This window comes from Xenopus tropicalis, chromosome 6 (assembly GCF_000004195.4).
Source record: "Xenopus tropicalis strain Nigerian chromosome 6, UCB_Xtro_10.0, whole genome shotgun sequence".
Lineage (NCBI taxonomy): Eukaryota > Metazoa > Chordata > Amphibia > Anura > Pipidae > Xenopus > Xenopus tropicalis.
This window is the reverse complement of record NC_030682.2, coordinates 12,113,274-12,185,362: the sequence shown is the minus strand read 5'-3', so window position 1 is coordinate 12,185,362 and position 72,089 is coordinate 12,113,274. Positions and strand designations below refer to the sequence as shown.

Here is a 72,089-nt window from a genome sequence, read left to right as displayed (position 1 = left end):
TTGTTGAAACCACGTTTCCACGAATGTCAGATATGTATCAAAAAATCCAAACTGAAAAAGCAGGGGCGGGAAAAACCGTCGCAAAAAACGTGACTTTTTCAACCTGTCGCACAAAAAGCAGCGCCAAAAATCCGAAATCCCCCAAATCTTCAAAGCAAATAGAAGGAGCCTGTCATTGGTCTCTACGTGATCTCCAAGTCTTAGCTGGCGGATTCCAAAATGTCACCGAAAAACGCTTAACGTTTCAGGGTTTGGGACTTTTTCAGCATCTCAAAACCCAGATCTGAAAAACTCGCGGGTGAGTTAATTCCCCCCTTAAAAGTAGGACTTCAGAATGTCCAAATTACGAGATAAAAAGTCATCATTTATTGGAGTTTTTTCTTTTTTTGGTCCCAATGCTCTTCCGTAGTTTAGGGGGCTCTGCATTGCGCATTTAATAATGTGACATTTCTTATCACAATATCAAACAATCATTAAACGACGAGGCCTCATTTAATAAGCAATGTGTGTAAAACAGCCCAGGCCCATGGGTTCTTGCCCCGTGTATGTTGCATTGTGGGTTGTGCCCTAAAATGGCGGTTTTGCTTCTGGATTGGCTCATAAGCAGCTGTGTTTTGCTTTGAATACAGCCCTGTGTGCCTTTGGCATTGCCGCATACAGAGGGGGCAGGGTGTCAGATAGTGCCCCCCCGCCCCAGGAAAGCCCATTAGTTTGTGTGTCATTCACCAATAATATTAATGGTTTTCCCGACTATAAATACTACTGTAAATGGGTTGACAACTGGGTAAATACCCTGGTGATCTCAGTCACTCCCATAATGCTGTTCTGCTTTTGATATTTTAGCACATTAATATAAACTTTCCCTACCCAGGGCTGCCCAGCCGGAGGCCAATGGGTTAGCTGTGGCCCTACATTGAATTCCTAATGCCCCCAAGTCTGCTCAGAGGCTCCATACACGTATTTGTAGGACACGATCAGTTTAATAGGAAGGGGAATATAACCAACGTACCCCATCTGGATTTAGGGGACAGTCCTTGTTTGGGGGGTCTTCAGAGATCAAACATAGCGTTTCCTGGACAGTTACTTGTATCCGCAGAGCTTTGTTGGGGGGTCCCTAGGCAGCAAAATAAGGAAAAATCACTGTATCAGTTTTAGAGCAAAATGCTGGAAATATCCTGTATAATATTTGAAGCAAACATGAGGCAAAACCTGGGGACGTAATGTGGTCACAAAACTCCTCAGTGGCTTCTAATTAGGGATACACCGAATCCAGCTAAAATCTTCCATGAAGGATTTGGGGTTCGGCTGAATCCCAAAATAGTGGATTAGGCACATCCTTACTTCTAATATCCTTATCATTTACAGTAGGGGGTACATTACCCCTTATAATACATGAGTGATACTCAGAGTTCCCTGTATAACTCAGCCTGCAGCCTTGTGCCTTTATATGGGCACAGAACCCCTCAGTGACTGCTAATATCCTTATCATTTACAGTAGGGGGTACATTATCCCTTATAATACATGAGTGATACTCAGAGTTCCCTGTATAACTCAGCCTGCAGCCTTGTGCCTTTATATGGGCACAGAACCCCTCAGTGACTGCTAATATCCTTATCATTTACAGTAGGGGGTACATTATCCCTTATAATACATGAGTGATACTCAGAGTTCCCTGTATAACTCAGCCTGCAGCCTTGTGCCTTTATATGGGCACAGAACCCCTCAGTGACTGCTAATATCCTTATCATTTACAGTAGGGGGTACATTACAAGTTGCGCTTTATAGTATTAAATAATGAGGTGCAGCTGCAAGAACATAACATACACAAGCACAGGTGTATCACGTAACAAGAGCTTGTACCTAAATGGATCAACAAATGACGGGAGGTGTTTGTCTGATTAGACTGGGAGCAGGGCCGGAACTAGGGGTAGGCAGAAGAGGCAGCTGCCTAGGGCGCAACGATTGGGGGGTGCCAGACAGGAGCCTCTCTTGCCTACCCCTAGTCATCTTTCTCTGTCATTGCCCCCGCCGCTTGTCATTAGCGGTGGAGGCAATGACCGTTCAGATCGTGCCCCCCCTCGCACCTCTCCCCCCCTCGCTTGTGCTTTGGCACGTTCGGGGGGGGGGAGTGGCCGACCGGGATGCCTACGGAGCCCAATCAGCTTGGCCCGCCCCTGACTGGGAGAATGGGAGAAATTAAAGAGCAGGCTGAATGAGGCAAAAGATTTATTTTTTTTTATTTATAAACAAATTTGAGATAATTGTACATGTGACTTAATGGGTTAGAAAATTAACTTAGTTGTATTCTAGTGTAATCTGCAAATGTTTCTCTTTTTTACTTTATGTACTTACTGTACCAGCCCAGAGGTTCCGCAGCCCTATAACAGTAATGATCCAGGGATTCGAACTTGCCCCCAGCAGCTCCCCATAATGGAGCACAGATCTGCCCTGCTAAAGGGCTGGGGTCACTTTGTGCAAGTAAAGAAGCCCTAAACAGTGTAGCATTTCTTGGGAAAACATTCAAAACCCATCAGTTAATAAAGCTTCTCCAGCAGAATCCTGCATTGTAATCTGTTTTTCATGGGGCTAGCCATATTCTTCATTTCCCAGGGTGCCACAGCCATGTGACCTGTGCTCTGATAAACTTTAGTTGGAGTGAACCCCCCCCCAGCAGCCGATCAGCAGAACAATGGGAAGGGAGCAAGATAGCAGCTCCCAGTAGGTATCAGAATAGCACTCAATAGTAAGAAATCCAAGTCTGGCTTGGGACTCCTCCAGTTACATGGGAGTAGGAGAAACAATAGGTTAGCTGAAAGCAGGTCTAATGTGTAGCGCTGGCTGAAAGCTCAGACTCAGGCACAATGCACTGAGATGGCGCCTACACACCAATATTACAGCTACAAATACATTTGTTGGTTCAAGAATAAAAGGTTAAATGACAGAGGGAATTATTTGCTGTGTAACAGTGTCATTTAGAAATAAAAAGTACCCCATAAAAATCATGGCAGAATCCTTTTAATTACCCTAGCAACCAGGCAGCAGTTAGGAAGTCAGAATGGAAAATGAATAGCACACTGCCTTATAAGTGCAACGACACACAGAGCTACTTAGTAGCAGCTACTTGTCGTGGCTATAAAACGCCTGAAAATAATAATCGACAGATAAAAGACTGGAAACTGTCCCTGCTAAAACACACGTAGAGACAATTATCAGTATTGTCTTTTGTAGCTGCAACAAGTAGGAACAGAACTTACCGACTGGGAGGCACTCTCTGTGCTGAGAAGCTTGAATGTAAAGTTCCCATTCTGCCCGTTATTCAGAAGCTCAATCAGTCTTTCCACGGCGGCGTCCCGGTGCTGCTGTGATTGGCTATCCGGGCGTACTGGGGCGCAGCCGGCCAACGCAGCGCAAACGACGGCAGTCACAGTAACTCGCAGCCAGTACCTCATGGTGCCGCACTGCTCATTGCACAAGGGAGTGAGTGACAGACCTGGAACTGTTGCCGTCTCGCCAATGAATCTTCCGTGCTTAATCCTCGCCTTCAATTTATAGGTTAAAGTCAATAAGAATTGCACTTGTGCCTTCCTGGTTAACCCTCGAGGGGAACTGAATGCCACACTAATCAGTGTGTGTTCAAATAAACGCCCAGAGACAGTGGGGGTAAATGGGCATCAGAGACTGTCTCCATAGAGAGAAAGGTGCCTTATAGAGTTTAATTAAGAGTTCCATTACTATACTAATTTCTACTTGCCATTTTATTATTATTATTAACATTTATTTATAAAGCGCTAACATATCCCGCAGCGCTGTACAATAAGTGGGTTACATACATGGGACATACAGAGTAACATATAAAGCAATCAGTAACCGATACAAGGGGTGAAGAGAGCCCTGCCCAAAAGAGCTTACAATCTACAAATGAAGGTCTTACAGCAGTTTTAGTTTTACCTGAGCTGCCATTGTCTCTCTGGCTGACCTTACTTGTTAGCGGGACCCTGGAGGTACCTGAGGGGGGCAGTAGTTCCAGGGTTCCCCTGTGGCAATAGGTGGATATGGTTCAGGTAAGGAGGCAGGATGGACACACTGGCATTGAGTGCAACTATAGGGTCCATATACATTGACAACTGTAGTTGCTGTTGCACAAAAATGGATGCACTCATCGGGCACATTGGGATCATGGATAAAAGGGGTTGTTCATCTCGGTTGTGAGCAGGGTCGGTGGGGCCGGGACACTGAGAAAAAACCCGGTGGGCCCCAGTGGCCCAGACCTGATCCTTGTTGCTGCTTCCCCTGGCCGCCGACGTCCTCCCCTGGTGCATTTTACTAATGTTCGCTCAGGGGAGGACATCGACCGGATGGTGGGGGGCCCTGTAGGGGGTTAGGGGGCCATGGGGCCCCTGCGGCGGGGGGGGGGAATGAGGGACACGGCCTGCGGCCGTTGGGCACTTCACCCCCTAGTCCAACCCTGGTTCTGAGACCAATTGCAATAAGTCTTCATTTTTTATTATTTGCCGTTTTTGGATTATTTCGTTTTTTGCTCGGCAGTTCTCCAGTTTGAAATTTCAGCAGCCCTCTGGTTGCTATGGTTTAGTTTACCCTAGTAACCAGGCAGGAGTTTTGAAATAGAGACTGGAATTTGAATAGAGGAGGGCCTAAATAGCAAGATAAGAATAAAAAGTAACATAAAAAGTAACAAACAGTGAAACTGGAGCCTCACAGAGCAATCGTTTTTTTTGGCTGCCGGGGTCAGTGACCCCCATTTGAAAGCTGGAAAGAGTCAGAAGAGAAAGGCAAATAATTAAAAAGCAATAAAAAATGAATTCCAATTGAAAACTTAGAATATGAATAGGAACAGGCAAATAATAATAATGACACATTTATTAGTTGTTTATCTGGGAGATGTATAAAAAGTCCATGCTTTTCTGAAGCTGATGATGATGATGATGATGGTCACGGTATCAGTTCCCCTGGCAGGAAGGTAAATACACACTCCAAACACTGGGGCTGAACCCGGATATCGCTAATTTTCCTCTCCGTTCCCGCCTCTGTGTTGTCTCCTTTTAGGGTCCCCGCCTTGGATTTGCCCCTTGTCTGTAGGGAAGAAACGCGGGTTGCACTTTATCATTGTCGTAGACGTGAGGATTTCCCTTCATTAAAGGGGACCTGTCACTTTAAGAAATTATTCCAAAACCTTTCCTATCCTGTTAGTCAAGCAAAAGAAGCTTTACTTACACTATGTCATTTATTTGCTCTAAAATCTGGTGTATGAATTATCTAGGTGACATGTAGAAAGTGCTGAATGGACAGTGAAAGTAATTGTGATTGAAAATCCGATCTGCCAATCATATATTGCCTGCCCCGCCTCTATGCCTCAGGCATAGAGGCGGGGCAGACAATATATGATTGACAGCTCAGATATTAAAATGTATTTATTACAGGTATGGATGATTTAATAAAAAAAAATTTGGATTTCATGTTTGATTATTGACCCATGCATGGGGGACAAACCAACACCCTGCCAAGCCTTATTTCTTTTTGTTCTCATATAATGAGCCCTAATACGGCCAAAGGATAGGATCCAGCTGATTTGTGGGTGGCATAAATGGTTGAAGATTTACCGTAGCCCTTGGAAATACCTCCCAACATTTGTTCCCCCAAGTGACCTGTTTATCTTATTAGTTAATTGTATCTAAGTGCAGGTGTAGCTTGCCAAGTTTTTCTGGGCTCTCTGCTAAAAGCCCACTTATTTAATTAAGTTTGAGAAACATTGTATCTAAGTGCAGGTGTAGCTTGTTAACTTTTCTGCCAAAAGCTATTTTTTAATTAAATTTGAGAAACATTGTATCTTTTTTTCAGTTTTCAGTGCAGGTTCAGTGCAGGAGATCAAAGGGAAATGAGGGACTTTTCAGAAAGAATACGGGACTGCGGGCTTAGCTGTCCTGTGAAAATTGGGACAGTTGGGAGGTATGCCCTGGGGTACAGTAGAGCTTGGTTGTTAGTGCAAAGGGGCAAACCAAGAGGACCTGTTTTATTTAGTGCAGGACGGGAAGTGCCCCCCTGTCCCAGGATCTTCATTAATGACCCCCATAACCATATGCTATTATTGAAACCTGTATAGATCTACCACTGATTTAACTGAAAAATATCACTCTATCACCCAACAGTATAACCCATACTCACCTTTCGTTTAATGGTTTTGCACGTAATGGACTCCCTAATGGACTCGTACTCGGATTTATGCTCAATCACCAAAATGCATTTTTTAACCTATAATGAAAATAAAAGCATAGTTATATATTTCAGACTACATGATTTTCATATAGTATAACTATGGCCCCACCCCCCAACTCTGCTCCACCTATAGCCCCGCCCAGTCCATCCATTTTCCTGCCACCTGGCCCAACCCACCCATTCCCCCATCCCTTATGTCATAGCTCCCACCCCCAAATGATGTCATTTCCCGACCCCCAACCCGAAGGCCGTTATTAGTAACAGAAAAACCCGGCAACCCCCAAATCATTTTACAATTACCTAATATAAAAAATGATGTACAAGGAATATCCAGCTCCATGGAGCATTGTCCCCATGTAGAAATAGCAGTGAAAGAGTTCAGAAAACTTGAAAAAATTAACATTGTAATGTTGCACATTAAAGAAAAAACCCTCAATCTCATTGTTTTTATTCAAGTTTCCAGAACTTGAAATTTTGACATTTATCTATATATTAAAATAATGGAATTCCAATGGAAACAATTTGACAACGAAGACGTGGCAAGCTTCTATAGAAGTCAATGAAAAGTGCTCTTACAGCATTCAAGCTATTTTATTGATCTAGTCTTACTGAACAGTCAAATGTGTATAGTTAGCAGTATGCAGGTTAGCCAGCAGGTGGTGCTAAGTCCTATTGCAACTTTATATAAGTGAGTTTCTTGCTCTACCTCATTTTGGCCTGAGAATATCAGAGGCAGCAGCAGGACCTTGTGGCCAGACCTTTTGGGGAGGTTGCCACCTAGACTAGCGAGTGACAGCAGTGGTAAGTGAGTTGACTCCAGGAGTGAAAGGTATTGAGGATTAGTTAGAAAGGACAGCCTGTTGTCCCAACGAGGAGTGCTAAGAGAGGGGTAGAGCCCCTGAGGCGAAATCTGAGCATTTAGGTGTAGGTTATAGGAGGGCCTATGGGTGAAGATTGGGCACAGTATATATATTCAGCGCAGAGGGAGGGGTAAAGGTTCCTGGTGAGTAGTGAACCCCTGAAACAGCTAATGGCACTCTATTGGGGCGCCCTGGAGGCTTCGGTTGGAGACATTGGATGTGTGTGTGAGAAGCAGATTGAGAGAATCTGCAGAAGTTTGGTGCATTATATTACTGTTGCCTCATTTTCAGTCCAGCAGCTCTCCAGTTTGGAGTTTTAGCAGCTATTTAGTTGCTACGGTCCAAGTTACGTTGGCAACCAGGGAGTGGTTTGGACGAGAGACTGATATATGAGTAGGAGAGGGGCTGACTAGTCACAAAAAGTAACAATAACAATAAAACTGTAGCTTCATGGAACAATCGTTTTTTGATTGGTCAGGGACCCCTATTTAAAATCTGTAAAGAGTTGGAAGAAGAAAGCAAAACCAATTGAAAAGTTGCTAATATGCTAACATACTAAAACTTAACTTCAAGGTAAAAATCTGCTGTTTAAATCTGCCTCCTTGAGAGAAGTGGCTGGTAATGAAGTGTGTTTGAGTTGACTGAAGTCATGGGAAGATGCCTGCTTCTGTCCAACAAGGCCCTACATCTAATTGGGACAATAGTATAAGTGGCTGCTGTCCAAGGTTGATAGAAAATGTACTTTTCTCCCATAGGATGGTGTAGGTAGCAAGAGTACGTCCATATCCGCCCTCTGTATTATCCAACCAGCCACAAGCCTTGGATTGCATTACTTGGATTGCTCCTAAACCTTATGTATATACAGCTCTTAAGCACCTATAATAATATGATCACATCGCTTCGTCATTCCTCATCGTTTGTATATTTGCTCAGTGAGAGAGTAACAAGTTGGCAGTGTGAGAAAGTAATGAGTAATCCATTGTTATATATAAGGGAAAGCGTGACTGGGCTCTGAAGGAGAGGCCTCGGATAATCACATAAGGTACCAAACAAGGAAGCCAATAAGGAAACGTGGTGGGACAAATAGGCTTAAAGCTTATGGCACGGGACATTTATGACTAACGCCCATTTCTCTAGGCAGCTACTACATATTCATTGGCTATAACAAAAGGGGCAAAGGGGGAAAAGGGGAAAGTTGTGCTCAACCACTAAATTGTAAACCATTAGGCGGGGGTGCAATGAGGTTGTGACCACAAAATACATAGAAACTATAACAAAAGTGGCAAAGGGGGAAAAGGGGAAAGTTGTGCTCAACCACACCATTGTAAACCTCTAGCCCGGGAATGAAGGATTTTTCTGAGAGAGGAAGTCAGATACCCTAAGGACATGTTTACAAAAAAGGAGACAAGAAATCCTGTGTTTCTTTTGATAGAGGACTCAGTGCAGCGTTTCTGTGAGTGCTTTTGGCTGTATTTACTTTCTGATAAAGCTTACTGAGTTTTTACCTTTCCTTCTTCAATCTTAATACAATTTTTGTTTCCTTTTGTACCAGACCCCTACATGTGAGCAGCTGCTTTATAAAAAACCCTTTCCTTGTAAATATCAAAGTGAGTGATTGTGATAAGCAAAGTTAGCGGGGTAACGGACACACCTTCAAGGTGCTTTTATTGAAGGAAAAAACCCCCAAAAACTATTTGTTAACAGGAAATTCAGTTTAAACGTTAATTACAAATAATAATTGAAAAAAGGGAATTTTTGGCATAGAGGTCCATGTTATTTAATCTTAGAACTTGCCTACAGGTCCCATAACCCAACCAAGTGCCCAGTACTCACCGGCCCGTGATGGGTTTGAGTATCTTGGAGCCCAAAAGCAACGTTTCCTTCAGGTTTATTCTCGGAAGAAGAAATCATTTTCCTGACACTGTTCCACCCCTGGGAGTCCTGGGTCAGGGGGGCTCCGGTAATCAGGGGGGCTCCGGTAATCAGGGGGGCTCCGCTAAGCAAAGTAATGAAACCCAGTGGGAGGAGAAACCTTGCCCGGCCGGCCATTGCAGCTCCGATCTGGTTTCATGTTGGAGGAACCTGCAGTTCCGGGGCCCTGGCAGACTCCTATATTGTTGGCACACGTTCCCATCATTTGTTTCATGGCGTTGCCTCCTGTTTAACTGTTGGGCTCCTGTGCATTTCCCAGCTACACCGCTAATGTTACTAAGGGATAATGAGATTTGTCCAAAATTTGCAGATTTTTCCAACTATTTATTTGAATTCCATCTCTAAGGGGCACATTTACTAAGCAATTTTGAGAAAAAGTCGATTTTGTTTTCACTTTTAGATATTTACGAGATTTACGAAATGGGTTTTTGCCAGTACTCGATTTTTCTGATATTGTTTCTCGAAAAATTCGACAGGTTTAATCTGTCGAGTTTCATTGAGGCCTATGGAGGGTTAGAATAGTAGAGGAATAGAATAGTCATTGACATCCTGTCCTTGAAACATTTTCAAGGAGAAGTTAATCCAATCATTGTTTTCTGTTTCACTCAGTTTTAAGGATAAATTAATCCCATCATTGTTTTCTGTTTCACCCAGTTTCAAGGAGAAATTAATCCCATCATTGTTTTCTGTTTCACCCAGTTTCAAGGGGAAATTAATCCCATCATTGTTTTCTGTTTCACCCAGTTTCAAGGGGAAGTTCATCCCATCATTGTTTTCTGTTTCACCCAGTTTCAAGGAGAAGTTAATCCCCTCGTTGTTTTTTATTTCACACATCTTCATGGAGAAGTTAGTCCCTTTGTTGTTTTCTGTTTCACCCACTTTCATGGAGAAGTTAACCCCTTTGTTGTTTTCTGTTTCACCCATTTTTAAGGGGAAGTTAATCCCCTCATCGTTTTCTATTTCACACATCTTCATGGAGAAGTTAGTCCCTTCGTTGTTTTCTGTGTCACCCAGTTTCAAGGAGAAGTTCATCCCATCATTGTTTTCAGTTTCACCTACTTTCACCGAGAAGTTAACCCCTTTGTTGTTTTCTGTTTCACCCATTTTTAAGGGGAAGTTAATCCCCTCATAGTTTTCTATTTCATACATCTTCATGGAGAAATTAATCCCCTCATTGTTTTCAGTTTCAGTTTAAAGTGAAACATAAACACATTATTGTTTTCCTAGCGTGCCAGTGCTCCTAAAATGGCTGCTTGAGCACTTCCTGTTTGGGAACAGTAAAGAGGATTCCTGGAAACTAACATCTGTTGAAACTATGGAGGGTTAGAATAGTAGAGGAATAGAATAGTCAGTGACAGCCTGTCCTTGGCACATTTTTAAGGAGCAGTATTGTCAAGATAATGGGGCTCATTTACTAAAACAGCTGTTTTACCCAAAATGCACTGGTGTTTCCCAGATTTCCAGCATAACTGCATCTGAGGCAAGCAGGGACAATATTTTGCTCCAGATGCCCAAATTGCAGCCAGTTAGCCAGTAGCTTATACTTGGCATTTAGGATATCTCAGCATAGTATCAGTTTAGGACGTTGTACATATAAAATATCTTTACACAATACACAAGAACACAAGAATACAAGAATACAAGAAGAAATAGTCATATTTTTTAAAGTTTTATTGTGAATAATAGGAATGTAGAAACGGTGCCAGCAGAACGCCAATGCGCTACACGAAATAGGCAACAAATGTTATATTCTGGCTCTATCAGACTTGAAAGATATTCCTGGGTCCAATATAACATTTAGACATTAAAGGAGAATGCCTATTTTGACGTGGGTTTATTGTATCTCCCTATACAAGCTATGAGCAAGAAGGGGGCTGTTCCTGCTGGATTGTGCCTAACAAAGAGGAATATCCATGTAAAGCCAATGCACAGGGGAATCTCAGGGAAGACTTAAACTGCTATGATAGCCACCATCCAAGAGGCTTGGGAAACAAATGAAAAGGAAAGTAACTATACACTAACCTACTGACATTCCCATTGGATAAGTACAAAGTCCAACTTATGCTTAATGCCCCATTCAGCCCCAAATAAACAGCTTTTTCCATTACACCTGGATCCCTCTACATGATCTGCTTTGTATTACAATGGGGCAATGTATATATTTTGCTTGATGGGACAGAGGTAAAAGACTGGCCCTGTGGTTGGCCAGTTAATAGATCATGTACCTTCCCACCAATTATAAAGTGCTAATATCAATATGTGATTATCTGTACATAAGTCACGATATGTGCGTCTTGTTTGCCCCAACAGAATATACCGCCCCCTATTGAAATGTCCGTATCACTTCCTGGCGTTACCAAATAACCCAAAGAGGCAGGACAGGCACGACATAGAATTGGAATGGAACGTGGTTGTTTTCTGGCGAATTACGACTCTGGACACATTTGCTCTCGCCAGAAGGCTGCCGTTCCTGGGTGGGATTTGTTCTGCTATGTTTCCTTTCAGAGGGAGTTTCTGTGGAAGTAACATAATATGTTTAATTTCTGTATATTGGTACAGTACATTTGTTAGAGCCCTGTCACATGACACAATACAGCCAGTGAACACTCAGGGACATTTTTATTAAGGGAGACATATCATATAAAAATTATGAATGTACCAGTGAATTATATGAATTATATGAATTATAATTGTACCAAAACCCTACTAGTCCCGCCCATCTGTTCCACTTCCTGCTGGCTGAATCCTCTGGATGTGCAGGGGGGGGCGGCGGCACTCAGTAAACGGTACTGTAGGATAGGAACCAATCAGCAGCTAGGCTGACCTGATAGCCTGTCTTTGTTTGTGTGAGTGCAGGGCTGTGATTGGCTCTCCCACTCCTGCTCTGCTTCTGGCAGGGACTATTAGGACACGCCCACCCTTCATTTGAAACCCAGACAGGGACCTGAGAGGATCTATAGGGAGCGCCAATAAAGGGGCCATTTTTACAGAGAGGATTAATGTTTAGCCCAAAGGGAAACCAGCACCGTATATTATTTATAATTGCCTACAGGATTAGGGTTTTTTCCATTTATCCAATATGTCTACTTTAATAGAGATGGAGCAGAACTAATCTGTGCTACAGGTACGGGGAAGCCAGTAATCACGCAAAGCCCTCTCTGGCTAAAATGGTGTTTGATGAAGACATTGACTTCCAATATAGTCTTTCTTGGCCAAGTCAACAACCTGTTGTCCTATATATGGAGCACAAACCCTGAGGGCCATGAATCTGCTCACACATGGTCTAACTGTCAGCCCTAGTAACGATGAGCCAGCACGGGAACCCAGCCAATCAGATTGCTCTAGGTTTGTGTATATTACTTTTTTCCAACTTGGTGGGAACAATGGGAAATGTGGTTATTTCTAAAGAACCTGTTGTATCTCTCACTTGTAAATAATGTGAGATGCTTTAATATAAAGCTTTTATTACTATGACCTTTATTCTTCTTTCTTTTATAAGTTGTGATGCACCACTATACAATTACACAAAAAACTGAAAAAAACATAAGAAAATGGTTACAAACCTCTGAAGTTACTGAGTCACAAGAGACTTTGATTTCTCTAGTTTTCAGATTAGAGGTCAATGTGCAGTTTTTTACCACCTGTAAAACAATAAAGACAAAATGATTCCTATATTATAGGGACCAATTGTATTTCTTATATCATTAATATGTCTGTCCAGGGTATGGGCCTGTAAAGTATCTGCCTTCCATGCACAACTGTGGCATTTACAATACCATGGCTTATAACTGTGTTGCTTGGGCAGCTTATCTTTATAGGCCCTATGACTCAAGGGCTGGTTACTTGGCATCAGGTCAAGGTTGGCATTGACTTTTCCCCATACTACATGGAGCAAAAATGTACCTGCTTGTTAAAAAGTGTGGACAGCAGCAGATGGAGGATCGGGTAAGGAGTTAGTTTGTGTGGGTTGTGGTGCAGGGAGGTGAGGGAGATAGAGTGGACATTAGGAAAGTGGTGGGTGGGGGTGAGAGCACTATGGTGCATGGAGGTGAGGGAGATAGAGTGGACATTAGGAAAGTGGTGGGTGGGGGTGAGAACACTATGGTGCCGGGGGGTGAGGGAGATAGAGTGGACATTAGGAAAGTGGTGGGTGGGGGTGAGAGCACTATGGTGCAGGGAGGTGAGGGAGATAGAGTGGACATTAAGAAAGTGGTGGGTGGGGGTGAGAGCACTATGGTGCAGGGAGGTGAGGGAGATAGAGTGGACATTAAGAAAGTGGTGGGTGGGGGTGAGAGCACTGTGGTGCTGGGGGGTGAGGGAGATAGAGTGGACATTATGAAAGTGGTGGGTGGGGGTGAGAACACTATGGTGCAGGGAGGTGAGGGAGATAGAGTGGACATTAAGAAAGTGGTGGGTGGGGGTGAGAGCACTGTGGTGCTGGGGGGTGAGGGAGATAGAGTGGACATTATGAAAGTGGTGGGTGGGGGTGAGAACACTATGGTGCCGGGGGGTGAGGGAGATAGAGTGGACATTAGGAAAGTGGTGGGTGGGGGTGAGAACACTATGGTGCAGGGAGGTGAGGGAGATAGAGTGGACATTAGGAAAGTGGTGGGTGGGGGTGAGAACACTATGGTGCTGGGAGGTGAGGGAGATAGAGTGGACATTAGGAAACTGGTGGGTGGGGGTGAGAACACTATGGTGCTGGGAGGAGAAGGATATAGATTGGACCCTGGAAAGGAAGTGGGTGGGATAAGGAGAGATTATGGATGTGTTGACAGAAAAGGCAGAGAAATAATACAAGAAGTTATTAGTAAAGCAGCGGGAATGTGAAATGGGGCAAAGGAGATGAATCGGAGTAGATGCAATGCTATGAAGGGGCTGGAGCCTGGCAGGCAGGAGAGCTATGGTAATGGGATCTGGTTCTGTAATAGGATTATGAGGCAGAATAAGGAAGAAGTGTAGTAGATGTCATGGTTGGTTAGAGTGGTTGAGTGATGGAGTGGAGCAGAGAGGGCTGAGGGCTAGGTGCAAGGAGAAGAATGAACATGGGGCTATGGGGCACAGGGGGAGACAGTGGACATCTGGGAAGGAGTGGGTGAGTGGACTGAGCATGGAGGTGTGGAGAGTGAATGGTCATTGGGGGAGGAGTGTGGAACAGAAGAAGGGATTTGTGAGTCAGAGGAGGAGTGGGCATAGTGTTATTGTTGTTCAATGTAACTTGGATGAACTTTGGCTTTAAATCAGTCTATAAATTGTAGTATGTAGGAGGGGGGGACAGAGCTTAGCCGGACCAAAAAGAACACACACGGAATAACTAATTCATAGCTAGCAATACATTCACTTTAACTGTGTACTGTACAAATAATATCTGATGAATACAATGAATTGGTTCTACTTACACCATTCTCTTTATAGGCACACTTTGCAGGGCTTTGTTGTTTACTATTCAGGCAAACAGTCTCTTTGATCATAAAATGCAGTTTACCCCCATCACGCTGAAAAAAAATGAGAATAAAGAAATTCATTTTTTTTGGATACAACATTTGTGATTTTGTGGGGGAGGTTGGACTGCACTTTGTGGGTCTGTGGAGATGTGATTAGAGTAATTCTGCAGTCCCTTTGGACCTAGTGGCTTTGGACCTAGTGGCTTTGTACCTAGTCCCTTTGTACCTAGTCCCTTTGTACCTAGTCCCTTTGGACCTAGTGGCTTTGTACCTAGTCCCTTTGGACCTAGTGCCTTTGTACCTAATCCCTTTGGACCTAGTGGCTTTGTACTTAGTCCCTTTGTACCTAGTGGCTTTGTACCTAGTCCCTTTGGACCTAGTGCCTTTGTACCTAGTCCCTTTGGACCTAGTGCCTTTGTTCCTAGTCCCTTTGGACCTAGTGCCTTTGTACCTAGTCCCTTTGGACCTAGTGCCTTTGTACCTAGTCCCTTTGGACCTAGTGCCTTTGTACCTAGTCCCTTTGGACCTAGTCCCTTTGTACCTGGTTGCTTTGTACCTAATCCCTTTGTACCTGGTCACTTTGTACCTCGTCCCTTTGTACCTAGTCCATTTGTACCTGGTCGCTTTGTACCTAGTCCCTTTGTACCTAGTCCCTTTGTACCTAGTCCCTTTGGACCTAGTGCCTTTGTACCTAGTCCCTTTGGACCTAGTGGCTTTGTACCTAGTCCCTTTGTACCTAGTGGCTTTGTACCTAGTCCCTTTGGACCTAGTGCCTTTGTACCTAGTCCCTTTGGACCTAGTGCCTTTGTTCCTAGTCCCTTTGGACCTAGTGCCTTTGTACCTAGTCCCTTTGGACCTAGTGCCTTTGTACCTAGTCCCTTTGGACCTAGTGCCTTTGTACCTAGTCCCTTTGGACCTAGTCCCTTTGTACCTGGTTGCTTTGTACCTAATCCCTTTGTACCTGGTCACTTTGTACCTCGTCCCTTTGTATCTAGTCCATTTGTACCTGGTCGCTTTGTACCTAGTCCCTTTGTACCTAGTCCCTTTGTACCTAGTCCCTTTGTACCTAGTCCCTTTGTACCTGGTCACTTTGTACCTAGTCCCTTTATACCTAGTCTCTTTGTACCTAGTCCCTTTGTACCTAGTCCATTTGTACCTAGTCCCTTTATACCTAGTCCCTTTATACTTATTATACTAGTGCTCCTGTTACACACGAGGTCCTTACACCTTCCTTGTGCAGGAGCACACAGTGGCCATGGGTTAACTGAATATACAGGTGGCATCTCCAAAGTGAATTTGGCATTTTGGGCCATTTTGGGGAAGGAGCTCCTGTATAGCTTCTTATAGTATAACCATCCCTATCTCTTAGCATGGAGCCAATTCTCTCAGGAATCAGGTTTGGGGTTGGCACAGTTTGGTGTCTTTAAAAGTCCAGCCAATAATATAGAACTACCTTGTGAATGAAATAGACATTCTAATGCAGTAGTTCCAAAACTGTGGGGCTCATAAGCCTGTTTTCGGGGGCCCAGCTAAAGGACCAGTTAGGGCCAGATGTGGGGAGGATGTTTATTTGTTTGCCAAAATACTCCTGAAAGCTCATCTTGGATGCCAATGAGAGCAATATCTGGGTGGACAGTTCTTTGATATTCTTGGAAGTATGGCTGAAATGCTGGTACAGCAATGTTTTTATTTGTTTACAACCTTGGGGGCCCTAGACAATGTGGACTTGGCCCATACTAGTCCAACAACCACTTTTCCACTGGTTTGAATTGTAGACCAGGCATTTAGTCTGAAACAGCAGTATTCGGCTATATTTTCCCAGGATACTTTATGCTTTCCCCATGGTGGAATGTTGCAAACATGGACTCTAAAGGCCCAACAGAGAAACTGGGGTATTGGAGAGTTAAGTATGTGACATACTGATGCAGCCAGCAAGTTTTGTCTCACTATGTCCAGACACCATTGTTTGAGTGTTAAATCGTGCCTCTAGATGGCACTAGAGTGCAAAGACTTGCCAGCAAAACACAATAGAAAACTCCATAGACCATGCGCCACCTGGTGATGAATTTTGGTATTTTATTTTTTTTTGTGTTAATGGGAAGAGACATCACGTGACAACTTAGCTGCATCTGTACAATGTGCTATAATATTAGAGACCATCTAAACTGCACTGAATATGTTAACAAAAAGAAATATCATTATGACTTCAATGGGCAGTTTTTACAGTGCAAATCCATCAGCCGCACAAATCCCGTGCCAGATGGGTCCTGCTTGTTTATTTAACTTTTATCAAGCTTATCAGCCTGGTCGTATTTCATGCAGAGTGTCGCACCCAAACCAGCCATTGTTCTGTATTTGTGTACATGCTATTTCTTAGATTTCAACCCTCTCGACTCTCCCCGGCCTCTCGTTCCTGCCTGTGTAAACACTGCCTCGCCGAATGCACAATAACGCTCTCATTAACCTTTGTCATATGATATGAAAGAAACCAAGTCTATGTTCTGTATTTATCAGCAGTTATTGAGACATAAGCTCATTTCATAATCTGTCTGGCCTGCAGATACTTTCGGTGATGACTACTTCAGTTATTTCCATGCAGAAGCCAATACCTCAGCCTTTCCCACAGTTACATATGTGGCACAACACTATCACCCGATCCTTTTGGCTACAAACTGTTCTGTCCACATGTAGGAACCTTGGAAATGGGTGGGCCCAAAAAAGATGGCAAAGTAAGTTAGGTTGATAGAAGTCAATTTCAGTCTTTCCAAGACCTTCCTCAAGATGAGCCAAGATGAGGGAAAAAACATGCCACCAATAGCAGATCAGCTTTAACCCCCAGGAGAAAAAATAAATAAAAAGAAATATATAACTGGATTGGATTATTATATAATTGGATTATTTAATATTATTTCCCACCCATTCTTTTAACCCAACCCTACAAAATATCTCTTTAAACTTATATTTAGTGATGAGTGAATCTGTCCCATTTCGCTTCGGCGCAAAATTTGCGAAACGGTGAAAATGTTGCGTGTCGAAAAAATTGACGCCTGCGGCTATTCTTTTGTCGTCCAGTTATTCTTTTGCTGCCCGCGGCTATTGTTTTGTCGCTCGGCTATTCTTTTGTCGCCTGCAGCTATTGTTTTGTCACCCAGCTATTGTTTTGTCGCCCACGGCTATTGTTTTGTCGCCCAGCTATTCTTTTGTCGCCCGTGGCTATCGTTTTGTCGCCTGGCTATTCTTTTGCCGCCCGCGGCTATTGTTTTGTCACCCGCGGCTATTCTTTTGTCACCAGCTATTCTTTTGTCGCCCGCAGCTATTCTTTTGTCGCCCAGCTATTCTTTTGTCGCCGGCTATTTTTTTGTCGCCTGCGGCTATTGTTTTGTCGCCCGCGGCTATTCTTTTGTCGCCCAGCTATTGTTTTGTCTCCCGGCTATTGTTTTGAAACTAAGCTCCGATTATAACTGATGACATCACTAAGCACCATTAATAAGGATATAATTTACAGTTTGATCCCATAGGGAAATGACCAAACTGTATATTATATGTGTATATACTGATCATATTCTATCTAAAGCTACCTATTTTCAAAAGAGAAAGCCTTTTGTTATTGGTTGCTATGTGTTATATGCTCCTGGGCAAACTTAATCCCTTTTATTACATAAGTGGGATAGTAGATTCTCTTTGATACCTGTTGCACACTAGTTATTAAGCAACTGATGGCAACAGTGGTGAGTAGCCCAGGGCCAATGATCATCAAGAAAATACACAGTGTATCATATTTAGATGATAAGTAGATAATGAGGCACTAGTAGAAGGCCCAATCACAATGCCTGGGGGTCTCCACATCTGTATCTACTGTACTTGGGTTATAATGAGACTTGCAGTCCTATTGTACCTGCAGGGATAGATATTGGACATATTGGACTCTCTCTGAATCCAGTGCAGCCTTTATCACGGGAGAGGTTACTTTAAGTCAGGTTCTGCGGTTGCTGGGATTTCCAGATAACATTCTGGTTTAATCCTTCTTTTGATTTTGAGTTTAAAGCCCTTACGGAATGTGGGTCCTGCCTTACTGGTCCCAGAACAGTTACATTCAGACCTAGTTCCTTGTACTTTCTCTCTTATCCTTCCTTTTTATTCCCCTTCCATTTGTTATCGGGGTGGGACAGCTTTGCATTGCACCTAAGTACCTAAAGGATTAGACTTCATAAATCTCTGGCAGAGAACTCTGTCACCTTCTGTTATTTGTCTAAACCCCAGTGGTTTAAGGCCCATACAAAAGTACCATCTGCAGGTGAATGCAATTACTTTAGTATCGGTATACAAGTTAGTAGGAAAATAAATTGCACAATTAACTGTGGATAATAGCCTCTGGGAAGGGACTGGGGCTGTGGGATAGCAGGTATAGTAGGGAGAGATGGTGCCTATAGTAGCAGTGGGGGGATAATAGCCTCTGGGAAGGGACTGGGGCTGTGGGATAGCAGGTATAGTAGGGAGAGATGGTGCCTATAGTAGCAGTGGGGGGATAATAGCCTCTGGGAAGGGACTGGGGCTGTGGGATAGCAGGTATAGTAGGGAGAGATGGTGCCTATAGTAGCAGTGGGATAATAGCCTCTGGGAAGGGACTGGGGCTGTGGGATAGCAGGTATAGTAGGGAGAGATGGTGCCTATAGTAGCAGTGGGGGGATAATAGCCTCTGGGAAGGGACTGGGGCTGTGGGATAGCAGGTATAGTAGGGAGAGATGGTGCCTATAGTAGCAGTGGGGGGATAATAGCCTCTGGGAAGGGACTGGGGCTGTGGGATAGCAGGTATAGTAGGGAGAGATGGTGCCTATAGTAGCAGTGGGGGGATAATAGCCTCTGGGAAGGGACTGGGGCTGTGGGATAGCAGGTATAGTAGGGAGAGATGGTGCCTATAGTAGCAGTGGGATAATAGCCTCTGGGAAGGGACTGGGGCTGTGGGATAGCAGGTATAGTAGGGAGAGATGGTGCCTATAGTAGCAGTGGGGGGATAATAGCCTCTGGGAAGGGACTGGGGCTGTGGGATAGCAGGTATAGTAGGGAGAGATGGTGCCTATAGTAGCAGTGGGGGGATAATAGCCTGTGGGAAGGGACTGGGGCTGTGGGATAGCAGGTATAGTAGGGAGAGATGGTGCCTATAGTAGCAGTGGGGGGATAATAGCCTCTGGGAAGGGACTGGGGCTGTGGGATAGCAGGTATAGTAGGGAGAGATGGTGCCTATAGTAGCAGTGGGGGGATAATAGCCTCTGGGAAGGGACTGGGGCTGTGGGATAGCAGGTATAGTAGGGAGAGATGGTGCCTATAGTAGCAGTGGGGGGATAATAGCCTCTGGGAAGGGACTGGGGCTGTGGGATAGCAGGTATAGTAGGGAGAGATGGTGCCTATAGTAGCAGTGGGGGGATAATAGCCTCTGGGAAGGGACTGGGGCTGTGGGATAGCAGGTATAGTAGGGAGAGATGGTGCCTATAGTAGCAGTGGGGGGATAATAGCCTCTGGGAAGGGACTGGGGCTGTGGGATAGCAGGTATAGTAGGGAGAGATGGTGCCTATAGTAGCAGTGGGGGGATAATAGCCTCTGGGAAGGGACTGGGGCTGTGGGATAGCAGGTATAGTAGGGAGAGATGGTGCCTATAGTAGCAGTGGGGGGATAATAGCCTCTGGGAAGGGACTGGGGCTGTGGGATAGCAGGTATAGTAGGGAGAGATGGTGCCTATAGTAGCAGTGGGGAGATAATAGCCTCTGGGAAGGGACTGGGGCTGTGGGATAGCAGGTATAGTAGGGAGAGATGGTGCCTATAGTAGCAGTGGGGGGGATAATAGCCACTGGGAAGGGACTGGGGCTGTGGGATAGCAGGTATATTAGGGAAAATGGTGCCTATAGTAGCAGGGGGGGGATAATAGCCTCTGGGAAGGGACTGGGGCTGTGGGATAGCAGGTATATTAGGGAGAGATTGTGCCTATAGTAGCAGGGGGGGGATAATAGCCTCTGGGAAGGGACTGGGGCTGTGGGATAGCAGGTATAGTAGGGAGAGATGGTGCCTATAGTAGCAGTGGGGGGATAATAGCCTCTGGGAAGGGACTGGGGCTGTGGGATAGCAGGTATAGTAGGGAGAGATGGTGCCTATAGTAGCAGTGGGGGGATAATAGCCTCTGGGAAGGGACTGGGGCTGTGGGATAGCACGTATAGTAGGGAGAGATGGTGCCTATAGTAGCAGTGGGGGGATAATAGCCTCTGGGAAGGGACTGGGGCTGTGGGATAGCAGGTATAGTAGGGAGAGATGGTGCCTATAGTAGCAGTGGGATAATAGCCTCTGGGAAGGGACTGGGGCTGTGGGATAGCAGGTATAGTAGGGAGAGATGGTGCCTATAGTAGCAGTGGGGGGATAATAGCCTCTGGGAAGGGACTGGGGCTGTGGGATAGCAGGTATAGTAGGGAGAGATGGTGCCTATAGTAGCAGTGGGGGGATAATAGCCTCTGGGAAGGGACTGGGGCTGTGGGATAGCAGGTATAGTAGGGAGAGATGGTGCCTATAGTAGCAGTGGGGGGATAATAGCCTCTGGGAAGGGACTGGGGCTGTGGGATAGCAGGTATAGTAGGGAGAGATGGTGCCTATAGTAGCAGTGGGGGGATAATAGCCTCTGGGAAGGGACTGGGGCTGTGGGATAGCAGGTATAGAATCCCTAAGATGGGATTGCATTTACTGGTTGCACAGCACACATGTACTAGGCACCATTGCCGACCTGTACAGACAGCGCTGTAGGAGGAAGATGCAGCGGATCCTCTCTGACCCCAGCCACAGACTTTTCACGCTCCTACCATCAGGCAGGCGGTACAGGAGCATCCAGACTCGCACCAGCAGATACAGAGACAGTTTCTACCCACAAGCCATCAGGCTTCTGAACTGCTGACATTCTGCCTCCCCATAACTACTGGACTCTTCGCGGTGTCACTTTAAGCCAAGCCACTTTAAATCCTCACTGCACAATTTCAAATATTTCATTGCATTTTTTTTTATTGTAAATACTTGTACCTTTATTGCTCACTTTTATTATATTTATTATTTGTATTTTTTTTTTTTTTGTCTATGTAAAGTTGGGAGGAACACGGGTCACAAAAATTTCATTACAGTAATGATGCTTCATTGTTATTTGTATATGACAATAAAACTTGAAACATTGGTGTGGCTGGAATGTTCTTGGTGCACCCAGCACATTGTCCTGAGCAGGTCTAGTTGGGCAGACCAGACCTGCTAACTCACAACCCGACCTGGACTGGCTGGCCCGCTTATCAAGCATGAACCTTTAACCCAACCCAGGGAGCCACTCAAACCAGAAGTGACTTCACCAGTGGGGCAATGTGATGTCACTCCAGAGGCAAATCATGTGTGTCAGGGGGGAAACCTGGTACAGGTTCAAAGAATCATGATCTTTCTGCCTGAAACATGACCTGGGTATTCCTCAGGTACATGACCCGATGCCGGACTTGCTAATTGCACCATTCACAGTCTTCTAAAAATCTTGAAACTTTGTGCCTTGCCCCCACTCCTATAACAGCCCCTTTTGAAACCCTTATCATGAGATAAATTAGCTCTGAGATCTAAAGTGAGGCATTGACCATATCAGCAGATCATTAATAAAATAATAATTCAAGTTAATGATGGCTTCCACACAATGGTAGGGTCCCTAAGTTATTACATGAGTAAATATATCACCGGGCTAAGGGCCGTATAGACATGCTGGAGAGGTCCAGTTGCCTAATATTCCCACTGCTGTTGTTAGGGGAAGAGGCCCCAGTAACAAGGGGGTGATTGGACGGGTTGTCATAGCACGTTTAGCAGGAGATACAGAATGCAAGATGCCCAATGTGCTTGTTTATCACAAGGAATTGTGCGTAAGGGAATGTTGGCATGGAACCCTGAGGTAAAGATGGCAGCAGCAAGGGGCAACTGTGAGGGCAAATAAATACTTGTGTACTGGCATAACATGAAATATAAAATAGATGTGCAATTTAGACTATAATGAGAGCATGATGTACAGCCCCCTGACTGGGTTAGGGTACATTACAATGTTGGTCTCACCATTTGGAAGGCCCCATACGGTGCACTGACATCTCCAGTATATAATTCCCCATCCACCCTTTGTGGGTGCCCTCGGTCTGCACCCAATGTACCTACCCCAGATACCATTTCTATCCGCCAGGCACGGGATAAGGGACTATACATGAATTTTCCAGAGTCAAGATCCTGGGGTAGGGGCTACAGGATATTTCCCATATCATACTATTACAAAGGAACTGTTATTTTTATGTAATGGTTATTGCTACATTCAGAAGCCATGTTGTATGTTCCATTCACTTTAATATTCTTTATTCCTAGACCAACTCCCACTCCTGGTGGAGCATGTTGCCTAGATGTTCCTACTAGTAATTGTTGCTTTATTTTTAATGTACCCCCGACATTGCACAACAACCCTTGCACATTATCATCTCCCCTGTAGGAAACAGAAGAAGACAACCTACCTGTGTGTATTGTGGGTCAGTGTTGAGAAGCCTGAATAGGAAGCTGCTGTTGCGTCTTGCATTATAGATATCTATTGCCTTTTTAATGGCTTCAGAATTAGGGCTGCTCAGTGTTGATCCGACCAAGGGTGCAGTATGTATGGGCACGGCACCTCCAAATAGCAGCAGTAAGTAGCACCATCTCTCCATCACTGAATGTCCTGCTGGTTTGCTTTGCTCTTCTGACTGTGACCTTTCTTTGTGCCGAATTATCCTCTGTGTGCCAGGAAAGCCTACTGCCCTGTAAGCTCCTGCCCTAAGCTGCTCCACACTCCAAAAAAAGTCTAACAGCCACTCAGACAAAGGGAGAAGGTAAGAGCCTTAGACTTGGCCTGGACGCCTTCCATGGCATCAGGTTTCCTTGTCCTACAGAGCCCAGCACTCTATGGTGGCACCATTAGGCACACAGCCTTCCTACAAGGCTTGGGGAGATTTGTTTATCTATATTAGAATATGAGTGCAAAGTTGGTCAAGTGACAACGGCTTATTCACAGTATATCTTGGCATGGGCGACATACATTTGTGCATAATGGGCAAACAAAGGAACCACTAAGGCTGCTGAAGATATTCACACACACCCGCCCTTATATACACATAGCGCTGCCTCCATGCCAAACACAAGAGGGTAATCTCGCCTAAGGAAGACATAGCAATGGTTCTTTAAAGTTCTCTTTGGCCAATGAAATGTTTTAATGACACTCACACAGACTAGAACAGAGTTCTGCTGGATGTATGTGGCCCCCCAATGGATTTCTATGGTCCCCTATGCATTTGAAGGCTCCACAGACTTCTTTTTCATCATTTTTATGTCATCTGGCCCTTTAACAGGTAGTACAGGCAGCACTGTATTTAGGTCCGGTGGCACCCTAGGCATTCAACCTAAATATGCCCCATGGCTACGGAATTGAATCACACATAACTACAGACAGCTGAAAGCAATGTACGTCGGGGCCCTCAACTGCAAGTTTATAGGGTCAACTGCCAACCTGTTGGCTTATTGGACAATTGTTGAGACTGCCATTGTGTGGGTATAGTACGGCAGCACAGATAGCAACGAAATCCATATTGTTAATATTAAAATATACTTAAGTGTTTCAGGCTGATTTATTGACAAATTTCCCCAAAACCCCACTAGACGTACCCATGTGTGCCACTCCTGCTGCCTCCTTTCCCAGATGGCACTCAGTATACTGCCCTGTAGGGTAGGAACCAATCAGCAGCTAGGCTGCCCTGATAGGGAACTGGAGCCTGACCTTTTTTGTGTGACTGCAGGGCTGTGATTGGCTCCCCCCCTCCTACTGTGCTTCTGGCAGGGACCAATAGAACACGGCCACCCTTGGAACACAGACAGATCTATAGGGAGGTCATTTTTAAAGATAATGATCATTTTGAGCCCAGAGTGAAACCGCCACCATATATGATTCATTATTGCCAACAAGATTTGGGTTGAGGGGTTAACTTTGTGCTTTATGTCTCCTTTAACCTTCCCCGTGTATAATGGCAATATCTGCCAATGGGCTAATCCCACATGGCGTTACTTCCAGAAGAAAGGCTTAACTTCACGGAACTGGGAGTTTTCAGACAGTAACCAGTAATTATGCAAGAGCAGGAAGATTATCCGAGTTTTCTCGATGTTGATTTTATTCCTACGTGTATAAGTGGCTCAGAGAGCACTTTTGCAATGAAAACGATTTTTTCTGGTAGTTTTGAATATATTTTCAATAAATTGAAAGCCACAGCGCCACCTGCTGGTCATTTGAACTAAAAAGGGAATTAAAAAAAAATAAAAATAATTTCATGGTGGGAAAAGAAAGAAAGAAAAGGATTCTGGGAACTAATCCTAAAGAGTTTCCAGAAATCCCATTTACATGGGTTTATCCTATAGGCTAAAGCTCCCCCACTGGGTTTTAAAGCAGAAGCCAGGGCAATTGCTGATCAGATTTCCAACTACAGACTTGTTTTGCCCTTCTTATGGCTCATCAGTGCTGGTTGGTAAAGGAACCTCTTGTGATTTTGCCCTTCTGAGAAGAGTCTTGTGACTTCCCAGGAACTTAATCTTCAGATAACTGCAGCCAATCAGCCAAAATGACCACCAGGTGGCGCCGATATTTCAAATTCATTATGTTAGTAGTTTGAAAACTGCTAATATCCTGCAAACTAGAAAATAAAAATAAGGACTGTCATTAAAAGTGTTTAGCGGAGTGCTCTGAGCAAATATACATCTATTTGTGTTGAGGATTTACATTTCCCTTTAAAATCACCCTATTCAGAAGTGTACCAACTGGTTCAGCCGTGACCTACCTACTGTCCAATGAGAGCTGCCTGGGACATTCAGGCTCTTGAGACTGTTTGCCAAGAGGTACTTAGACCTTTCTAAAGCTCTCATGACGACACTTCTCAGCCGTATAATAAACTCAGTTGCTGCACTGACACCCGGACACGTAGCCCTGTCACATGACTCCTGTTTAAATGGCATTTATTGCTAAATTGTTATGGTTTAGCCAAGTGTATCTGTAGTGTGGGGCAGTATATCCCTGTTATATAACTATCTGGGGTTGGCTATAGAATGCCCTATTCCTATCAACTTTTCACTTAGTCTTAATTATTTTTTATGTATAATTTTTTAATTATTTGCCTTCTTCTTCTGCCTCTTTCCAGCTTTCAAATGGGGGTCACTGACCCCGGCAGCCAAACACTATTGCTCCAGTTTTATCGTTATTGTGACTTTTTATACCTTATTTTTCAATTCAACTCCTCTCCTGTTCATATACCAGCCTCTCATTCAAACCACTCCATGGTTGCTAAGGTAATTTGGACCCTAGCAACCAGATAGCCGCTGAAACTCCAAACTGGAGAGCTGCTGAACTGAACAGAAATAGCTAAAACCTACAAATAATAAAAAAAATGAAGACCAATTGCAAATGGTCTCAGAATATTACTCTCTACAATATATTAATATCTGAATAATATCTGAATTAAGCACCGGTTTAAGCACCAGTATGTTTATTATTGAACATTTGTAGCTCAAATTCCAGCACCTAGAGGCTGCCTTATGGGAAAGGTGTGCATGTAATCTTCACTACTTTCCCTTTATGATTGCCCTTTACCCATGATTTTAGTGTTAGTGTTTCTTGTATTGGTCCTTGACTGTATTTGAACTCAGGACCCAATGTTTAATGCAAAGCAGAAAGTGATGGGCAGAAGCTGGGGCATCAAGAGAAGTGGAAAAGCTTTAGTTGGATACAATAAGGGACCTGAAACTGTCTCCCTGTTATAGAATTAAGCAAAGGCAGCCATTATAGGGCCTTATTCTGAATAGCAGTTCCCTGGTCAGAAGTTAAATATACATTCTATGCACAGTAACTGTGGGAGAATGAGCCGTCTCAGGAGGTTCTTGCTGGATGTGGTGCTGCTGCTGCTGCCCGCGGGCAATAACAAGCTGTCCTGCTGGGTATAATCAGTGATTTTAACCATGAACCCACTGCCATCTTCCAATATAAAGAGTTCAGTGTCTGGCAGGGAAAGGCTGGCATCCATCTTAGCCGCCTCTCCAACATCGGCCAAAAGTTGCCCATGGCCAGTCCCCTTCCCATCAATGCCAGGACTTGGGCTCTTGGCAGCCCTGTATTCTCCCTGCTCGGTGCCAATCTCAGCATTAACCTTGGTTTTCCGCTTATGCTAATTGGGAAAAAAAATGAGAAATATGACAGTTATGGTTTGTTGTAGGCGCTGCCCGTAAAGCAGGAGTTTTTCCTGTTGCACAACATACAGTTACATCAGGCTGTCAGACACGGTATAACAATATAACACTTAGGTGCCAAATATAAATGGCACTTAGTCATGTTGTATCATGTAATTGGCATTTAGTGATGTCACGTGGGTCACATGACTACTGAAACTTGGAATAATAGAAATACTGCAGGGAAATAGCAGGAATCACCTTAGAGTTTTGTGACCTTTAAAGCACATCCTGCATTATTGTTCCTTAATGTAGTAACAGTGGGTATTCTTACTACTATGGTATTGTTTAGTACTGTGTACATTATCCTTTATAAAACAAACTCAGCCTGCAGCCTTGTGCCTTTATATGGGCACAGAACCCCTCAGTGACTACTAATATCCTTATCATTTACAGTAGGGGGTACATTATCCCTTATAATACATGAGTGATACTCAGAGTTCCCTGTATAACTCAGCCTGCAGCCTTGTGCCTTTATATGGGCACAGAACCCCTCAGTGACTGCTAATATCCTTATCATTTACAGTAGGGGGTACATTATCCCTTATAATACATGAGTGATACTCAGAGTTCCCTGTATAACTCAGCCTGCAGCCTTGTGCCTTTATATGGGCACAGAACCCCTCAGTGACTGCTAATATCCTTATCATTTACAGTAGGGGGTACATTATCCCTTATAATACATGAGTGATACTCAGAGTTCCCTGTATAACTCAGCCTGCAGCCTTGTGCCTTTATATGGGCACAGAGCCCCTCAGTGACTGCTATTATCCTTATCATTTACAGTAGGGGGTACATTATCCCTTATAATACATGAGTGATACTCAGAGTTCCCTGTATAACTCAGCCTGCAGCCTTGTGCCTTTATATGGGCACAGAACCCCTCAGTGACTGCTAATATCCTTATCATTTACAGTAGGGGGTACATTATCCCTTATAATACATGAGTGATACTCAGAGTTCCCTGTATAACTCAGCCTGCAGCCTTGTGCCTTTATATGGGCACAGAACCCCTCAGTGACTGCTAATATCCTTATCATTTACAGTAGGGGGTACATTATCCCTTATAATACATGAGTGATACTCAGAGTTCCCTGTATAACTCAGCCTGCAGCCTTGTGCCTTTATATGGGCACAGAACCCCTCAGTGACTTCTAATAGAGAACAACTATGTGGAACTACAACAGAGATACCTAGAGCAAGAGACTGTGCAGGTAATAAGACTGCCGAGTAGAAGAATGCCCCATTACCTCTGAATCTCTGCAAAGAACTGATAACCACGTGTGCTGCCCATTGATAGAAGCCGTACAAAGTTTCTGCCTCTGCGGGAGAATAAATGAAATACAGTGTCAGTACAGGGAGTTGTACACACACAGTGTCAGGGGCAGGCACTGGTGCTACCATTTCCTAAGTGCCAACATTTCACAAGTGCTAGGAAGAAGGGAATGGCAGTTAAACAAGGCAGTTCATGGAACTAACTCATATCTCTTCTCACTTCTACAGGTAATTCTCATCTGTGTATCCCTCTGCTGTATACTGCCATATAACCCACTATATTGCAGCCTCTTTATTAATGGTAATTCTCATCTGTGTATCCCTCTGCTGTATACTGCCATATAACCCACTATATTGCAGCCTCTTTATTAATGGTAATTCTCATCTGTGTATCCCTCTGCTGTATACTGCCATATAACCCACTATATTGCAGCCTCTTTATTAATGGTAATTCTCATCTGTGTATCCCTCTGCTGTATACTGCCATATAACCCACTATATTGCAGCCTCTTTATTAATGGTAATTCTCATCTGTGTATCCCTCTGCTGTATACTGCCATATAACCCACTATATTGCAGCCTCTATATTAATGGTAATTCTCATCTGTGTATCCCTCTGCTGTATACTGCCATATAACCCACTATATTGCAGCCTCTTTATTAATGGTAATTCTCATCTGTGTATCCCTCTGCTGTATACTGCCATATGACCCACTATATTGCAGCCTCTATATTAATGGTAATTCTCATCTGTGTATCCCTCTGCTGTATACTGCCATATAACCCACTATATTGCAGCCTCTTTATTAATGGTAATTCTCATCTGTGTATCCCTCTGCTGTATACTGCCATATAACCCACTATATTGCAGCCTCTTTATTAATGGTAATTCTCATCTGTGTATCCCTCTGCTGTATACTGCCATATAACCCACTATATTGCAGCCTCTTTATTAATGGTAATTCTCATCTGTGTATCCCTCTGCTGTATACTGCCATATGACCCACTATATTGCAGCCTCTATATTAATGGTAATTCTCATCTGTGTATCTGCTATGCCAATAACTTTTTCTGTTAGGCCTACCTTGATTTAGTACTTGTGATAGCTGTGTCAAACTCACATCTGTGTCCACTCCTCAGTGAGCAAGAGATATTTTTACAGCCCCAAAACTTGGTTCTGGTGCTTGTAAAAGTCTCACAGCCTGCTTACTTTGATCCCTGATTGCTTAACTGATTAATTAGTCAATTAGTTTCTGGCTTTCCCCAATCAGCTGCATAAAAATTCAGATGCAGCCTTGGGGATGGCACTAGTGTCAGGGGCAGGCACTGGTGCTACCATTTCCTAAGTGCCAACATTTCACAAGTGCTAGGAAGAAGGGAATGGCAGTTAAACAAGGCAGTGCCAACATTTCACAAGTGCTAGGAAGAAGGGAATGGCAGTTAAACAAGGCAGTGCCAACATTTCACAAGTGCTAGGAAGAAGGGAATGGCAGTTAAACAAGGCAGTTGGACAAGGCTTTGACAAGGCTACAAACTATCTGCTATCAACACTGAACAACGTGGAGTCGCAAGAAAACAACTTTGCTTATTCATGGTAGTTTGTTATTTCCTATCCCAAAATGTTTTATCCTGCCCTCCTCCTCTTTGCACTTTCATGTTTCCTAAAACATCTCCAGCCACACCCTCCATCCAGTCAGAAAGGTATAGCAATCACTGCCTCTCTCCTCTCCTCTCCTTCCCTCTCAGCACATGAAGTTTTTAAATTGCTCTGCTCCGTAACCCCAGTTAACTCTTTTTCCTCATTTAAAACAAAAACGTACAAATCCCGCTCTCACCTTGCATTCCTCTCCTTCCTGTTACTCGCTGCCGGTGACATTTCCCCCAACCCCGGCCCTTACCCCATCCCTGTTCTGTTAGGGACACGTTCCCCAAACCCACCCTGTACCCCTCTGAAGTACAGGACCCTTACCCCTATACCCAAAGCCTCTATTCAAATTTCCTGTGCCCTCTGGAATTCCCGCTCTGTCTGCAACAAACTCACCTCCATCCATGACCTTTTCATCGCTAAATCGCTTAACTTGTTTGCAATAACTGAGACCTGGCTTTCCCCTACTGACACTGCCTCACCTGCTGCTCTATCCTTTGGGGGGCTACACCTTACTCACACTCCCAGGCCTGGAAACAGGGCAGGGGGTGGGGTAGGGCTCCTTCTCTCCCCCCGCTATTCATTTAAAGTCCTTCCACCTCCTCCTTCTCTTTCATTTTCCTCATTTGAGGGTCACTCTATTAAGCTCTTCGCCCCTGTTTCGCTTCGCATTGCGGTCATATACCGACCTCCTGGACCGACCTCACAATTCTTTGACAACTTTTCTGCCTGGCTTCCTTACTTCCTTTCCTCTGACTCCCCATCCATTGTACTAGGTGACTTTAACATACCTGTTAACAATCCTAATGCCCCTGCTACCTCTAAACTCCTTTCACTAACATCCTCCTTCGGGTTATCTCTGTGTTCTGACTCCCCCTCTCACTCTAATGGAAACTCCCTGGATCTTATATTTACAAAATGTTGTTCTACCTCCAACTTCACTAACTCCCCTTTCCCCCTCTCTGATCACAATCTGCTCACATTTCACCTCTCGCTTACTCCCTCTACACCCTCTGCTGCCCCCCAAACATACACATACCGAGACCTGCAATCCCTAAACACGTCACATCTCTCTTCTACCTTTGACTCTCTTCATTCTAACATCCTGTCTCTTGTCCTAATCAGGCTACCTCTGTCTACTACAGCACACTCACCACTGCCCTCAATGTGCTTGCTCCTGCCAAGACCAAACGCGTGAGGCCCAAACCACTCCAACCCTGGCACACTGCCCATACCCACCCTGGCACCCTGCTCATACCCACCCTGGCACACTGCTCACACCAAATCCCTCCAAAAACAGTCACGTGCACTTGAGCGCCGCTGGCGCAAATCAAGGTCAGAGTCAGATTTCTGCAGCTACAAATCTGCTCTGCTCTCCTACAACACCACCCTCTGCCAAGCTAAACAAACCTACTTCACTGCACTTATTAACTCCCTCTCTAAAAAACCTGCACAACTCTTCTCTACCTTTAACTCTCTGCTGTCCCCTCCTCCGCCCCCTCCGTGTGCTTCAGTCACTGCTCAAGCTATTGCTGAGCACTTTAAAAATAAAATTGACACCATCCGAAGTGACATTGCACAACTAAATCCCCATAACCATTCCCCTCCCTCCCTACATGCTCCCCAGTCTCTTCTTGGCTCCTTCTCCCCAGTGACTGAGGAGGAAGTCTCAAAACTGCTGTCTTCCTCCCACCTTACTACCTGCCCGCTTGATCCCATTCCTACCAAACTTCTACGCAATGCCAACCCCTGTCTTATCAAAGCCTTAACTCATCTATTCAATCTCTCGCTCTCTACTGGAATCTTTCCCTCCCAACTGAAACATGCACTTGTAACCCCTATTCTGAAAAAACCCTCCCTTGATCCTTCCAATCCTACTAACCTCCGACCTATCTCTCTGCTCCCATTCATCTCCAAACTGCTTGAGCGCCTAGTATACAACCGACTGACGCTATTCCTCTCTGACAATAACCTCCTGGATCCCCTACAATCTGGTTTTAGACAACAACACTCCACCGAAACTGCTCTAACCCGACTAACAAATGACCTCCTTTCGGCTAAAGCCAAAAAACACTACTCGCTACTAATACTTCTCGATCTCTCCGCTGCTTTTGACACTGTGGATCACCCTCTTCTCCTCCAGACTCTCCGCTCTCTTGGCCTTCGTGACACTGCCTTATCCTGGTTTTCATCTTATCTCTCAGATCGATCCTTCAGTGTCTCTTACAATGGGGAATCATCTTCTCCCTTGCCTCTTTCTGTCGGGGTTCCTCAAGGCTCTGTCCTGGGCCCCTTACTATTTTCTCTCTATACCTCCTCACTTGGCAAATTAATCAGTTCTTTTGGCTTTCAGTACCACCTCTATGCTGACGATACTCAGATCTATCTTTCCTCTCCTGATCTCAACCCAGAGCTTCTAACTCGTGTCTCTTCCTGCCTGTCCGCTATCTCCACTTGGATGTCCCAACGTTACCTGAAATTAAACCTCTCTAAAACTGAACTGGTTCTCTTTCCCCCATCCAACGCCCACATTGTTCCCGAGGTATCTATAACGGTTAACAATTCTACCATCACCCCATCTTCCCAGGCCCGGTGCCTTGGGGTTATCCTTGATTCTGCCCTGTCCTTCACCCCTCATATCCAATCACTTATCAAATCATGTCACTTTCACCTAAGAAATATCTCCAAAATCTGATCATTTATCACCCAAGATGCGGCCAAAATTCTTATTGACTCTCTTATAATATCTCGCCTGGACTACTGTAACTCCCTATTAATTGGCCTTCCCCTCCAAAGACTGTCCCCTCTCCAGTCCATAATGAATACTGCTGCCAGGCTCATACACCTCTCCAACCGCTCCTCCTCTGCCGTGCCACTCTGCCAATCCCTGCACTGGCTTCCCCTACCATCCAGGATAAAATTCAAGCTATTGACCCTCACATTTAAAGCAGTCCATAACTCTGCCCCACCCTACATCTCTGAACTCATCTCTAGGTACCATCCAACCCGCTTGTTACGCTCCTCTACTGACCTGCTCCTCAACTCCTCTCTCATTCCCTCCTCACACGCTCGCATTCAAGACTTTGCAAGGGCTGCCCCCCTTCTCTGGAATTCGCTACCACAAACTGTCAGACTTTCTCCCAATCTCTCTGCCTTCAAGAAATCTCTAAAAACACATTTATTTAGAGAGGCTTACCCTAATCTAGTTTAGCAATACCCCGTGCCCCACCTCTCACAACTCTGGTCATGCCCATTCCCACACCTTGTGTCTCAACCCTTTCTCCTTGTAGATTGTAAGCTCTTTTGGGCAGGGCTCTCTTCACCTCTTGTATCGGTTATTGATTGCTTTATATGTTACTCTGTATGTCCAATGTATGTAACCCACTTATTGTACAGCGCTGCGGAATATGTTGGCGCTTTATAAATAAATGTTAATGTAATGTAATGTAACATAGCGGCTATACTGTCTCACTGATAAAAACACTGCTAGGTTAAAGCAATACTGTCATGGGAAAACATGTTTTATTCAAAACCCATCAGTTCATAGAGCTTCTCCAGCAGGATCCTGCATTGTATTTTTTTTTTCCCATGGGGCTAGCCATATTCTTCATTTCCCAGGGTGCCACAGCCATGTGACCTGTGCTCTGAAAAACTTCAGTCACACTTTACTGCTGCGCTGCAAGTTGGAGTGATATCCCCCCCCCAGCAGCCGATCAGCAGAACAATGGGAAGGGAGCAAGATAGCAGCTCCCAGTAGGTATCAGAATAGCACTCAATAGTAAGAAATCCAAGTCCGGCTTGGGACTCCTCCAGTTACATGGGAGTAGGAGAAACAATAGGTTAGCTGAAAGCAGTTCTAATGGGTAGCGCTGGCTGAAAGCTCAGACTCAGGCACAATGCACTGAGATGGCGCCTACACACCAATATTACAGCTACAAATACTTTTATTGGTATGTTCTCAGTTGTGCGTTCATTAACTGCTCCTCTCAGTACATAAATCTATACAATTACGTATTTGGCACAGACCAATGCCTTCTAATGGGGTTAAATAGATAGTTCCAGAGTCCCGACACTACTGATTGCATGTTTATGTTCCTATGAACTCTCAGGTATATTAACCAAGTCAATGAAGTCATTTCATGTTACATTTCTCTTCCACTTACCCCATTGGGTTTAAAGTTGCACTTTGGGCTTTTCTCTTTGGTGCATTTTTTACAGTTGGTCTCCTTAACCATGAACTTTATTTGTTTCTGACCATCAGGACCGTTCTGGGAGAGGAGAAGAGTACAGGGACAAAAAGAGGTAAAAGTACATTTTATAAAGAACTGAACATTGGAATTTTGCTTGAATAGTTTCTCTCAGCAGCTTATCTGCCTGTGTATGGGGCCCTCCGACAGGCCTCCTCGACCAATATCTGGCCAAACATTGGCCAGATGTCGATCAGACAGGTTTTTTGTTGAATAGGGGACTACATCGGCTCGTTGATGTGGTCCTTGATCTGACTTTTCCTATCCCCAATGCGATTGTCCAACCCCAGGTGGGCATAAGGGGGGAAAGATTTGCTCGTTTGGTGACCTCACCAAACAAGCAAATCTTACTGTGTATGGCCCCCTTAAGAAAACATGGACTGATTATCTTGTTATCTCAATACATGGATAGTTTGTGGTCAAGATTCCAAGAATCCACTCACTGATCACACTGGGTAAATAAAGGTGCCCATACACGTGAAGATCCGCTCACTTGGCGACCTCGCCACCTACGGGTGGGTGATAGCGGGGAAAATGTAGGCTAACTCACCCCGGGGCAAAACGATCAAATTATAATGGCGACAATGGGGCAATTGGTTGCGGTCCCCGATCCAACTGAATCTTTTAACCTGCTCGATTTCAGGCCAGATATCGGTCGGGTATGGCCGTTGTTCCTGCCCCTACACGGGCAGATAAGCTGCTGAATTGGTCTAAGGGACCCATATCGGCAGCTACAATCGGCCCGTGTATGGGGACCTTAAGGGTGTTCCTTATTGGTTTTTGGTTTAACTTGTGCAACCAATATGGCTGATGTGATGAGTAATCTATCAATTGATATTGCAGTAGAAGCCCAGGAACATTTATAGCTCAATATTTTCTAGACACTTGGGACCAAGCTCCTGCTCCATGTTGTGGACCTACCTATTCTTCCCTTTTTAAACTATATCAAAGAGCATTAGAATAAATCCAATCAGTCCCATCTCTCTCCTTTGCTCTCATTCCTTACACACAATAGTGGGAACAACACACTAGAGTCCATTTTACTACCTCCCTACCAATACCACTAACATATTGACAGTAAAGATGCTGCTGCTAGTGAAAGTGCTCTACAATGCCACAAAATGGGTGACCCAAATGAGCAGCCACACAGAAATCCCATCAGTGCTCTGGGATAAACTGGTGCAATATCTGTGCTCAGAGACTGTTTCAGCCGCAGCCAGCCATGCCATCGTGTTGTTTAAATATCTAATTATCTAATTAAATTAAGGAAGTTTGCAGAGTAAGACAAACATTTTTATGGTAGTATTTTAATGAGAAAAAATTTGTTTCCTGCTGTGCCGTCCAGAAGGTGAAGAAAATGCAACAGTCACAATTCATAAACCATCTCCAGTTAATGGGGTGCCTGAAAAATACATTTGTTTTAGGAGAGGACCTTCAGGTTCTTTAGTCCCTACATTTAATCAGGTCACCCAAACCCTTAGCTCATGAAAAGACTATATCTAAGAATATTCCACATAAAGTTGTGGAATATTTGCATCCAAATGGCATGTGTGGGCCCCTAACTGGGCAACTCGGATCACTCTTTCATTATAAAATGGACACCAGGATGACCTGACAGTATAAATTAGGGATGCACCGAACCCAGTTTTTTGGGTTCAGCCACACCCCCGAATCCATTGTAAGTGATTCGGCCGAATGCCAAACCGAATTCCAGGGTGGAAGGGTTAAATTCTGCTGCGCATGTTCACGCAGCAACATTTAACCCTTCAAATCCCAATTACCGTATGCTAGTTAGGATTCGGATTAGTTTCGGCTAGGACCGAATCCTGGCCGAATAGCGAACCAAATCCCGGATTTGGTGCATCCCTAGTATAAATGTCTCTTCAGCTCTAGTCTGACTCAGAAGATGCAATCACAGAGCCTTTACCGGGGCTTAACCAGAAGAAGGTGATTTGGGATGAAATTTACAAAAAAAATGCCTACATACCCCTACAAGCCCAACCTGAAAACCAGTTAGAGTCCAATTTGGTGCAAACACATATAGTAATAGAAGTCACAGCTATTCATGGAACCCTGGCCAAGTGCAGGAATATTTTCTAATATCAGTTTCCTTGCAAGTTAAGAGGAACCCTGCAGAACTATCAGTTGTGTTAGGGCCATGACAGACGGGGAGATAAGTTGCCCTCGACAAATCTCCATTGTCGCAGGCAACTAATCTTCCCCAAAATGCCATCCCACCGGCGAGAATGTAAGGAAATTGAGAGGAAACTTCGATTTTGGTGCCGCGTATGGCATCCCACCGGCGATTTACATTCTAGCCGGTGGGATGGCATTTCGGGGAGATTAGTCTGCCACAGCCCTTAAGGGTTTTTATTGGCTTCATATACGTACATAGGACCCTGTAAATAGTGCTGGCATTCAGCTGAAACCCAAACCAGCCCTAGTTATGATTGATACCAATAGATTGTTAGTGACTGTCAATGAAAATTTTCCATTTTTACCTACAAACAACTTCTAATAAATGTATAAATGTTGTATACTCACAAATTTGTAGTAATTAACATCTTTGTCTACCATAAATAAGAAGTCACCATTTGCCCCTTTGTTGTAGATTTCCATTATTGTTTCTATCGAACTATCTTGGCTCATTGTCGGCAGTGGCACAGAACCGATGATGGTGGCCATACAAAGGCCAATAAGGACATGTGGCTGCACCTCCATTCTGTGGAAACGTGTCCCTTACTTGTGCCTTACCGTATATCTTGCTGCTTCTTTTCTACTGATCTGTAGGATCAATCAACAAATTGCCACCAAGAGTCCAAAATGATCTATTCATCACTTTACAAGGAGAAAAACTCCCTTTCAGACTGATACACGATCTACTGTATGTATTGGAAAAGGAGATTTTATTAGGGATTAAGAAATTGTATCTCACTCCAGTTTGTTTGCTCTTGGCAAATGAGTATGAACAGAACTCGGCGTGAGCTCCAAAAAATGAGCACCATCAAGTTACCAGCCCTCCCGCTTATACCGAAAAGCACCTTTGTAAGCAGTTTAATAAGGATCTCAAATAATTTTGAGAAATATTTGGCGACAATAAAAAATGATCTACAACATGAATTGGCCCGGAACCAAAAATAGGTTTCTGTGGATCTTCTGGGCTAACAATTAACTTGGAGAGACCCAATTATCAACTGTCAATTTCGTTGTTTTAGAGGTTTTTCAAACCCCGACTAAACTTATTTCCACGAGTGTCATTTATCGAAATAAAACGAACGAAAAAAGACACCAAAAGTACACAAAACCGCAACTTATTCGTGCCAAACCCCCCCCAAAATCTCTAAAACCATGAAGCAAAGAAAGATCTTCCAGTTGTAAAAGGAACAGCTGCCAATGACTTCTACATGATTTCAACAGGCTTTAGATTTGATGCGGTTTGCTTCATAATAATTAGTGACAAAAATTGTGTTTTTTTCCCTCAACAAATTCATATTTTGGCTCCAAAAAATATGAATTGTAAAAAACATTTGAGAGTTTGTAAGTGTCCCCCCCCCTAGAATTAGGGGCTGATCTATCAAATGTTAGAATGGGGATCTTGAAGGATTCCGAGCAGATCAATATTGTTCTACTTTATCAAAACTTTTTTGACTGTCAGGAAACAAAATCAACTGATTGACGTTTATTAACATTTATCAAAGAAGAAACCTGTATTACTGTTGCATTACAGAGCGCTGATAAGGCCCCATCTAGAATATGCTGTTCAGTTTTGGTCTCCAGTGCTCAAACGGGACATTATTGAGTTAGAGAGGGTCCAGAGAAGGGCAACTAAGCTGGTAAAGGGTATGGAAAGTCTCGGTTATGGGGAAAGGCTGGCCAAGTTGGGTCTGTTTACACTGGAGAAGAGGCGCTTAAGAGGTGACATTATAACTATGTATAAATATATAAAGGGATCATATAATAACCTTTCTAATGCTTTATTTACCAGTAGGTCCTTCCAACGGGCACGAGGGCACCCACTCCATTTGGGGTAGGGTAATGGGCTTGTGGGGTAGGGTAATGGGCTTGTGGGGTAGGGTAATGGGCTTGTGGGGTAGGGTAAAGGGCTTGTGGGGTAGGGTAATGGGCTTGTGGGGTGGGGTAATGGGCATGTGGGGTAGGGTAATGGGCTTGTGGGGTAGGGTAAAGGGCATGTGGGGTAGGGTAAAGGGCTTGTGGGGTAGGGTAATGGGCTTGTGAGGTAGGGTAATGGGCTTGTGGGGTAGGGTAATGGGCTTGTGGGGTAGGGTAAAGGGCATGCGGGGTAGGGTAAAGGGCATGCGGGGTAGGGTAAAGGGCATGCGGGGTAGGGTAATGGGCTTGTGGGGTAGGGTAATGGGCTTGTGGGGTAGGGTAATGGGCATGTGGGGTAGGGTAATAGGCTTGTGGGGTATGGTAAAGGGCATGTGGGGTAGGGTAATGGGCTTGTGGGGTATGGTAAAGGGCATGTGGGGTAGGGTAATGGGCTTGGGGGGTATGGTAAAGGGCATGTGGGGTAGGGTAATGGGCTTGTGGGGTAGGGTAATGGAATTGTGAGGTGGGGTAATGGGCTTGTGGGGTAGGGTAATGGAATTGTGAGGTGGGGTAATGGGCTTGTGGGGTAGGGTAATGGGCTTGTGGGGTAGGGTAATGGAATTGTGAGGTGGGGTAATGGGCTTGTGGGGTAGGGTAATGGAATTGTGAGGTGGGGTAATGGGCTTGTGGGGTAGGGTAATGGGCTTGTGGGGTAGGGTAATGGAATTGTGAGGTGGGGTAATGGGCTTGTGGGGTAGGGTAATGGGCTTGTGGGGTAGGGTAATGGAATTGTGGGGTATGGTAATGGAATTGTGGGGTGGGGTCATGGGCTTGTGGGGTGGGGTACAAACATGTTAATCCCTTGCAGTTGTTTTGGGAGCCGTGTTTATACCCTGGTGGTGGGAGAGCGGGTGGTATAGTTAGTATGTAATAATACATAAAATAATGATTTAACCATATATTTATAGTGGGCGTCCCCAGCTCCAGTGACTGCCAATCATAACGACTGGAGAGAAGCCACTGGGTACTGCCCTCCCCATTACACCTTATAGTAAACCTTGGCATTTCTCCAACTGTCACTCAGTTATTATGGAAATCACTAATAATAGGGTTGATATTGCCTTTCTCCCCCAGCAGGGACAGGAGCACCAACCCCTGTGGCATCTCGGTATCCGCGGCCCATCGCCGGGCGCAGTGCCAGGGAACTCACAGTGCCGGCGGCTGAGTGCCAGGTTTGCTGAGCTGGGTGTGTTATTTGTTTCTCTATAATACGAACATAAATTAAAGCTGTGTCATGTTGATTTAAGGATGCAATGAACCCAAAATGTTTGTTCTTTTGCATTGATTAAATATTTGTTGTTTTACATGGGTGCAGGTGTGAGGGCTAATTTTTTTAATTCATTTTTGTCTCCTTCCTCCACCCCCCACTCACTTTATCTCTCTCAAAATAAATAAACTGGAAATGGAAAACACCAGTACCAATTCCATGTATAATACCCCAGAACCCACAGCAGGATAAATACAGTACCAATTCCATGTATAATACCCCAGAACCCACAGCAGGATAAATACAGTGCCAATTCCATGTATAATACCCCAGAACCCACAGCAGGATAAATACAGTGCCAATTCCATGTATAATACCCCAGAACCCACAGCAGGATAAATACAGTGCCAATTCCATGTATAATACCCCAGAACCCACAGCAGGATAAATACAGTGCCAATTCCATGTATAATACCCCAGAACCTACAGCAGGATAAATACAGTGCTAATCCCATGTATAATACCCCAGAACCCACAGCAGGATAAATACAGTGCCAATTCCATGTATAATACCCCAGAACCCACAGCAGGATAAATACAGTGCCAATTCCATGTATAATACCCCAGAACCCACAGCAGGATAAATACAGAGCCAATTCCATGTATAATACCCCAGAACCCACAGCAGGATAAATACAGTGCCAATTCCATGTATAATACCCCAGAACCTACAGCAGGATAAATACAGTGCTAATCCCAAGTATAATACCCCAGAACCCACAGCAGGATAAATACAGTGCCAATTCCATGTATAATACCCCAGAACCCACAGCAGGATAAATACAGTGCCAATTCCATGTATAATACCCCAGAACACACAACAGGATAAATACAGTGCCAATTCCATGTATAATACCCCAGAACTCACAGCAGGATAAATACAGGGCCAATTCCATGTATAATACCCCAGAACCCACAGCAGGATAAATACAGTGCCAATTCCATGTATAATACCCCAGAACTCACAGCAGGATAAATACAGGGCCAATTCCATGTATAATACCCCAGAACCCACAGCAGGATAAATACAGTGCCAATTCCATGTATAATACCCCAGAACTCACAGCAGGATAAATACAGGGCCAATTCCATGTATAATACCCCAGAACCCACAACAGGATAAATACAGTGCCAATTCCATGTATAATACCCCAGAACACACAACAGGATAAATACAGTGCCAATTCCATGTATAATACCCCAGAACACACAACAGGATAAATACAGTGCCAATTCCATGTATAATACCCCAGAACTCACAGCAGGATAAATACAGGGCCAATTCCATGTATAATATCCCAGAACCCACAACAGGATAAATACAGTGCCAATTCCATGTATAATACCCCAGAACCCACAGCACGATAAATACAGCGACAATTCCATTTATAATACCCCAGAACCCACAGCAGGATAAATACAGCGACAATTCCATGTATAATACCCCAGAACCCACAGCAGGATAAATACAGCGCCAATTCCATGTATAATACCCCAGAACCCACAGCAGGATAAATACAGTGCCAATTCCATGTATAATACCCCAGAACCCACAGCAGGATAAATACAGTGCCAATTCCATGTATAATACCCCCGAACCCACAGCAGGATAAATACAGTGCCAATTCCATGTATAATACCCCAGAACCCACAGCAGGATAAATACAGTGCCAATTCCATGTATAATACCCCAGAACACACGGCAGGATAAATACAGTGCCAATTCCATGTATAATACCCCATAACACACGGCAGGATAAATACAGTGCCAATTTCATGTATAATACCCTAGAACTCACAGCAGGATAAATACAGGGCCAATTCCATGTATAATACCCCAGAACTCACAGCAGGATAAATACAGGGCCAATTCCATGTATAATACCCCAGAACCCACAACAGGATAAATACAGCGACAATTCCATGTATAATACCCCAGAACTCACAGCAGGATAAATACAGGGCCAATTCCATGTATAATACCCCAGAACTCACAGCAGGATAAATACAGTGCCAATTCCATGTATAATACCCCAGAACCCACAGCAGGATAAGTACAGTGCCAATTCCATTTATAATACCCCAGAACCCACAGCAGGATAAATACAGCGCCAATTCCATTTATAATACCCCAGAACCCACAGCAGGATAAATACAGCGACAATTCCATTTATAATACCCCAGAACCCACAGCAGGATAAATACAGCGCCAATTCCATGTATAATACCCCAGAACCCACAGCAGGATAAATACAGCAACAATTCCATGTATAATACCCCAGAACCCACAGCAGGATAAATACAGCGACAATTCCATGTATACAGTAATACCCCAGAACCCACAGCAGGATAAATATAGCGACAATTCCATTTATAATACCCCAGAACCCACAGCAGGATAAATACAGAGCCAATTCCATGTATAATACCCCAGAACCCACAGCAGGATAAATACAGTGCCAATTCCATGTATAATACCCCAGAACCCACAGCAGGATAAATACAGTGCCAATTCCATGTATAATACCCCAGAACCCACAGCAGGATAAATACAGTGGCAATTCCATGTATAATACCCCAGAACCCACAGCAGGATAAATACAGTGCCAATTCCATGTATAATACCCCAGAACCCACAGCAGGATAAATACAGTGCCAATTCCATGTATAATACCCCAGAACCCACAGCAGGATAAATACAGTGCCAATTCCATTTATAATACCCCAGAACCCACAGCAGGATAAATACAGCGACAATTCCATGTATAATACCCCAGAACCCACAGCAGGATAAATACAGCGACAATTCCATTAATAATACCCCAGAACCCACAGCAGGATAAATACAGCGACAATTCCATTTATAATACCCCAGAACCAACAGCAGGATAAATACAGCGACAATTCCATTTATAATACCCCAGAACCCACAGCAGGATAAATACAGTGCCAATTCCATGTATAATACCCCAGAACCCACAGCAGGATAAATACAGTGCCAATTCCATGTATAATACCCCAGAACCCACAGCAGGATAAATACAGTGCCAATTCCATGTATAATACCCCAGAACCCACAGCAGGATAAATACAGCGCCAATTCCATGTATAATACCTAAGAACCCACAGCAGGATAAATACAGTGCCAATTCCATGTATAATACCCCCGAACCTACAGCAGGATAAATACAGTGCCAATTCCATGTATAATACCCAAGAACCCACAGCAGGATAAATACAGTGCCAATTCCATGTATAATACCCCAGAACCCACAGCAGGATAAATACAGTGCCAATTCCATGTATAATACCCCAGAACCCATGGCAGGATAAATACAGTGCCAATTCCATGTATAATACCCAAGAACCCACAGCAGGATAAATACAGTGCCAATTCCATGTATAATACCCCATAACACATGGCAGGATAAATACAGTGCCAATTCCATGAATAATACCCCAGAACCCACAGCAGGATAAATACAGTGCCAATTCCATGAATAATACCCCAGAACCCACAGCAGGATAAATACAGTGCCAATTCCATGTATAATACCCCAGAACCCACAGCAGGATAAATACAGTGCCAATTCCATGTATAATACCCCAGAACCCACAGCAGGATAAATACAGTGCCAATTCCATGTATAATACCCCAGAACCCACAGCAGGATAAATACAGTGGCAATTCCATGTATAATACCCCATAACACATGGCAGGATAAATACAGTGCCAATTCCATGAATAATACCCTAATAACTTGGTGGTGTTGGCTTCATAGTGATATTATGAACTGATCAACTCAGACAATTCAAAGTTTGTCTGTTTTTTCTGGTTGTATAGCCCTTGGCTGATCTTAGTGGCTAGAGCAAGAGGTATGAGTTTGATCATTTAATAATTGATCAGTCAACATTGTTAGGATTCCTAGAGTTGTGCTGGAGGAATTTGTTCCTGTCTATTTACAGTTTGGGGCACACCATCCCCAATAAAGATCACCTTGACATATTAAGGAAATTCTGTACCCACAAAATATCTTCAGTATGACTTACTAGTTGGGGTACTCAACCTGCCTTGTTGTATGGCAGGAATTACACACAAAAAATGTAGAAAAACGTTTATAACTTTAGGGAACCCGACTATGAAGTTGGTTAAGTGACTTTTTGTTGTAATGTATGTGGCACAGTAGATAGTAAGACTCTGGAGGGAAGGTATGTCTCTCTATGAGACAGTAGATGTGGAAAATAACATGGACTGTGTTCACTGAGGCTGGAAAGGCTGGGACAGGTGATGGGGTGGGAAGTGAGCTCTCTGGTCAGAAAGTAGGGAATGAGAGCAGAGAAAACAAAAAGAAATAATGGAAGAAATAACGGCTGAGGGATTATCCAAGAGCAGGTTTTTCAGTATATTCCCCGGGGCACCAAGACAAACAGCTTACTTTGCCATTACTGCCATTTGAGTGCCATTGAGTGAATAAACTAATGGTAAACGTCTGATTTAACCTGTGCAGTTAATAGGAGGAATACCAAGCAAACGTCAGATATACACTGAGCTTGTCAGGGGACACAGCAGAGCTGGAGTGGATTGCATGTACTGAGAATCATAATATAATTGGTATCACTGGGACCTGGCGGGATGAAACATGTGTTGGGGGAAAAGGGTGGAGGAGTTTGTCTTTATGTAATGTCAGAATTAGGCCATTCACTGAAGAAATTCCCAGGGATAGCACCGGGGAGGGTATGGAATCCCTTTGGGGAGAGATTACAGCTGGGCTAAAGGGTTTAAAGAAAATAATCATTTCCCTTATCTAAATATAGAGATGGAAAAGGGATATTGCAGCTAGGAGTAAGAAGAATCCCAAATTATTTTTTAAATATGTTAATAGTAAAAAAAATACAGCAAGAAGGGGCGGGACCCTTGTTATCACAGGGGGGGTCAGTTGGTTGATGAGAACATCTGTCTAAACAACGGAGGCATCGGCTAATGAAGGCTTCCCTTCTAATAGACCCAATTCTAGTAATTGAGCTACTGACACATGGGTCACTCGGGAGGAAAATCAAAAGAGAATATGGAAAAGTAATCAAAGGTCCAGGGCCAGATGGAATTCATCCCAGGGTATTAAATGAGCTGAGCGCTGTGATTGCCAAACCTCTTCACTTCATTTTTTAGGATTCCTTGTGGGCTGGCATGGTGCCAAGAGACTGGCCAGACAGACAGTTTTTTGTTTTGGGCTCCAGTCCTTAAGAAGGATAATAATGAGCTGGAGAGAGTGCAGAGACTGCAACTAAACTGGTAAAGGGGATGGAAGGGTTAAACTATGAGGTGAGACTGTCAGGGTTGGGGTTGTTTTCTTTTGAGAAAAGGAGTTTGATTACTCTGTACAAGTACATTAGAGGGGATTATAGGCAGATGGGAGGGTTCCTTTTCCCCATAAAAACGATCAGCGCACCAGAGGCCCCCCCTTTAGATTAGAGGAACGGAGCTTCAGGGGTTCCTCACGGTGAGGGCAGTGAGGGGGTTGGGGAATGCCCTGCAGGGGGATGTTGGGTAGGGGGTTCCTCACGGTGAGGGCAGTGAGGGGGTTGGGGAATGCCCTGCTGGGGGATGTTGGGTAGGGGGTTCCTCACAGTGAGGGCAGTGAGGGGGTTGGGGAATGCCCTGCCGGGGGATGTTGGGTAGGGGGTTCCTCATGGTGAGGGCAGTGAGGTTGGGGAATGCCCTGCCGGGGGATGTTGGGTAGGGGGTTCCTCACGGTGAGGGCAGTGAGGGGGTTGGGGAATGCCCTGCCGGGGGATGTTGGGTAGGGGGTTCCTCACGGTGAGGGCAGTGAGGGGGTTGGGGAATGCCCTGCTGGGGGATGTTGGGTAGGGGGTTCCTCACGGTGAGGGCAGTGAGGGGGTTGGGGAATGCCCTGCCGGGGGATGTTGGGTAGGGGGTTCCTCACGGTGAGGGCAGTGAGGGGGTTGGGGAATGCCCTGCCGGGGTATGTTGGGTAGGGGGTTCCTCACGGTGAGGGCAGTGAGGGGGTTGGGGAATGCCCTGCCGGGGGATGTTGGGTAGGGGGTTCCTCACAGTGAGGGCAGTGAGGGGGTTGGGGAATGCCCTGCCGGGGGATGTTGGGTAGGGGGTTCCTCACGGTGAGGGCAGTGAGGGGGATGGGGAATGCCCTGCCGGGGGATGTTGGGTAGGGGGTTCCTCACGGTGATGGCAGTGAGGTTGGGGAATGCCCTGCCGGGGGGTGTTGGGTAGGGGGTTCCTCACGGTGAGGGCAGTGAGGTTGGGGAATGCCCTGCCGGGGTATGTTGGGTAGGGGGTTCCTCACGGTGAGGGCAGTGAGGGGGTTGGGGAATGCCCTGCCGGGGGATGTTGGGTAGGGGGTTCCTCACAGTGAGGGCAGTGAGGGGGTTGGGGAATGCCCTGCCGGGGGATGTTGGGTAGGGGGTTCCTCACGGTGAGGGCAGTGAGGGGGATGGGGAATGCCCTGCCGGGGGATGTTGGGTAGGGGGTTCCTCACGGTGATGGCAGTGAGGTTGGGGAATGCCCTGCCGGGGGGTGTTGGGTAGGGGGTTCCTCACGGTGAGGGCAGTGAGGGGGTTGGGGAATGCCCTTCCTAGTGATGGGGTAATGGCAGATTCTGTTAATGCCTATAAGGGGGGGCCTGGATGAAAATTTACAATTAGTATAGATATTGGTATATATGGTTTATATATGTGAGCATATAGATAGGTCGGTATGAATTTGTGCATATATGTATACACTTATGGTAGGGCTGTGGTAGTAGCTATTTTAAAGCAAAATGAAAAATGGAAGACACAGTCAAAATCAGTATGGTGGGCAGCTGGCAATGCAAGTCAGTGGCTAGAGTCTCCTCCATAGAGAGCAGCACAGCCCCTAATGGAAGGACCAATGGCACACGGAGGCAGACGGACACGCCAGATCTCAGTGTTTATACACATGTTAGCTCATTATTTATTATTACCTCTCCTGGGTGGATGCACAACAACATCACCAAGATATTCCCATAAATGTTATTTTGAAATGATCACGCCTGCTTCAATCAGAATGCAATGTAGAGCAAGGCCCAATTATACGGAAGCTCTGTGTGACTGGCAGCTGCCTATTGGGCAATATAGTAATGTCATTGTATGTAAATGAGCTCGTTATGGGACGGGTTGTAATAAGGAACAGAGATTTCCTTCTCTCTTTCTTCATACATCCAAACCAGAGGATCTGACTTGATCCCCTAAGTGCCCTGGTTACAGGTTTGGCACTAAACACAGCAAATAATTCCCTCTGCCATTTAACCTTTTATTCTTGAACCAACAAATGTATTTGTAGCTGTAATATTGGTGTGTAGGCGCCATCTCAGTGCATTGTGTCTGAGTCTGAGCTTTCAGCCAGCGCTACACATTAGAACTGCTTTCAGCTAACCTATTGTTTCTCCTACTCCCATGTAACTGGAGGAGTCCCAAGCCGGACTTGGATTTCTTACTATTGAGTGCTATTCTGATACCTACTGGGAGCTGCTATCTTGCTCCCTTCCCATTGTTCTGCTGATCGGCTGCTGGGAGGGGGGGTATCACATCTCTGAAGGATAACTCTTGACATGAAGATGAGTAATAATGGGAAGAAATTATTGCACACATATTTGTTGCATCATAATGACACACTCCCGGCGTTTCTAGTTTATTTAATTGTAATGAAACTCCAGTTATGATTTAGTCAATTACTAATAGAAACAGAGAACATTCACTGTTGGCTTCCAGCTCCCCTGGCACAATGACGCCTACAGGCAAGGGCTGGCAGCACTGCACTATATAGGTGGGGAACACAATGCAGAGTTCTACATTAATACGGATTAACAGAAACTTGGGAACTGGAGTTGTTATTGGACCCATGAAGTGGCTGCAATGTTTCCTCATCATCTGCACAGCAGTCATCCTTTCCGCCCAGTGTGGCCCCGCAGAAGAAAGTGACGCCGCGGGCGCAAAGCAGGAATGCTGCATGTGGTGCCAGAGAGTGTGTGAGTGTGCGGCACAAGCGGTAAGTCCCGGGAATCCCAACCTTTATATTTAATCTCATTTTCAGATAGATTTATATGTTACATGATATGTTCTAATGGTATGGCCTTAGCTTTCTTCTATGTCTCACTCCTACAGGCAGGAGTGCTGCAATCAGGCCTCTCAGTTAAGGGCAGGGGGTACACGGGGAGACTAGTCACGCCACGGCCAGTCTTCGTTGTTGTGGGAGACTAATCTCCCCGCAATGCCATCCCACCAGCTAGAATGTAAATCGCCAGTGGGATGGCATACGCATCGCTGCGATGTCCCACAGTCGCCCGAAGTTTCCTCTCAAGACAACTTCGGCCGACTTCGGGACATCGCAGCGTTACGTATGCCAGTGGGATGGCATTGCGGGGAGATTAGTCGCCCGTGACTAATCTCCCCCTGTACCCCTGCCCTAAAGGGTAATTGATAATGCTGTGTGTCTTATATTGAGATTTTATCTAGAATTGGGGGCATGGGAAAGTCCTTTACCAACATGAGCAACGTGGCACCTTGTTGCCCCAGCTACATGGGCATGTTGTATCTCTCTCTGTATGAGCTCTGAACACAGGAGGGGCAGGAGATAGGTGGGCATCCCCTTAAACATGCTGAGATTGAGTGTCATTCAAAGATGGGTAGCACTGGGGGTGCCTAACAGTGTCGGCCAGAGGGCAGTAGCAGTGGTTAAAGCTCTAGTCACTATTTTTCAACCATTAGACCCTCCTGCACTGGTGCCTAACTCCATGCAGATCTAAGATGGCACTGATGGCCCAAATATCCATTGATCTTAGCTGATATATCTCAATCCCTCCTCACCCAGGGGAACTTGGGGACTTCCATATCAAGACACATTGGCTTGTGTATGAGGCCTGCCACACTGATATCTGGGCAAAACCTGGAAAGATATCTATCAGGAAGGCAAGAATGATGAGGATGTTGATATGGTTCTTGATCAGTGGGCCAATTATGATCCATGTTGGTGAGCAGATTGTGTAAAGATCTGAGTGAAGTGTAGGCCCAGATTAACTCTCAGTGATATTAAGCTCAGTTCTAATTGAAATAAAACAGTTCAGCAGTTATTCAGTCCCAAAGCCTAATAAATGTTATGTACAGCTTGGTCTTAACTCACTGTCTGTGTAAATTGGCCCTAAGAGTAACCCTGTGGTCACCTATGTAATTACTGTATTTCCAGTAACAGTATGGATATATATTAGCCCTTTAGCCAGTTGTTAAATTCTCTATTATGTCTCCTATTTCATTTACAGAAAACTATTAAAGAAGCGACTGACCCACCAGAATCCCAAACAGGACCACCTCAGTTATTTTCTAATCTTGGAGGCATGAATGCAGTTGCGTGCAATCTATGTTCTAAGCGTTTTTGTAAACAAAGGCAATAAAAAAATACATCATTACTGTGAAACTGCCCTTGGGCTGTAGTGGAGTCCCTGAGTCCTTATGCCCCAACTGGCACGCTGGAACGGGACTGGATCTGGGTTCTGCTGTGCAGGTTCTATAATGAAATCTCCATAGCACATGATTCTCACTTCTAGTGGTTAGAATGTGAGTGCTACTGATACGAGAGACATCCATGCAGGCTGAGGATTGCACCAGGCCCCAGTGAATGAGATGGAGCAGAGAGGGTGGCCTTATTGGAGGTGCACAAGGAGCCCAAGAGCAGATAGTGAAGGAAGAAGTCCCACTAAGAAGTGTTAGTGGGCTATTTGTTAGGGTGGTTCTACAGAATGCCTACCATGAATCATAGGTTCTCAGCTTTGTAAACTGCCCCCCGATGTGGCACCTAGACAAGGCAGATTCAGATCTGGGAAGGCAATTCAAAGTAATTGATGTGCTGCTACTAACCTGCACTTGACTGTGTTAAAGATGACAATGTTCTATGTATCTTCTACATAAGGCAATCCAATACAATGGCTGCACATTGCTAGAGTGCCATTGAAGCTTTATTTATGAAACTTTTGCACCAAGTTGTCTATGTCACTGTGTATATTAAATTACAGGTGAACAAACCCTTTAAGTAATAATTGAAAAGATCATCGCTGCTACTTAGCTATGGGATATGTTGGCCATTTTCTGCAAGCTCAGATTTCTTTCTCAATATGTAGCAAATCCCCCTGAGGAGGTTCGAGAGTAGGTTATCTTCGGGAAGACAAGAGTAGATGATGCCAAGGAGCCTGATGCTGCTTCAGAGAGGTACCCATGTGAGCCAAGAAGTTAGGTTAGCCAGAGGCAGGCCAGACTGGTGGAGCTTACTGTAGCTGGTGAGAGCTCTAGGTAGAACAGTTATCTGAGCAGCTTTGAAGCTCCAGTGAAGGAACCAGGAACCCTGGTAGGACCTCACTGTGAGGCATGGGGAAATTTTTCACAAAGAAAATTCTTGTCTTGATGTAAAAAATCAGAGGTTTATTTTATTTCACAAGACCTCTATCAAAAAACAAATAGGCAAGGCTCTTTTTTACACATATAGCAGAGACTTGCAAAGCAAAGCAGACTTTGTTACAGAAAAAAAAGATAAAACAAAAAACCCTGCTATTTACAGCATAAAGCAGCTCTTCTGAGAAACAGCACTTCCCATTTAGACTTTACAATGACTCCCTGCTTGCAGAGTCCTCCAGCCTTTTATAGGAGTCAGAGCTCCCACAATGCACTGCAATATTCCCTTTAAATTCCAGGAAGTACTGCTGGCCTGCCTCTTAGAGGTGCAAGCCACCACACCCAGCTGGATCAGAGGTATGGTAATACTTTTATGTTTAAAGTTGCACTTATAATAAGTATTTTAAATGCCTTGCTAGCAATACATCTAACAAATGCATTACTTTTCCATACATGCATATCTTGCACATTTAAATATAACACAAAATACATTTCAGGTTTTTAACACAAACTAGCTAGTTAAATGCATGGTTCACAGGTGCTGACAGATTTAGAGTAAAGACAGAAAAGTGCATTAGGTGGCCAGCCTAATGGAGAGAAAGAAAAATAGTAGATAGGAAATTTACATTCACCCAAAAGAGATCTCTCAGTCCATGTGAACACTTGCATTAAAACCAATGTAGCAGATTTTAGCACACATTACAAATTATAGTTTTACAATTCACATCTCCACACTCACCAGTTAGGGACCCAGTATATAGGTAGCCAGGCAGCCCTAACAAATTGTCTTCTGAGCCAGAAACCTGGGAACTGTAGAGCCACCTGATAGAAGAGCGCCAGGATGGCAGGCAGCAGAGGGCAGGCTGGGAACCCTTGTCCTGTATCTGATGATATTACTGTTGGGGAATTGTGTGAATTGTATGAGCCTAGAGATGCTGTGCTAGTGATTGGGCAGAAAGCTCTTACTGTGAGCTTTACATCTCCAAGATCATGGGGCCCTCTTATTTAGTACTTAGTACTCCTGGGACACTGTAGGATGGCATATTTGCTGCAATAATGGGACACTTACTGCGAATGGGATCCCAATTATACTCTGTGGATGCTGCGGGGCTCATTTACTTACAGTGGGCAAATGTTTTACCAGGGAGGGCAGTAATCCATAGCAAGCAGCTGTAGGTTTACCTTCATTTTCCTACATCTAGCAGAATATTTAAAGCTGCCCATTATTGGATTGCTACTGGTTACTGCACTGGTTACCGGCCAATCACAGTACAGCATATATTTTTAAAGGGCAGGGCAGTTCCCTGGTATGGCACATGTGGTTCACGGGCTGTATAGGCAGTTTAGAGGGTTGTTTGACTCTACCCATGCAGCTCTTTATAAGGGAGGGAAGAATAGATGGAACACACACCTCATTGTTCCAGTTCTGTAATGGGGCTCCCTCTGCTGTCCAGAGAATGTAACTGCAGCTGCATGATACAAGCATGTCTCCTATGCATGTTGGCTGACTCTGCTCTGAGGCTGAGGGAACAGTAAGTGACCGGCTGGTAAGTGAATCTTATCCACAATTATATAATGGGAGTGTTTGGATTCATTTCAATTATTGATTCATGTTATTCCTTATATCCTGCCAATAAGTTGGTTTTGTCTCACTTTGAGTTCATTCTTTTATTACATTTTGTATTGTGGGAATGACCCCCAGCTCTGCAGTTAGACAAGTGCATCCTGGGATTGTAGGCCACAACCCTGATCCACCATTGTCTGTAAGCTCCTCCTTTATCAGCTCTATAATATAAAAATGGAAGATAGTTTCTGGTTAAAGGGACAGTAAGGGGCCAAGAACAAGTATTTGCCATTGTATTATACACCTCTAAACAGAAGGAATGTGCCCCCCCTAAAAAAGATGCTTTCCCCCCAGTGGTGGCCCTGACCAATGAGGCATTAGACCCAAAATCCCTAAAGGAGATCTAGTCAGGATACATGACAATAACAGCATCTATCCCACCAACCCTTGGGGAAGAACCATCTTACTGTGACCAATTCCAGCCCCTTGTTATAATTACATGGATTTCTCCATTTCTGTTATTTCTAATTGTCAAAACTGGCTAATGTGACTAATCTTGCGTGATTGTTTCTATATTAGGATCAGTATTAATGAGTGGAAAATATTCCTTTACAAGTGTAACCCTTTCTTGGCTGTAACCAAGCCAACAGCACGGCTAGATAGGTCTAGAGCATGGGGTACACGCGACTCGATCCTTCAGGATGGGCCTTCGCTAAGTGGAAGTGACCAAACGGAGCTATGGTGTAGTGCAACTACAACCCACTGTAACTGTGTGCGGTGCAAAGTAACAAATGGGCGCCAGAAGGTTCTTGCAGTTGAACAATAGAATTGGTTTATTGTCAGAGACAATCAATATGCAGGGTTATAGCAATACTCACACAGAGGAGAGATCAGGTAATTGCACAGAAGGTAAAAAATATGGTGTCCACCCATATAGCCCACCTCAGCCAAGGGTGGGGAAGGTTAGGACCACCAACCAGCACGGCCTCCCTGCGGGTAGTAGTCTGGCCCAGTGTCTGTATCCTCAGGGTGTCCCTTAGCAGCCAAGGATCCCTCACAGGCGACTATGGATCAGGGATAAGGACTGACCTGATACCTGCGTCATAACCGTGTCCTGCTCTAAGGCAACGGTGCCTGTAGGAAGGATACTTACAGCTAATCTCTCCTGGTTGGAGCCAAAACTGCTCTTTCTAACTAATCTCACTATCTCACTTTCCTCATTCACGGGGTCCCTGCCCCCCGACTTCACTAGAGCAGATGCAGCCTCTAGGGTACTCACTTTACTGGGGCCTGTTGATCCCAGGCTCAGTGGAACTCCCACCTGGGTCAGCAGATGCAGCCAAAGAGGAAGCCCCACCCCCTGCTAAGCGCTATATCAGAGCGCCAAGGGAGTGGTCTCCCTGTTAACCAATAAGAAACATGCAAAACTATAAACTGATACATGGGTCTTTGCCCAGTAACAGCACAGACTAAGGAAGCTGTAGGGTTTAAAGCCATAGGGGCATGTTAACCCTATTGGTCCCTACACAAGTTTCTTGTTTTTTTTTGATTAGAGGAAACTAGGGATTAAAGACACATTTGGGCACCTCAGAGCAAGTCATGGAACCCACAGTCTCTCTGTCAGAAACATTAGAGTGGGAACCAATCTGGGCTTCATCACTGGTACTGTGTCTTTTGGGTACAAAGCTCTTTTAAAGGTATTTGTCCAGTTAGACTATTAATATCCTCTAGACATCGAGCTATCTCTTAACTCAGTGACGTCCAGCTTATTACATATAATGGACTAATTATTTCTCTCATAGAATTTTCAGGGGGGAGATTATATTTGGAGGGTCACATTCAGCCTGAAGGCCACTATCAAGGTATCGAGAATCAATACTGACACTTTCTGGCCAGAAAAAGGCAGAATTTTTCTCTTTATCTCATCTCACCCATGTCTTAAGGTCCCCATACACGGGCCGATTTTAGCTGCCAATATCAGTCCCTTAGACCGATTCGGCAGCTAATCGGCCTGTGTAGGGGCACTCCCAACGGGCCTGGTTGACCGATATCTGGCCTGAAATTGGGCAGATCTCGATCTGGCAGGTTAAAAAATCTAGTCGGATCGGTCCCCGAACCGACTGCCCCATGGCTGCAAATGTAATCTGATCGTTTGGCCCCAGAGCCAACTAGGACGTACCTTTAACTTCCCCTTTAGATCTGGTACCAGAGACTTGGCAGCTGTTTTAATATTTCTGTGCATTAATGAAGGCACATTGGTGACTTGCCCCACTCCCCCACAGCTTCTTGCCCCCCACATTCACTAACACAGTATGTTTCTTCCCCCTTTTCAACTGGGCAGCAGATCAGAAAATGAGGTTTAATGTTGACAAATACAAGGTTTTGCAAAAGTAACAAAAGTGCCAGTTATACACGTATGCTATTATATTATACACCAGTGATGTTGCCCACAGCAACCAATCAGCAATTAGATTTAAAATTGTCACATGTAACCAGGCGCTGCTCCCACATAGAGCAGAGAAACTGCTTCAGAAATGGCGGGAACAAAGGTAAAACGACTGACAGGATTAAAGGTACAGAGTTCAGAGCAGTTTGTTACAATAAGGAACATAAATGGGGAAACAGCCCTTGAAAGTTGCTCCTGACACAAGTGTAACAATGTATTTGGGGTTCCCAAAATCCTGCAAACGACTTCATACAGACCCAGAGTGTTTGCCATGTGTGCCAACCGTGACTGGCATATATACACCTACGTCATTTAGTGGCCCCGCCAGTCAGTCTCGCCAAGGCAGTCATACAGAAGGGAAACTGCCCAATGGGATGAGCCCATGTCTCCTGATTATCACAGGCCCAGTTTTGGGATAGTTTCCCATCATGCCTCAGCATGTTATATACATACGGTTGGTAATATATGGATCTGCCTCAGGTGAGCCCCATGGTATTATTATTGTATACAAAGAGAGGCACAATGTTACACTACAGGAATAGAACCCGTACAGGGACCTGTGCCACGTGATATAGGAGGGAAATCTGCTTGTTTGGTGAGTTAGCCACATGAGAGGAACCCATACGGTCGCCCCAGGGCCACTCCTGCCATAAAGCTGGCTGAGAACCTGGCCTCAGGTGGCAGTGAGTGGCAGGATACCAGGGGAAGCAAAAAGCGGCCATTGGTAACTTGCCCACAAACTCAGCACTAAAGCATCTCAGGTTCTGTACACAACTTTCTCTTTGTTATCGTTCCCCTTTAAAGGAGAAGGAAAGGTACAATCACTGGGGGGGGCAAAATATTAAGCATTGTATTCAGCCTTATACCCCGGGCTGGTGAGGTTTTCTCCTTACAGGAGCACCAACCTGGGGTATAAGGTAAGTGATTACAGGAGCCCCCTACAGGGACAGACAGGTTACTGCTTTCAACAGAAATTACATATAAATCATTTAAAAACCACTGGATCTGCGTTTATATATAAAGTAAGAGACATCACAGGCTTGTACTGGGTAATGGTTTGATTTATTGTGATTATAGAGCAGTTCTATTAGACTGTAGCTTTCCAGCAGGGAATAGTGTTCATTAGAGAATATTTTCATTCATCGGAGCAATAAATCTAATAATTAGCAGCATATAACAAACAAGTCCAACCTGTTGCCCCTATAATCCGATGTGCTGTAACAGCTCCGTACTGACAGCAATGTATGGTTTATAGTTATTGCTTGATGGCCGTTCCCACTTTCAGTTGGTCGCTATTTTCACATTCTCATCCTGTAATGAAGGAGAGGGAATGTTACACAGGCAGATAATACAGTAGGGCAGTACATCAGCGCATCAGCATTAGTGCAAGGAAGGGCAAATGAGCAAATCCCGGCTCCTATTATACCTTGTAGGGTACAAATATTCCCTGGGTACCCCTGGAACTATAGCAGGGTGACTGTTACCCCAATGTTTCTATATATCTGTAACCTTGTTATGGGCTAAGGGGGCCCAGCCTGAAGGCCAGTTAGGGGGGGATTTGGGGTGAGTGCTTATTTGTGCCCTGAGTACCCCTGGAACTATAGCAGGGTGACTGTTACCCCAATGTTTCTATATATCTGTAACCTTGTTATGGGCTAAGGGGGCCCAGCCTGAAGACCAGTTAGGGGGGGATTTGGGGTGAGTGCTTATTTGTGCCCTGGGTACCCCTGGAACTATAGCGGGGTGACTGTTACCCCAATGTTTCTATATATCTGTAACCTTGTTATGGGCTAAGGGGGCCCAGCCTGAAGGCCAGTTAGGGGGGGATTTGGGGTGAGTGCTTATTTGTGCCCTGGGTACCCCTGGAACTATATTTCTCAGCACTTTCTTAGCACTTTATTTAGGTCTAGTACCATCCTAGGCACCGGACCTAAATGCGCCACTATGCTACAGAAATGATGTCATGCATATGTGTGCTCCTGATGTCACTTCCACACACACTCACCCCCTTAGCTCTGCTGCCGTATTAGGCCAGGTACATCTGGTGGCAGCTGGGAGGGTTTCTTTTTGTTATGTTTTTTTTTAAATTATTGAGCAAATTTCTCATTGCGCAGTGACTTATTCAGATACTTTACATACCAGGGGTGGGAGGTACTGGGGGAGATTTGGAGGCTTCAGAATCCCTTTATTTTCCAAAAGTGTCCGGCTCAGTAAAGATTCCATAATTTATTGTATTGAAACAATTAAACTGCAAAATCAGAAACTGTTCTTCTATATATAATACTTACGTTATATTTAAATCCAGTAATTTTTGTAAATCTGGGTCCCTGTAAATATGAAGTAAAGAAAAGAGAGAGGTTACACGGCTGTTACTGTACAACTCACTGCACTTACTGTTCCCATAAGGATAAATAAATGATTATACAGACACCCGAGGGCTGCCCACCTAGGCACAGGCTCTGCATATATATAAATACGGCCCTGCATAGACTATAATTATATAACCATAATAGCTGCTGCAGAGCTAATACTGCCTTAGGGGACTGTGGGAGGGGAAGATACTGTGATTAGATTTCATGCCTTTGCCCAGTAGGGGGCTCTGTCCTTTCTACCCACATAAAAGAAAATGTCAATCTAAGCAACTTCCCAATATACATTTATTGCTCTCACTGGGTATAAAGTTGGGTGGAAATGTAATTCAAATCAGTGTCTGTTGGACCTTTAGGTACTACTGGTTCTGACTCAAGAGAAACAATGCAGTAAAAGTCAGCTTTGTTGTTTTAGGCAGGTCTGTTGAACAGCTGGGTTTTTGCTGCATTCTTTCAAGAGTCACAACCAGCAACACAGGGAATAAAAATGCAATTACATCTACACATAGCATTAAAAAGTTTCCTCAAAAACATTGGACAATTGCTTAGATTTACATTTTTTCATGATATTTGTGATGACCAATGAGCAGAATAGCATTAAATAATACAATTCCAAGTCCTGCTTAGCCAAGTCATGACTCCTCCAGTTACATGGGAGTAGGAGAAACAATAGGATAGCTGAAAGCAGTTCTAATGTGTAGCGATGGCTGAAAGCTCAGACTCAGGCACACTTTACTGCTGCGCTGCAAGTTGGAGTGATATCCCCCCCCCCCCCCAGCAGCCGATCAGCAGAACAATGGGAAGGGAGCAAGATAGCAGCTCCCAGTAGGTATCAGAATAGCACTCAATAGTAAGAAATCCAAGTCCGGCTTGGGACTCCTCCAGTTACATGGGAGTAGGAGAAACAATAGGTTAGCTGAAAGCAGTTCTAATGTGTAGCGCTGGCTCCTTCTGAAAGCTCAGACTCAGGCACACTTTACTGCTGCGCTGCAAGTTGGAGTGATACCCCCCCCCTCACCCCCAGCAGCCAATCAGCAGAACAATGGGAAGGGAGCAAGATAGCAGCTCCCAGTAGGTATCAGAATAGCACTCAATAGTAAGAAATCCAAGTCCGGCTTGGGACTCCTCCAGTTACATGGGAGTAGGAGAAACAATAGGTTAGCTGAAAGCAGTTCTAATGTGTAGCGCTGGCTGAAAGCTCAGACTCAGGCACAAGGCACTGAGATGGCGCCTACACACCAATATTACAGCTACAAATACATTTGCTGGTTCGAATATTAAATATTACATGGCAGAGCGAATTATTTGCTGTGTAAACAGTGTAATTTAGAAATTAAAGTGTAATTTAATAATTTAGAAATTGTTTTCTACCAGCATGGCTTAGTTATCAGTACAGTAAATTTCTTATTATTACAGAAAGAAAAAGCAAATCAATAAAAAATATGGAATTGTTTTTCTAAATTAGCATAACTGGTCTGTCTATAATAGAACTTGTACCTTTAATTAAAGGATTGGACTCAGTAGGCAGAATATAGATAGGCAAATGTGGCAACCGTATTCAAGAAGCCAAAAGAAGAGAAATTTGTCTGGAAGAAACCAAGGGGCAAATTTCTCATTGCGCAGTGACTTATTCAGATACTTTACAGCCCCTTTTAAAATAAATGGGCTTTAAATGTGTAAATGTAATTCAAATCAGTGTCTGTTGTACCTTTAGGTACTACTGGTTCTGACTCAAGAGAAACAATGCAGTAAAAGTTAGCTTTATGGTTTTGGCAGGTCTGTTGAACAGCTGGGTTTTTGCTGCATTCTTTCAAGAGTCACAACTAGCAACACCGGGAATAACAATGCAATTACATCTACACATAGCGTTAAACAGTTTCATCAAAAACATTGGATAATTGCTTAGATTTAGATTTTTCATGATATTTGTGATGCCCAATGAGCAGAATAGCATTAAATAATAAAATTCCAAGTCCTGCTCAGCCAAATTGACAAAATTGATAATAAAGGAAAAAAAGAAAATCTTGCATTATAGTTTTCTTACAGGGTGCACAATGTGTAATATATGAATGCAATAGTATTTTAGAAGACACACAAATCTGTTGGCACACCTGTAGTGTCAGACTGGGACCCCAGGGCCCCACCAGAAACTTACACCTTAGGACCCACTCTCCAAACTATTTTTCCTCCTTTCCTCACCCAGCCTCTTTATTCTCCCAGTCTCTCTTATTTACATGCTAGCATCTATTCTTACATCTATTTCTCCACTTTGTTCCCATTCAGAAATAGGGAATGACCATGAAACAGGCCAAATGGTCAGGAGCAGGAGGTCCCACTGACCCCTGGACCCACCGGGAGTTTTCCTGGTATCCTGGTGGGCCAGTCCGACACTGCACACCTACCTTAGAACTAATTAAAAACAATCTTTATTTACTACTTATTTAAAATCCACTGGAATTAAAAATAAAAAGCAAAGAAGTTTATAAAATATATACAAGCGTTAATACCTTATAATAACTGCCACTGGGCTGAATTGTTGCTTATAAATCGCAAGTAATGTTTTGATATTGTTACCAGCTGTCTAATTGATTGCTAGCAGTGTCTTAATGTGTCCTGATACAGTGTAACTGCTTTCTCTTTTCCAAACGGATATGACACCCCTATCTGTGTTGAAACTGTATCAAATAAAGAATATATCTGTTATGAATGTATTAGACCAGCGGTTCTCAACCTGTGGGTCAGGACCCCATTGGAGGTCGAAGGACCCTTGTACAGGGGTTGCCTAGGGCCATCGGAAAACACATATTTCCGATGGTCTTAGGAATACTTTTCTGGTTGGGGGTCACCACAACATGAGGAACTGTATTAAAGGGTCGCGGCATTAGGAAGGTTGAGAACCACTTATTTCATCCGCTCTTTTTAAATCATTAAGTTCACTTCACAGTGTGGGAGGAGGAGTAGACGAAGCAAGATTAGGTGAGTATATTACACTCTTAGATTCTGGTTAACCATCAATCCCTTTAAATTAATCCATTGTCTATCTTCCAAGCATACCAACTATATTGCATACACTAAAGGTCCCCATACACGGGCCAATAGTAGCTGCTGATATGGGTCCCTTGGATCGATTCGCCAGGTAATCGGGCCGTGTAGGGGTAGAAACGAGGGGCCTGTCTGACCGATATCTGGCCTGAAATTGGGTAGATATCGATCGGGCAGGTTAGAAAATTCAGTCGGATCGGGGACTGCATTGGCTCGGAACTGACTGCCCCATTGCCGCCCACATACAGTGATCTGATCGTTTGGCCAAACGATCAAATTATTTTTTTTGTTTACCTAAACGCTCCTCGATATCGCCTCCCCATAGGTGGGGATATCGGGTGAAGATCCGCTCACTTGGCGACAAGGGTAGTGCCATTCTGGATTGGTAAGTATTTTCTGTTTGGGTTTTATTTTTTTATTTGTCCATTATTTTACAGGTAAAGAAGGAATTGCTTATGAGTATGTATGTATGTATAATTTTATTTATAAAGCGCTACTTATGTAGCAGTAGGATACATTAATACAAACAGGGGGTTAATAGGATAAAAGATAAATACAAAGTATAACAATAAATACAAGATACAGTTACAGTTGCAATAAGTTAAGAGTCAAAGACACAAGAGGATGGAGGTCCCTGCCCCGTAGAGCTTACAATCTATATGTGAGGGTAACTAACAGACACAAATATAAGTGCTGTAGGTCACAGTGGGTGACACTACAATAAAAGTGCCAGTTCCCAGATCAGGTGCTGGGCGAGTGCTCCAAAAGGTAGTCTTTTAGTTTCGTTTTAAAAAGACTAAGGGAGGATTCTCTCCGGAGGAAATCAGGGAGGGCATATCAAATGTGAGGGGCAGCAGGGCAGAAGGGTTTAAGGCGGGAAACAGCAGTAGTAGTAGTGGGGGGCGCAACCAAACGGTTGCTCTGCGAGGAACGAAGGAGTCGGCCAGGAACGTACGGAGACACCAGGGAAGAGATGGAGTGAGGAGCAGAGGAATGGAGGGCTTTAAAGGTTAGGAGAAGAAGTTTGTAGGATATTCTTTGTTTAATGGGAAGCCACGATAAGGACTTTAGCAGGGGAAGGGCCTGAACTCTCCTGGATGAGAGGAGGAGAATTCTGGCAGCAGTATTTAATATAGACTGTAGGGGGGAGAGATGGGAGTTAGGGAGGCCGGTTAGTAGCAGGTTGCAGTAGTCCAGTCGTGACAGGATGAGCGCATGCATGAGCAGCCTAGCTGTTGCAGTAGAGAGAAAGGGACGGATTCTGGCAATATTGCGTAAGAAAAAGTGACAGGTTTTGACAGTGGGGTTAATATGATCAGAGAAGGAGAGACTGGAGTCAAAGATCCCCCCCAAACAACGCGCCGAATCGACAGGGTTGATGAGGGTGCCATCAATAGAGATAGAAAAGGGGGGGGGGGGGGAAGGACCAGGCTTAGGCGGAAAGATCATTAGTTCAGTTTTTGTTAGGTTCAGTTTAAGGTGGCGTTGGTTCAGCCAATTAGAGATAGCCAGGAGGCAGTTAGAGATTTGAGTCTCAGTTTCAACTGTTAATGAAGGGGTCGACAGATAAATTTGAATATCATCAGCATACAGATGCGCAGGCCGAAAACCAGATTGCAGCGGGTCTAATAAATTATGGGCGTTAAGGAAGTTAGTGATACGGGAGAAGACAATTCGCTCTAAGATTTTGGAGGCAAGCGGTAGAAGTGAGACAGGACGGTAGTTAGAGAGACAGGACTGGTCCAGAGTGGCCTTTTTTAGGATGGGCTTGACACAGGCCTGTTTGAAGGAACAGGGAACCCTTCCAGAGGTCACAGAAGAGTTAAAGATGTGAGTAAGAGCCGGAGTGAGTTCAGCAGCACAGTGTTTGAGCAGAGAAGAAGGCATAGGGTCAAGAGAGCAAGTGGTGAGCGGAGCAGAAAAAAGAAGCCGGGAGACTTCGGAGACAGTTACGGGACCAAAAGAGCTAAGACATGCGGAAGGGGGCTGAGGAAGGAGGAGCTGTTTTGTAGAGGGGGGAATCTGATTGCGAATGGACTCCACTTTGTTCATGAAGAAATCAGCAAAGTCCTGGGGGGAGTGCATAAAGTCAGGTGATTGAGTCTGTGAGGGACGCAGAAGGGTATTAAATATGGAAAACAGGGGTCGTGGGTTGGATTTATTGTTATTTATAAGTGTGTTGTAGTATTCCTGTTTAGCCTTCGACAGGGCAGAATTGAGGCAGGCCAATAGGAATTTATAATGGATAAAGTCTGCTTGCGTACGGGATTTTCTCCACATACGTTCCGCAGACCTTGTACAGGAGCGTAGGAATTTGGTATATTGGTATAAAGTATAAAGTATATTGGTCTAGGATCGCAAAAATAACCATTTACAATAAATAAAAATATTTTATTGGCGCGTATCTTATACCATATAAATTAATTTAGAAATCTATTTTTATTTGATACTTTATGCGGCCCACAGATAACATAGGTGGAGTGCGCAAAATGAATGTTGTCATATATGTTGCCGAGCCCAATCAACATAGATACTTGCATAGCAAAATTCTCCTCTCAACAGTAATGCGATATGTTTGTCTCCCTGAGATTCAGTTACAAATACATCTGCTGCACCTATCATATATATCTATATAGGCAGTTCAGAACACCTTCGAATGCTTCAAATAATAGCCTACATTGAAATTGCCAATATGTGAGTAACAAAACAATTGCCGCTCCGCGGGTACTATCAAGTACATAATAGATTTAATCTGCGTAAATAATTTAAGTGCAATATACTGTCTTAATAATACTTTTTATATGTGCAGCTTCATATATCCTCAGATCAATGGACTACCGCACAATCAAACAGAAGGGGATTCAGGAAAGGGACATCAATGTTAATTACCGCCGTGGATTTCAACACGATATTAGTATTCTATGAACTGAGCATATCAACATTTTCCCATTCTCTGTCACTTCAAATTTCCATACTTGATTAAAAGGGTCCACATCAATCTCATGCCCGTCTTAGGCGAGGCACCAACAGCCCCACCAGCTAGACGAGCACCCCAAATTCAACAACAATACCAACTGGCAGTGTAGCACCCGCTCCCGTTACCCACAAATACGGGCGCAATGCTGATTGATGATTCAGTTAAGTCCCAATATTTTTAGAAGTCGGCACTCCGTGCCTTCCACCAAAAATGTGTTATTAGGTGATAACCTGCTACAGTGTCAGACTGAGATGGCAGGGGCCCACCTGGACAATAGGCCCACCCTCAAAGCTTTAATTCCTCCTCTCCTCCCTCAAACTCTTTTTATCCTAGTCTCTTTCCCCTACATACTATACACTATACTTCCATCCATCAAGCTTCCTTGTTCCCACACAGAAATAGGGAATAACCATGAAATAGGCTAAACAGTTAGAAGCAAGAGGCCCACTGATACCTGGGCCCACCGGGAGTTTTCCTGGTAGACTTGAGGTTTCCTCCAGACTTGAGGTTTTTTGCACAATTATTCCCCACTTATTACTCAGGCTTCCCTGTATCTGTCTGTTCATATATCGCCTCTTAAAGGCTCTAATCGGCGGTTATTCCCCCAATACCATTTACCCTCCAAAATTACTATTAACTCACTGCTCAAAACTGGACAGAAATCCAGCCAGTTGCAGCGCTGCAGCCCGGCATCATAACCCCACCCAATATCATTGTGCCCTCCCCTGATGTCATCATGCCCGGCCCCAGCATCACTGACCCAACCCTGATGCCTTTATCCCCACCCCCTTGTTTGGGTTTAGCCAGACAAGCCCCCCCACCCGACGACCTTCCCTGAGCGCGTAAATATAACGCGTTCGGGCAGGGGGAGCGACGCAAGGGTCGGGTCTGGGCCGTCCGACCCTGAATGTGGCAACCATAGACTTTACCAACATGTCGGTCTCAGGAAAGTTCCTGCCATCTATTCACTTTACATTATTATAGTGCAATATCAGAACATGTCGTGCCACATAGATACTCACTTTATTGGTTGTGCTTGTGTGTTTATATCAGATTGTATTTGTTCCTGGCTTTTTGCAGCGATATTTTCCAGACTGTGAATATGAAGTAGAGAAAAGAGAGAGGTTACACGGCTGTTACTGTACAACTCACTGCACTCACTGTTCCCATAAGGCTATAGGCTCACTCCCTTTTATTATAATATAGGGGTCTTGTAATAAAAGGCACTAAGTTTGCCCAGGAGCAGTAACCCACCTGTTTAAAGCCACCATCTTATTGGTTAGCTCATTTTATGACATGAACACTTTAAATAATCTCATGAGTGAAACTAATCATTTGTAACCCTTGCCCTGTTACACACTTTAGCCGTGTCGGACTGGCCCCCCAGGGTACCAGGAAAACTCCAGGTTGGCCCAGGTATCAATGGGCCTCTTGCTTCTAACTGTATAGGAACAAGGAAGCTTGATGGATGGAAGTATAGTGTATAGTATGTAGGGGATAAAAAGAGTTTAAGGGAGGAGAGGAGGAATTAAAGCTTTGAGGGTCGGTCCATTGTCCAGGGCCAGACACTGCACTTTAGGATAGCTGGGGGGGGGGGGGCTCAGTGCAAGATGTATCTGCTGAGCACTGTATCAACAGATTTATGAGCTTCTATTTCTCTATGGGAGTAGGAGAAACAATAGGTTAGCTGAAAGCAGTTCTAATGTGTAGCGCTGGCTCCTTCTGAAAGCTCAGACTCAGGCACACTTTACTGCTGCGCTGCAAGTTGGAGTGATTCCCCCCCCCCTCACCCCCGCAGCAGATCAGCAGAACAATGGGAAGGGAGCAAGATAGCAGCCCCCAGTAGGTATCAGAATAGCACTCAATAGTAAGAAATCCAAGTCCGGCTTGGGACTCCTCCAGTTACATGGGAGTAGGAGAAACAATAGGTTAGCTGAAAGCAGTTCTAATGTGTAGCGCTGGCTGAAAGCTCAGACTCAGGCACAATGCACTGAGATGGCGCCTACACACCAATATTACAGCTACAAATATATTTGTCGGTACAAGAATAAAAGGTTAAATTGCAGAGGGAATTATTTGCTGTGTAACAATGTCATTTAGAAATAAAAAAGTACCCCAGAAACATCATGTCAGTATCCCTTTAAGGGTGATTTTTTTTTCTCCCAGCATGGCTTAGTTATCAGTACAGTAAATTTCTTATTATTACAGAAAGAAAAAGCAAATCAATAAAAAATATGGAATTGTTTTTCTAAATTAGCATAACCGGTCTCTCTATAATAGAACTTGTACCTTTAATTAAAGGATAGGACTCAGTAGGCAGAATATAGATAGAGTCAGGGACAAGCAGAGATCCCAGTTTTACAACGGGCTGTCCCTTCCAAACTTACTGTCTGGTCTGAAACATTGACAGAACTGGACAGAAATCCAGCCAGTTGCTGCGTTGCGGCCCGGCATCATAACCCCGCCCAATATCATTGTGCCCTCCCCTGATGTCATCATGCCCGCCCCCAGCATCACTGACCCAACCCCCATGCCTTTATCCCCGCCCCCTTTGTTTGGGTTTAGCCAGCGGCAAATGTGGCAACCGTATTCAAGAAGCCAAAAGAAGAGAAATTTGTCTGGAAGAAACCAAGGAGCACATTTCTCATTGCGCAGTGACTTATTCAGATACTTTACAGCCCCTTTTAAATACACAAATTGCCCCCCAGGGGTGGGAGGTACTGGGGGATATTTGGAGGCTTCAGAATCCCAAAGTGTCCGTCTCAGTAAAGATTCCATAATTTATTGTATTGAAACAATTAAACTGCAAAATCAGAAACTGTTCATCTATATATAATACTTACTCTTTCTTAATATTCTCTAATTTACGTTTCTGAGCGTCACTGTAAATATGAAGTAGAGAAAAGAGAGAGGTTACACGGCTGTTACTGTACAACTCACTGTTCCCATAAGGATAAATAAATGATTATACAGACACAGGCACAGGCTCTGCATATATATAAATACGGCCCTGCATAGACTATAATTATATAACCATAATAGCTGCTGCAGGGCTAATACTGCCTTAGGGGACTGTGGGAGGGGAAGATACTGTGATTAGATTTCATGCCTTTGCCCAGTAGGGGGCTCTCTCCTTTCTACCCACATAAAATGTCAATCTAAGCAACTTCCCAATAATGAGAATTTCACTTACCTCTTATCGTAAATTCCATTTCTTCTAGTCCCGACATGTCAGTACACACGGGCAGTATTGCCCCCACAGCTAGGAGGTAGGACCTATATACCAAAGCCAATCAAAATTAGCCCTTACCTATAAGACCATGTGACTTCCTCCTCACCACTGTTATACATTTGCCAAGCAATACAAGAAGCAAATAATTGGGATGGGAAACCCCGTACTGACATGTCGGGACTAGAAGAAATGGAATTTACGATAAGAGGTAAGTGAAATTCTCATTTTCTTCTTCGTCCCTTCCATGTCAGTACGCATGGGATCTACCAAGCCATGCCCCTAAAAAATAAGGGGTGGGAACAATAATATCAACAGATGCTAAAAACAAACCAAGCATCACAAGAAAAAACTGACCATTCCCGGCTACAAGAATCCTCTCAGGGACCAGAGGGATTTCCACACTACGGTTGCCATAAACATCCAAGCCCGGCTCGGGAGGATCCTCTGCCAACAAGAAGAAAATGGTCACAATCATAACTCTGGCACTGGGCAGTTCACTGGTGTTACCAGCCCCACAGCAACCGACCAGTTAACCACAACTCGGATGCATTATCCACTAGAGCTGCCTCTATGCCCCCGATCCTTAGCACTAACCTGGGGCCCTAGAAAAATAATTGTGGCACACAAGCATCTAGCTCCAAAGCACACCGGTATCAGCTTAAATTGGTGTTGACAGCCGTCAAACTTAACAACCCCCAGAGATCAGCCAAAGATAATCCAAGCACAGATCTGAAGCAACGAACAGTGAAAGGGCACACTAGCCATCAAGCCCCCCTATGGCACAAACAAGCTAGGGACTCCAGCCTGTAACAGAGCATGACAGGCTGAAACCCAACTTCCTACCACTCACTGTAGCTACCAACCTTGAGAGGCTACCTAACCAGCAATGTTAGGGCCAGGTTCAGGAACTGTACACGACCTGCAGATGGAAGATTAGCTAACCAGTAAAACATGACTGGAATCAACTGGAAATCATGCATGGAACGACTGGTGCACAGCCAGCCCATACTCAATGTACCATATAGCCACCCTGCATGAAAGTCAGAAGCGCCATATACTATGCATGCTAAACAACCAGCGGACAAACCAACACCCTGCCAGAAAAGCAGCGGTGGACATGTCAAGCAAAGCACTGGAGAACACGCCAGCTGCCATCCCTGCATGCAAGAGCCCAGAGTGAAAGACAGCTAACACACAAGCAATAGCAATAAGCTAGCGCTGTACTTGCAATACATGACTCTGCAACCACTGATGGACTGTTCAGATACTGTAACTGCAAAGAAACCTGTCCCCAAACTAGCCACTGCTAGTAAGGAGTGGAAAACAAGGTGAAAAACAGCACCCACACATGCCAAGAAAGCAGCTAAGGTAGACAGCCACAAGCGCCAAGGCACACCATGACATGAACCAAAGACCATATCAAAGGCAGCCAACCACATGCCTGCACCAAGGACCACAGCATGACTGGCAACCATATACGCCAAGGACTAAGCCAAGGCCAGCAGCCACCTGCACTGAGGAGCACAACAAAACTGGCAGCCTCATAAACAATTGCCAGTATCCTATGAGCCTAAGTTCCTAACCAGGGCCAGTCTCCCTGAGAGCCAAAGGACAAAAAACAGGGCAAGTTGGCAAGCAAACCAAGGCTAAAACCGGGGTCAAAAAAGCCACAAACCAGGACCAAAGGCCAAAACTGGAGTCAATCGCCAAGCAAGCCAAAGGCCAGAACTAGAGCCAACGGCCAAGCAAGCCAAAGGCCAGAAACAGAGCCAACGGCCAAGCAAGCCAAAGGCCAAAAATGGGCAAGCAAGCCAAAACTGGAGCCAATGGCCAAAACCTGAGCCAATGGCCAAGCAAGCTGAAGGCCAAAAACAGAGCCAAAAGGCCAATCAAGCCAAAGGTCAAAACCTGAGCCAAAAGGCCAGAACCAGAGCCAAAGGCCAAGCAAGCCAAAGGTCAGAGCCAAGCAAGCCAAAGGCCAGAACCAGAGCCAAGCGGCCAAGCAAGCCAAAGGCCAGAACCAAGCGGCCAAGCAAGCCAAAGGCCAGAACCAGAGCCAAGCGGCCAAGCAAGCCAAAGGCCAGAACCAAGAGGCCAAGCAAGCCAAAGACCAGAACCGGGCCAACGGTCACACCAGCCAAAGGCCAAAACCAATGGGTAAGTGAGCCAAATGGTCAAAACTGGAGCCAATGGCCAAAACCAGAGTCGATGGCCAAGCAAACTAAGGCCCAAAACAGAGCCAAAAGGCTGAAACCAGAGCCAAAGGTCTGAACCAATGGACAAGCAAGTCAAAGACTAAACTAATGTCCAAGCGAGCCAAAGGTCAAAACTGGAACCAATGGGCAAGCAAGCCAAAGGCCAAAATCAGATCCCACTGCCGAGCAAGCCAAAGGACAGAACTGGGAAAAATGGCCAAGCAAACCAGAGGACAGAACCAGCGGCCAAGTGAGCTAAAAGCCAGAATGGTAGAAGCAGCCAAGTGAGTCAAGGCCAGAACCAAACCAGGGCCAGCAACCAAGCAAAGAAAACGGCCAAAACCAAGGACCAGTGGCCACTCAAGCCAACAAGGACCAGCAGACAAGCAAGCCAGAGTCCAAAACAAGGACCAGCAGGCAAGTCTATAGCAAAAATTCTGCTGCCAGGGGTGAGAGGCAGTAGCAAAGCAAGCCAAAGGCCATAACCCGGAACCACAGCCAAGGGCAACAAAAGCCATAAACAGACCCAACAGCCAAGCAAGCCAAAGACCGTAATCTGGGCCAACAGGCACACAAGGCAAAGTCCATGACAAGGACCGGCAGCCAAGCAAGCCAAGGCTATAGTAGAAAGTCTGATGCCAGGGGTCAGAGGCAGTAGACAGATGAGCTCGAGGCCATAAGCAGAAACTGCAACCAAGTTAGGCAAAGGCCATAGACAGAACCAACAGCCAAGCAAGCCAAAGATCATAATCAGGGCCAACAGACACACAAGGCAAAGTCCATGAAAAGGACCAGCAGCCAAGCAAGCCAAGGCTATAGCAGAAAGTCTGATGCCAGGGGTCAGAGGCAGTAGACAGATGAGCCGGAGGCCATAAGCAGGAACTGCAGCCAAGTAAGGCAAAGGCCATAGACCGAACCAACGGCTAAGCAAACCAAAAACCATAATCACGGCCAGGGTCAACAGGCACACAAGGCAAAGCCCAAACAAAGGAACATCAGTCATGCAAGCCAGAGACATAGCAAAAAACTGGCTAACAGGGACCAAGAACAGCGGTCACGCTGACCAAAGGCCATAACCAGGACAACGACCAACAGGCACGTAAGCAAAGGTCATAGCACAAGCCGGCAGTCATGCAAAATGACAGTCACATAGGAATCAAAAATTTACTAATGTTGGCTCCTATCATGGTAGCAGACAGAAATATACCAGTAAACACACCAGAAAGAAAAAGGAGTTGTTGAACTACAACTCTGTTCATACCTGGTAGGAAAAAACTGCCTTTTAAGTCAAAGACCCAACCAGGGCCTGCAGAAATAAAATAAGCAGGAAAAGGTACACCACTGCCACAGCAGAAACCCCAGTTAAACCAGGAAGCCCCTGATGAAATAAGAGCTGCTATACCTGCTGTGTCTGCACAGTAGATTTGACTCACAAGGAATTCTACATATATGAAATAGCAATAACAAGGAGCACAAGAAGCATACAAGCACCTAACAAGATAACACTGGCTCGTAGGTAAAAGGCAAACTCCAGTCAGAACCCTGGAGAAAGACTGTACTGCTACAGCAGCAACTCCCAGCCAGTCTGGGCACACCTGGTGTAATAATGAGAGCCTATACCTGCAGAGTCCGCATGGTAGACTCACAAAGAAAAGCTAACCATATGAAACAGCAATAGCAAGGAGGCCTAGAAGCATACAAACACCTTACAGGATAAAATTGGCTTGTAGGCAAAATGCAAACTCCAGTTAGAACCGTGGAGAAAGGTTGGTTATAAGGTGCAGACTCCCTGCGAGAAAAGGAGATACCATACTGCTACAGCAGTGCAACTCCCAGCCAGTCTGGATGTACCCAGTGTAATAATGAGCCCCAATACCTGTAGAGTTTGCATGGCAGACTCGACTCACCAGGAAAGGCTAACAATATGAAACAGCAATAGCAAGGAGGCCTAGAAGCACACAAACACCTTACAGGATAAAATTGGCTTGTAGGCAAAATGCAAACTCCAGTTAGAACCCTGGAGAAAGGCTGGTTATAAGGTGCAGACTCGCTGTAAGAAAAGGAGATACCATACTGCTACAGCAGTGCAACTCCTAGAACAGTCTTGGAAGCACCTGGTGTAAATGAGCACACATACGAGCACCCATACCTGCACCCATACCTGCTGTGTCTGCACAGAGGACTCAGGCTTACAGTAAAAACACTAAAGATATCAATAGCAAAGTGCCCTAAAGAAGCACTTACACCTTACCAGATAGCAGTGAGTAGTCAGCAGCATGGCAACTCCCACAGGAACCCAGACAGCCTTCAGCTGAGGGACATAATTAGCTCATTAGTATGCAGGCTTCTCAGTGCACTGAGCATTTCAAACACACAGTGGAGACTGAAGATTCATACTCACCAGATTCAGGCTTAGTTATCACTAGCCCATATCCATACCCATGGCCCTTTAGTCCGATATCAGTCTTCAAAGGCTCAAAACACCATAGGAAAAAGGAGACTCAATTGGTCACAGGCAGGAAAGTGGAAATACCCACGCCTGTATACTTTCCCACTAAGCAGCTGTTTGCATACTGTGCATACATGGGAATAGAGCAGGGGGCTATTTTAGCACAAGGCTAGGACCATGGGTATGCCCACACCTGCATTTCATCCAATAGGTGAAAGTTTGATTACTTTACTTATTGGGGAATCAGGTAAAATCTTCTCCATTACCTGGGAATCATCCCTCTATGTATACACAGAGGTAAAAAATAAAATAAATAAATAAAATTACAAAAACAAAAGAAAAATCAAACTGTGAAATCACAAAATGGTGAGGAGGGAGATCCTACCTCCTGTTCAGTAGGACAAAAAATAACAGTGGTGAGGAGGAAGTCACATGGTCTTATAGGTAAGGGCTAATTTTGATTGGCTTTGGTATATAGGTCCTACCTCCTAGCTGTGGGGGCAATACTGCCCGTGCGTACTGACATGGAAGGGACGAAGAAGAAATACATTTATTGCTCTCACTGGGTATAAAGTTGGGTGGAAATGTAATTCAAATCAGTGTCTGTTGGACCTTTAGGTACTACTGGTTCTGACTTTAAGAGAAACAATGCAGTAAAAGTCAGCTTTGTTGTTTTTGGCAGGTCTGTTGAACAGCTGGGTTTTTGCTGCATTCTTTCAAAAGTCACAACTAGCAACACCGGGAATAAAAATTACAATTACATCTACACATACCGTTAAAAATTTTCATCAAAAACATTGGATAATTGCTTAGATTTACATTTTTTCATGATATTTGTGATGCCCAATGAGCAGAATAGCATTAAATAATACAATTCCAAGTCCTGCTCAGCCAAATTGCCAAAACTGGACAGAAATCCAACCAGTTGCTGCGTTGCAGCCTGGCATCATAACCCCAATATCATTGTGCCCTCCCCTGATGTCATCATGCCCGCCCTTAGCATCACTGACCCAACCCCCATGCCTTTATCCCCGCCCCCTTTGTTTAGGTTTAACCAGCAGCAAATGTGGCAACCGTAGACTTTACCAACATGTCGGTCTCAGGAAAGTTCCTGCCATCTATTCACTTTACATTATTATAGTGCAATATCAGAATATGTCGTGCCACATAGATACTCACTTTATTGCTTGTGCTAGAGCAATTATATTTTCCAGCCTGTGAATATGAAATAGGAAAGAGAGAGGTTACACGGCTGTTACTGTACAACTCACTGCACTTACACACTGTTCCTTAGTCAGTCAGTGACTTTAGGGGAAGCCACATGGGACATAACCAGTAGTTTGTGAGCACGCAGGGCAGATGAAAACTAACTGAATAGATATGTCCCATATGCCCCCCCCTCAAGTCACTGGTTACTGACTGCTAACAGCTTAGAGAGCTGAAAGCAGGAAGCATACCTCCCAACATTTCAGAATAGCACTCAATAGTAAAAAATCCAAGTCCGGCTTGGGACTCCTCCAGTTACATAGGAGTAGGAGAAACAATAGGTTAGCTGAAAGCAGTTCTAATGTGTAGTGCTGGCTCCTTATGAAAGCTCAGACTCAGGCACACTTTACTGCTGCGCTGCAAGTTGGAGTGATATCCCCCCCCCCTCACCCCCAGCAGCCAATCAGCAGAACAATGGGAAGGGAGCAAGATAGCAGCTCCCAGTAGGTATCAGAATAGCACTCAATAGTAAGAAATCCAAGTCCGGCTTGGGACTCCTCCAGTTACATGGGAGTAGGAGAAACAATAGGTTAGCTGAAAGCAGGTCTAATGGGTAGCACAGGCTGAAAGCTCAGACTCAGGCACACTTTACTGCTGCGCTGCAAGTTGGAGTGATATCCCCCCCCCAGCAGCCGATCAGCAGAACAATGGGAAGGGAGCAAGATAGCAGCTCCCAGTAGGTATCAGAATAGCACTCAATAGTAAGAAATCCAAGTCCGGCTTGGGACTCCTCCAGTTACATGGGAGTAGGAGAAACAATAGGTTAGCTGAAAGCAGTTCTAATGTGTAGC

The 72,089-nt window shown here is 44.7% G+C and overlaps 2 long non-coding RNA genes across 2 annotated transcripts; both read right to left on the bottom strand.

Annotated features, from left to right (window-relative positions):
- Positions 1-12,587: 12,587 nt before the first annotated feature.
- LOC116411468 lies at positions 12,588-23,329 on the bottom strand. Its single transcript, XR_004223115.1, has 3 exons — positions 23,006-23,329; positions 14,424-14,519; positions 12,588-12,665 (listed from the first exon to the last, which is right to left on the bottom strand). It is a non-coding gene; the product is annotated as an uncharacterized LOC116411468 (long non-coding RNA).
- Positions 23,330-54,811: 31,482 nt separating this feature from the next.
- Positions 54,812-71,254, bottom strand: LOC108647841. Its single transcript, XR_004223240.1, has 5 exons — positions 71,212-71,254; positions 65,000-65,038; positions 63,179-63,250; positions 56,057-56,095; positions 54,812-55,079 (listed from the first exon to the last, which is right to left on the bottom strand). It is a non-coding gene; the product is annotated as an uncharacterized LOC108647841 (long non-coding RNA).
- Between the last annotated feature and the right edge of the window lie 835 nt (positions 71,255-72,089).